Below are 60948 nucleotides of genomic sequence, written 5' to 3'. Positions count from 1 at the left end.
CGCTTTAGTTTTATGAGAATCAATAGCTGAGTCAACCCGAACGAAACTTGTAGCTTATTTTTTTAAACTGTTTTCTTATAACAGCTCACGCGGTGCTAGGCTAAAAAATCAAACAACTTTTCAACTACCACAAAACCACTTACTGCAATTACCTCGAAATTTTTCATCTTAACATAATTCTACTTTTTTTTGTAGTTATCAGCTTTTATTTTCCAAGCTAGGGCGTTTTTTAAAAATCTGGATTGGAATAATTAAACTTAAAATCAGCTCGAATCCCCCCCCCCCTGAATATATTTACTTACTCTTTCAGCTAATTCTAGTATTAAATTTTTAATCTAGGTTTTCGCTTAATTTTATCAAAATATAAATTACAGGGTACCTACCAAAAGTCTTTGGAAGCCCGAGAGGACCTTATGCAAAAACGCTGTTTTTGCAGTCCTCCCAGTACTACAGTTTTTAACCAAATGCTTTCAAATTTGGTATGTACATAGATAGAGGTAGTGAGAACACCTCTGATTTTTTTCAGATTTTTGTTTGCATTTCCTGAAGTACTTTTAGCCGGTTCTAAAAGTCTTTGGAATGTCGAGAGGACCTTATGCAAATTAGGCCACTTTGGCCTTTTTTTGCAGCTGAACGGCTAGGGCTAGGGAAACGCGACTTTTTTCAAAAAATGGACCTGCGTTAGCTTTATATCAGGTCTGATTTTTAATTTTTTTGATTGATATTTCAAAGTTTCATTTGAAGTTAAAAAACGAAAAAGTAAAATTCCCATTTTTTTCCGCACCCACCCCTTTGTTTTTTCGTTGGCGCGAGAGAAAACAAAGGGATGGGAGCGGAAAAAATGGGAATTTTTCTATGTATAACCTATGTATAATTATTTGTCTATGTATAACCTAAAAACCTACGCATAGGTATACATAGGCCTTACATAGTTACTGAATAACAGGCCTCCAAAGTAAGCCCATTCCCTACTAGACCACTCAGCCGTATGGATACTTACGCAACGCGAAAAAAACCACATATCGCGTTGTTGAAAAATTCCCCAAAAAATCACATGATACCCCACCATAATATCAACCTTTGAAAAAAATTTATTGAATTCCACCAAGAATTTAATTAATGGGAGCGTTTCGAAAAACGCGTTTTCCCTACTGATCCTCTCAGCCGTACGGATACTTTCGGTACCCACTGTAACTGCTGGGTTTGACTCGGCACAACTGTTGTTTGTGACCGCAAGCCGAAACTGAAATTAGTGTCGAAACAGAAACATCATATTCAAACCCAAGGATATATGTAATGAGAACCGTCTATATTACGGTCACAGCAGATAGCTGCAACAACGCTGTTCATTTCACGTAACGTATAACATGCAGTAAAAGACTTTTTTCCAGATGTTGTTCTCGACCCAAGCACAGTACTGCAAGGAGAAACCATTAATAGTTGCCTCGCTTAATAGGCTAGTTTAGACTTTAGAAGTATTACACTGTTAACAAAACCTTACCTTCACCAAAAACAATATCTTCAAACTTGGTATTTCAATGTAATAATTATCAATGAAAAACACATAGAAATTCTATGTATTGCTGACAGTATACGTGTATTTAAGTATTAGGGACAAGGAATCCAACGGAGAAAATTCTATTTATCCATAAACGTGAAACCAAACAAATAAAGATAAAATCATACGTTTGACAATGCTGATAACTCTGGAAAGAATATATAATGTTTGTCAGAAACAACTGTCTTGTTGTCAAAGGTAGCAGCATTATATTATTTAAAGAGCTACATTATGCAATTGAATCCATATTATATCCATAGAAAAAAATAATTGAGTCCAATCATGCGGTCTTCCGGTTAAGAAATGCCGTATTTATTCAGGATACTCGATCCCGGTAAACAGGAACCCAGATAGGAATTTTTGTCCCAAGGCGGGACCAAAGCCGTGCGGATGGTGCGGGGGGCACAGGGGAATCTCTAAGATGTCCCATTGCGAGCCCTTATTTGAACACGTTACTCATTTTAATCTTGTCGGATACGTCATTTTTTACTCCCTCTCGTAGAAGTCTCTGATGCGTCCCGTTTTTATTTTTTGGCTCCTTCTCGACACTTAGAAAATTTCGGAGAAACTGTCTTTGTCTTTTCGCGGCAAAGTTTGATTCTAAAATTCTATTATTAGCTTTATCTTCTAAGCTCAGATATGATTTCGTGGCCCATCTGTATAGTACTGGCCTCTCACCATGACGATCCGGGTTCGATCCCCGGGTCAGGTTCCATATTACTTCAACTATGCAGTCGAATTATGATGTGTGCCTGGTAACCCTTTGTATACTCTGACAAATAAACTTTGTCCGGATATCCGGATCACCATTCGTGAAAAAATGTCGGCACAGCAAACACTCATAAGAAAAAGAAGTGTAAAGAAAAAAGGAACGAAATTCAGAGTCCAGAAAAAGATTTATTATTAATGACTTCTTGAGATCCTTTTTCCGTCCCAAGTACGTCTAAAGTCCATCCAATGGGACGGGATAAGGACCGCTATGAGATCTCGGCGAAGCGGACATTGGCCATACGTAAAAGACGTCCTAGGAATGTAAACTTGGGAATCTGCTATGTGCCAAGTACATCCCAGACGTCTCAAAGTGACGTGTTTTGGGCGTCTATGGGACTGCAGTGTGCTATCTGGGAAACGGTGTCGTAATACCATTTGGCCATGTCTTGGTATACTTCTGATGAATTATTTGACTGTTGCTCTTCCAATTTCACTGCGTTGAGTTTCTGACAAAGGCGACACCAACCCTCCGATTGTTTCTGTTTGTTTATTTCCCAGTCCTTGTTCCAGCCCAGGTATTCCGAGTAGAGCCGAGGATTACGCTCGATCAGGAGGAGGTAATCGGCCAGAGCTTGAGGAGACTCGAAATCGGCCGCGTTGATGTAGGAATGGGGCCGTAGGCCAAGTAATCGGCACCTCCGTAAACGACGGGAAAGACGCCCATCTCGAGAGCCCGGTAGAATTTCTCGGTGATGTAATCGGGGCAGATGGAATTTTCCGCAGAAATGTAAAACTTGTAATCATCTAATAATTGGTCGCATTTCTTACTGCCCCCACGGAGGCATTTCAGAGGTCCGCATCCACCAAAAATGTCGATGGGGATGTACTTGGCCACTTGGCGGAAGAAGATTTCACGTTTACTTGGAGTGTTGCAGTTGGTAACGAACCAAGCTACCGATTTCGTCCGGTTGGCAACTGCCGGATGCTGTCTCGATTGATTGATTCCGCTGAATTGCCAAAAGGTAGAAGGATCCGGTGGAGATTCATCCGGCGACAATAGCGGAGGTAATGTATTTAACTGCGCCGATTGATTCCTCCGCGTGATACTGCCGTAACTTGAACTGTAAATATCCGAATCCCGACGGTACGTCATCGTCCAATTAAAAAATTCAAAATTTGTGGCCGGATTTTTAAAGACGGGGAAATTTCTGTGGCTGACTTAGGCTTCGTAACAGAATAGAATATAGCGCTGGTGAGCCTTTCTGTGCATCGGCAAATCTTTAACATTGACGTCGAATGGGTGGAAGATTATTGCGTCACTTTGGTTGACCAAATTTCGATCAGTGGTCGTCATACAATTATTGACAGGACATTTTGCATGGATGAAGGCGTCTCGTCCGATACCAAAGCCATAATCTTTCACTCCAAAAAAAGGTGTCCAAAATAAGATGCGCTTCATATAGTATCCAGGAATTTCATTAGGGTTGGCTAAGTTGTTACTGCTGTTATCGTTTTTGAAAATAAGAGTGGTGGGTAAGTAATTGTCAAATTTCTTAGTCAAGTTGAATGCAAGAATGCTTTGAATTAGAGGATTATAATGATGAATGATGGATGATGATGGGTTATGCGAAATTGAGTAAAAGAAAATTATGAAGACAGTTATGAACATTGCAGGGAATAGAAAAGACTCTTGCGCAATTTCTTAAACACGATGGTAGGAAAGGAAAACTCGCGAATAAACTGTAGCACTTTTGTCACCATATTTATAGTCAAACACTTGACTCACCAGTAATCACAATCAGCCCAACACTTAAAGAATATTGGTAGGCCTAGTCCTTTATAGATGATGGTTTAACCGATGGTTTAACAAAAAGTGGGTATACTTTTAGAATCAAAACCGCCGAAGTAAACAAATTTCAACGGAGTGAAAGAATATTCTTCTGAAAACAGACTTCTGCTGTATGCTGTAAGTGTGGTTTCGTGATCGTTCTGAGAAGCAGAATAACCTACAGCATACAAATCTAAAATAAAACTTCCTTTCTGCAAAACAATTGTTGGCGTAGGAATTTTGTTCAAGCTCCGCCCATTAACATCTGCTTGACGTAAGAAAATTCTAATCTCTGAGATTAAATGCACACTACTCTGAGAAAAATGGGGTTTGCTAAGTTCCAAACATTTTGTGGTTTGGAGATATTCCCAAACACATGTTTAGGTATAGAAAAACAAATGTTTGGGTATAGGTAAACATTTTTTAGGTTTAGCTATACGCAACATTTTCGTTTAGAGACTGGGCAAAGAATCTGGCGGGATAGAAAAAAAGGTAAATTTTCTTTCCCTTTCGTTTACTTCCGTCGGTGAAAACAATGAAAATGAAAGCTACCCCTCTTTTAGTCACCTCAACCTCCCATCATATTTATATATAGGTTAAGACAAATCAATTATAAAATAATTCTAACACCTGTGTTACGGCGATCGGGTTTGTTTGAAATAAATAAAAAGCTATACATCATGATAGAGAAGTATCGTTAGTGCAGTGTGTGGACGATCTCGCTTTGGTAGCGAAAAATTTACAAGTCCCTATTTGGTCATTCCCGAGAATAATATCTAGCCATAGTTTCTACATTACTGCGAAAATATTATAGCTAAGTCGGTAGCGTAGTGATCCGTGAAATTTTTACAAATTGGAAGTGGGTTCGATTCCAGGTTACATGTTAGTTAATGGTAGCATATATGGTAATCGAGAATTTTCCTTTTTGAAAAAAGGAAAAAATTTCGTACAAAGAAATGAAATGATGGTTTAGGGGTGGGTTTGGGAGGAATTTTCACCTTGGATTAGTCATAAGTGCTAAGACCTTTCTTTTCTTCCCATTACCCTCTATACGACGGGCGACTGGCTCACTTTTTTTTCTCTTAGCTCCCATTCCCTTATTTTCCAACGTATTTAGATCCACCAAATCTTGAAAGAAAGAGAATCCTTCCTGCTTTAAATGGTGATTTTTTCAATCCGATCTAAAAAATTAAGACTAGGTTATTACCGATCTTAAAAAAAAAAAAAAAAAAGAGCAAACCCGCCCCTGATACGGGGTCACTTGCTCACACCGCCGGGGTGTCTCGGCCCCTGTATTTCTTACGGAAAAACCGTTGACTGACAGTAGAAACTCAAAATTAAAAAAAATTACCCAATAATGCAACCCACCAACGGAATATCAATAAAAAAGCTTAAATAAGTATGGTAGTTGACTAAAAACACGAAAAAAGTTGACCAAAAATAATTTTAATGCTATCATATGCAATTTTATGTAAGCCAAAAAGCCCCGACGCTGTGTGGCCGATGCGCCCCCAACAAAGGGGTCTTGGTATATTATTGAATATATCTTGTTTAAACTATTGTAAATATAAAACAAACTAAACAGGATTAAAGAGGAGATAACGTAGAATATTTTCCATATTTTTTTATAATTTTCAAGAAATCGGGAAAGCCGATATTTGATTCAAAAGTCAAGGTAGGACGACCCAATTTTAAGACGAAAAATTTATTTCATTTTTCATTCCTCAACCGTTCGTCGTACTGCCATGAAATTTGGTTTTAAGATGCGCATTACTAACATCTACATCTCCTGATTTTTTCAATATATTATTGCAATTCTAACCCATCAAGAAATCAATTGAGCCATCCGACCCGAACGCCAGATCGCCCCACTCTCCCTTAACCACCTCGGGTGGTTTATGACAAAATATTTCTGTTTTGTCATATTCTCCAAACATTTATTTTTCGGTCCCTGCGGGTTAATATAACTGTTTTGCTATTGGTAAACATTTGTTTGCTATTAGCAAACCCCTCTTATGAGAGAATATCCATCAAAAGGGATTGGCATAGTTAGCGCGTTTCTTGTTTAATTGGTAGCCACGGCCAATTTTATTCTCATGAGTAAACTAAAAACAATTGAAGATGGCGCGTCATGAACTATAAATTTTCCGAATTTTTCTTTGCCCCCTTCCTATCTATAACCTAGCACGGCAAATTGCCTCAAGAAAAGGTTTCTTTGTAAAGATTACGTTTTCAAGTAAAAAGACAGTTAATAAAAATTAATAAAATTTTTTTAAAAAGGAGAACAAAATTTCTTTAAGAAAAATAAGTTTTCAAAATTTTTTGTTATCTAAGGAAGTAAACCGAAGAAAAAAATCTGAAGTCAAGAAATAAGACGACAAGATTTTAAGGCCCTAAAACAGTTTTATTTTTAATCCCCAAGCGACGAGGACTATCTAAATAAATTTTTAAAGATGCGCAATATTAGAATTTTTAATGGTGTTCGTCATACTATGAGAAAAATGAGGTTTGCTAAGTTGCAAACATTTTTTGGTTTTGAGATTTTCCCAAACATATATTTAGGTAAGGTTAGGTTAGGTAGGTTTTGTCATATTCTCCAAACATTTATTTTTCGGTCCCTGTGGGTTAACATAACTGTTTTGCAATAGGTAAACATTTGTTTGCTATTAGCAAACCCCTCTTATGAGAGAGTATCCATCAAAAGGGATTGGCATAGTTAGCGCATTTCTTGTTTAATTGGTAGCCACGGCCAATTTTATTCTCATGAGTAAGCTAAAAACAACTGAAGATGGCGCGCCATGAACTATAAATTTTCCGAAATTTTCTTTGCCCCCTTCCTATCTATAACCTAGCACGGCAAATTGCCTCAAGAAAAGGTTTCTTTGTAAAGATTACGTTTTCAAGTAAAAAGACAGTTAATAAAAATTACTTAAATTTTTTTAAAAAAGAGAACAAAATTTCTTTAAGAAAAATGTGTTTTCAAAATTTTTCTTTATCTAAGGAAGTCAACCGAAGAAAAAAAATTTTAAGTCAAGAAATAAGACGACAAGATTTTAAGGCCCTAAAACAGTTTTATTTTTAATCCCCAAGCGACGAGGACTATCTAAATAAATTTTTTAAAGATGCGCAATATTAGAATTTTTAATGGTGTTCGTCATACTATGAGAAAAATGGGGTTAGCTAAGTTGCAAACATTTTTTGGTTTTGAGATTTTCCCAAACATATGTTTAGGTAGGGGAAACCGGGGCTATGTGGGACACGGGGCTATAATGTACAAGGGAATTAAAATATGTACAATTCATTGAAAAATTGTGAAAAAATACAAAGTATGTTAAATTACGTTTTATTTATCATATAAACTTTATTTCTTGAAATTGTGATTTATTTTTCTTATTCTATGGGAAATTTAAAAAATGGAAATCTGAAAAAAATATTTAAGACGTTTAGTTTTTTATTTTATTGATACTAAAATAAATATTGTTGTAAAACCGAGATAGCTATTTGATAGCATTTTTATTCTAGTTTAAGGTGGTGTATTTTTTTGTAATGGGTTCCTATGTGTTTGATAATTTACTTTATGTAATGTTGATTGGGTTCGGGTTAAACGGGACATGGAAAACGGGGTAAAACAGGTATTGCCAGATCAATGTTATTTCCAGAAAAACGCCCCCTGGCAACAAAAAAAAAGGAAAAATTATCGAATCTACTTTTTTAATAGTATCTCCTTTTCTACTCTATAAAACAAATAAAAATAGGGGAGAGGGGGCTAGTTGGCAGGGTCACTTTTTGTGAATTTATTTGAATTTTTTGACCACACGTTTTGGCAAAACGTGTTTAATTATTTATTCATTCAATTCATTCATTTTAAAATTTATTCATTCAATTTGCAAAACGGTTTTGCAAATTGAATGAATAAATCAAATTCAGATTTCAATTCTCTTGGAATTGATCGTATTTGTTGACAATGTTTATTTACACGAAATTGTGAAATTGAGAAAAACTGCAAAAAAAAGTCTGCCAACTTGCCCCACCTACGGGGTAAGATGACGATTTTCCATTGCTCCAAAATTTCTAGGTCGAATTTTGAAAACTTGCAACTCAGCATCTCGTGAAAAATTCGTATGCCAACATGCACCACAAAATTTCTGACAACTAACCCCACAGGGTGCTTTTCGAACAAATAAATTGACAACTAAATAACTTTTTAATGTAGAAATGTCGGATTTCTTTTAAAAATAAGACAAACATGATTTTTTTTTTGGGGGTTTTCTGACACTCTTAGAGTTTTTTACTATGAGAAAAATGAAAAGTGCTGAGAGGCTAAAAAACGTTTTGCCGTTTTTTTTTTCTTTTTGCTATAACTCCTGTCGGGGAAGTCGTATTCTTTTGAAATTTTGTATGAGCAATCTGGGTGTTGTCTTTCATATTTAGTGTAAAAGGCTTGATTTGTTTTGGTCTGTAAGGGGTCTAACTAGCAAAATGCCAACTTTCCCCACCTGCCAACTAGCCCTCCTCTCCCCTACAGCACTTCTGAAAGGGAAATGAATTTATTTTTCACCAGTGTATTATTTTATAAATATAATTAAGCCGTTGCAGAGAAAAACGATGTTCCATTTTCCCCCTGGCTCTGTTGGGGAAGAATGGAGGGAGAATGGGACGAATGGGGGAGAAGAGGAAACGTGCGTCCCCTTTTTTTCGTACGCCCTCCTCCCTCCCATTCTCCCTCTTCTCCCCGTTCTCGCGCTAAAAAAGTCTAGAGCCATGCTGCGTTGCCAGATAAAACGGCTAAAGAAAACAGATACGAATGAGCCCTTTAGGAAACAAATGTTTAGGTATAGGCCTACCCTTACGGAAAAATATCATCAAACTTTATGAGAAATTATATGTTTTTTAATGACATTTCAATAATTCATGATTTTTCAATAATTTTTGATGATCTCATATATTTCTCATTAAATTGATGAGAATTTTCACCCTCATATTTATCATTAAAAATGTTTAAAATATTTTTGTCTCATTTTATGTGAGGTATAACCCAATCCATAGTAGGAAATCAGAAATAAATCGTTTAAATTAAATGATTTTGCCACAGACTTTTCGCATGAGAAATATGCAAGAAATTGTTGGTTAATAAGCATAAATATCATATTTTTTATCATAAATCAGTAATTTATCATGTATTCTGATTTTTTAATCATTAATTTCTATTGGTATTTTGTAATGAGATAGGCTACTGGTATTTTTTTGCATGAAAAATCTGCAAAAAATCAAAACGGGTCCTCAGCCATTTTTTATGGGCGGAGCTTAATTTCTGATCAATTTGACGACGCGCTCACCAAAATGTGAAAAATACGTGGAAAGAACTCCGCAAATATATCGGCGTCGACATTTACGGAAAGTGCGGCGATAGAAATTTTTCATGCCCACGTCACGGAACATATTTTTCTGAGCCGCAATGCAATAAAATGATTGAATCCACCTATAAGTTCTACCTGACATTTGAGAACTCCATCTGCAAAGACTACGTCACTGAAAATTTCTTTATAGATCTTTACATGGTCCCGATTGTTTACGGAGGGGTCGATTACACCCAACAAAGCGCCGCCCAATTCTTACATCGACACTCGAAATTTAAAGACGAAAAAGTTGGCCGCTTATCTGAAAATACTCGACGCCGAAAACCCCCTATACAATGAATTCTTCTGGTGGAAGGATCACTATCGTGTTGAGTTCATACCGGAGAATGCACCTCGTCACTGTTTCTGCGGTCTCTATCCAACAGTTGCACGACATTCAAACTCCATTCTAATTATTTTCTGATCTCTGAGTTGGTCGATGACAACAAATGCCAACCCTTTGATCTCAATATGGTTTTATAATTGTTACAATAAAGACATCAAGTTTCAGAAATACACTGACAATACAAGCACATACATTTTCTCGGTCCTGTACTTTACCAACAACTTAATTATTTGGACCAACTACGTATGTGTTGGTCTAAATAACTTGTAATTTAAACGTTTTTGTGTTGCTTGTTGTAGAGTAGTTTCTTTTGAAAAAGATTTCCAAGATCACTTTCGATTTTACTTTTATTATACTAAAAAAATTAAGTTATGGCATTAAAAAATTTGTTGTATTCAATAACTTGTTTTGGGGCAATTTTGTTAACAACTCAACATTTTTGTGCGAAAATTGAACGAATTGTTGGGTTAGCATCTGGCTAATGGATTGCGAGGTTGTTTATGTTGAGATTAGTCTACACTTAATACAGTTGTTCTGGGATCGGACCTTCATTTTTTCGACAAAAATGAAGCCCATGCTGTCATCTGCAGCAATCACAAGAAAACACAAGCAGATTCTTATTTCAAAGGCTCAACATCGTAGTGTCCCGAGGACGCTCAGTAATTTTGTAAAAAAATGTTGTTTCTTTTTTGTTTTCAGCATCTTCCTGAGAACGTAATGCAACAGCGAACACCACACAAACAAAGAGCAGCGGTAAATCTCAAACATAGATTTTGATGTACTTCCTGGTTTGTGATTCTTTTACGTTCGCGTTAAATTTGACGGGTATACTAGGTCAAAGCCTCTTTTTCTTTCAGAAATACCCATCTGGTGTCATCAAGTGCGACTACTCCCTTTGGCTGGGGTGGAGCCTATTTCACCTCAAACATGTGCTATTGGCCAAAGCAAACGGAAATTGTGAAAAAAACAGGTGGTATCACTGGTATGTAACAAACTCAAAAGCATATAAGACTCAGAGTTTGTCTATCAAAATTCCTTTTATATTGTGTTACTCTGGCTGTAGCAAAGTGGTGTTGGCACAATTTTTAACAATAAAACGCGGTTTACAAATTATTACTAATAAATTGTTGAACTATAATTTCCAACGAACGCAGCATATAATGCAAAAGGATGAAACCTTAAGTATGACGATGAAAATATTGCTGAATAATTTTGGCCGTCGCAAAGTCGTTTACTACTCGGTGATCCTGACGAGTTTCGTCCTGATAGTCCAATGGCCATTCTACTCAAGTTCCCAAACCAAACTCACTGCTGATGCAACAGAAAATAATATTCAATCGTTGGGGACATCTAACCGACTTATACTAGGCGGTGATGAAAACAGGATTAGTTTTCTAAACTCGAACGAAACCTGCATCTTGGCTACGACTAACATACCCAGTACACCATTACCTACGGTAATTGACGTGTCAACATCAGTACCGATACTAATCGAACCACAGCCCAAACTCTACCAAATGATTGAAAAGTTTTCAGGAGAGGACAAACTGTTGAGAATGAACACAACTTTCAAGCGGATTCTCTTCTGGAATAAGGTAATAATAGGCCCGAATAGGCCTCAATAATATCCATGACGTAACATTCTATAAATAATTCATTTATATATAAAAAGGGAAATGACAAGAACAAGAATTACGGCGTTGGGCACGGGAGAGAAGTTCTGAAAAAGTTGGGGTGTCCCGTTTGGCAGTGCCAAACTTCAGCCAACCGAACGGACGTCCGCACCTACGACGCCGTTCTCTTTCATCTCCGAACGTGGAATAAAAATGACTTGCCTCATCTGCGCTTGGCTAATCAGCGCTACGTGTTCTGGAGCATGGAATCGGCGGCTTGGCGCACTTACAGCGTCACTCCCATGGCCGAATTCTTCAATTGGACCATGACCTATCGCTGGGACTCTGACGTGGTCGCTCCCTACGGCTATGTCAGACCCATTGGAAACGTGCCGCTTCATCCTAGTGAGACCCAAATGAAAATCTACTTGTCTAATCATCGCAACAGCAGCCGAAACTACGCCAAAGGAAAGACGAAAATGGCCGTTTGGTTTGCATCCAATTGCCGGATTGTTATGAGCAGCCGAAACGAATTGGTAAAGGAACTGCAAAAGTACATTGCCATCGACGTGTACGGCACTTGCGGAAATTTGACGTGTCCCAAGAAGCTGGACGATTCGTACGAGTCGAGCGAAGAGTGTCGGGACTTGGCTGCCTCCGAACACAAATTCTACCTTTCACTAGAGAATTCGCTGTGTCGCGATTACGTCACCGAAAAGTATGCGATTCAAATTCGTTTTTGACAAAAACATTTTTAATTATTTCTCATTTTGGTATTTTCTAAGATTATTCGCTATGATGCACCGCCCAATCATCCCGGTCGTTTACGGCCTTCACGACGACCAAGAAAAACTAGCGCCACCGCATTCGTTCATTAACGCGGCAAAATTTGAAAACACAAAAGCGCTGGCCGACTACTTGATTCTCCTCAACAACAACGACACGCTCTACAACGAATATTTCTGGTGGAAACCTTACTTCCAAGTACACGACAGCGAAGATGAGAAGAAAAAAAGCATGTGTCGCTTGTGTGCTACCCTCCACGATGAAACGTTGCCACCGAAGATTTATCACAACCTCACTGATTGGTGGGATACGCAATCGGCCTGCATTTTCTCGCCTAAAATCTTATGATGCTTGCTCTACTTATCCTATAAAAGATCATAATACACTGTCTGTATGTTAAGAAAAATGCCTAAGCTTACTTAAATGCTAGTATATAGCTCGGTAAGTCAATCGGAAGTCTGAATGAAATTCCATTCATGTGGATTTATAGCATTAGTGACAGACTCAAACGACAAGTTACTACAGTAGGGGAGAGGAGGGCTAGTTGGCAGGGTCACTTTTTGTGAATTTATTTGAATTTTTTGACCACACGTTTTGCAAATTGAATGATTGAATCAGATTCAGATTTCAATTCTTTATGAATTGATCGTATTTGTTTACAATTTTCATTTACAAGAAATTGTTAAATTGAGAAAAACTGCAAAAAAAAAGTCTGCCAACTTGCCCCGCCTACGGGTAAGTTGGCAAGTGACGATTCTCCATTGCTCACAAATTTCTAGATCGAATTTTGAAAACTTGCAACTCAGCATCTCGTGAGAAATCTGTATGCCAACATGCCCCTCAAAATTTCTGCCAACTAACCCCACAGTGTGCTTTTCGAACTCATAAATTGATATTTAAATAACTTTTTAATGTAGAAATGTCGGGTTTATTTTAAAAATAAGAGAAACATTAATTCTTGTTTGCTTGGGTTTACTGACACTCTTGGAGTGTTATACTATGAGAAAACTGAAAAGTGCTGAGAGGCCCCAAAAAAAACTTTTTACCGTTTTTTTTTTTCTTTTTGCTATAACTCCTTTTGGGGAAGTAGTATACTTTTGAAATTTTGTATAAGTAATCTGGGTGTTGTCATTCATATTTAATGTAAAAGGCTTGATTTGTTTTGGTCTGTAAGGGGTCTAATGAGCAAAATGCCAACTTACCCCACCTGCCAACTAGCCCCCCTCTCCCCTACTTGACTGTTAATTATAGGTTTTCCCAAATTCAGTCACCTAAAACGTTCGTACAAATTTCTAAAATAATTGACAGACAACCCCATGACAACAGGTTGGAGTAGTAATTGTTCTTGGATTTCACTACAACTTCATCAAATAATTCATATCCTCTGGGCTATTTTTACTTTCCACTAATAATACCTTTATTATGCTAAATCTCTTAGATCTTATACGAATAAAAGAAAATTTGTAACAACATTTTTAATGGGTGCTCAAAGTTTTATTGATCTAAAACCCTGCTAAAACCCTTTCGACTTTCCCTATACATTTTCTCCTAAGAGACCACACTATTATAATACAGTATTTGACTGCCAAGTTTTATTTCTCTCTATAAACATTGAAAGAATTTTGAATGTAGACAACTTCGCGGGTATAACAATTCGAAATCAGACCAGTTTTGATAAATTTGTTGCTCTCCATCAAACGAGTCAAGCTCGGTTCACCTTCGGTGACGTGATTCCACTCCGCAGTCACCGTCTAAACGCATCCGCAATTTAAAAAAAAAAACGTAAATGTAATTGACACAAAAAACAAACTGCTGACGTATCAGGTGACCACCTATACCTTCATGTTGACTTTGTGCCAAGGAATGTTTTTCAAGATATTATACTCAGCTCCTTCAACGTCAAGTCCAAAATAGTCGACGTCGGTTCTACCGATTGCAAGTAGAATGGAGTAAAGCGGGAAAAACTACATTTTGTAAATGCTTTCTGTGTCTTTCTGCTGGCTTTGCGGTTGTTTAACATCTTTCTCCTCGATAATGGCGCCAAACGTTTCGGCGGTACCACTGTAGACCACCTATATGTTCCCATGACATTAGCGAATAATTGGCTGCTGAACAAAACACGTTGAAGGACTTACTTCCATGGGAAACGGTTTTGTACTGAGACAAGCGGGCGAGGTGAACGCTTTGCGATTGCGAGATATAAGCTGAGTGAACGCTTTCTTGTCCGCTTCAATCAGCAATCCACTCCATTCGAGTGAGCGCTCCATGTACAAGGTGTTGGAAATAAATTCACCGTCGAATCCACCGCATTCGATGAAAAAACCATTAGTCTAATCGACAATTCAAAGACAAAAAAAAATAAGCTATAGACAACAACGTCTTATGTAGAATATTTGTTTACTTGATTGTGCAGGAGTCGCAAAATCTCTTTAGATTGCCCGTCGGAGGGATCGATCGTTTCAGAATGATTCATATTTTAGGGCACGTTTTTCGGTGCAGGTTGGCGCAGGTAACTCTCGCAAATCAAACGGATCACACAGGGATGATCCTGCTGTAGTTGTTTTGTGTTGGCGTACTCTAGAATCGTATAACGGCTGAATATAGTTTCAAAAAATCAATTCCCTGCTCTTGATTTATTAGTTACCTATGGTGCAATAAAACGGCGCTAACTATTTATCTGCTGGTTCTTTGGCCCAGTTTTCACCAAAAGTTTCTTCCATCAAATTGTACTTTGTCGCAGGAGTTGGAATCAGAATCGGTAATAGCAAAAGGAGGGTTCTGCATTTCGCCAAACATCAAAAATTCTTTTTCAAAGAGAGTTGCCATAAGAATGATAATAGTTCTTTCTTACTGTGCCTCTGCTGTAACAAAGCGCAAACATAAACACGGCGGAGAAGGCCAGAAAAAAAGAAGGGACAGCGGACATTCGATTATGCGAAACGCATCACGAAAGTTATAAGCTATTGTTTGTCTGGTGCTGACCAATTTTAGAATCAACTGAAATCTGAATCTCTTAATAGAAACAATTTGTTAGTTTCAACGGGCTACTAAAATCGCAACTAAAGTAATACAGAAATGTGTTGAGGTTTTCCAGCAACCGGGAGGGAAGTAGTGAAACATGCACTTTGCGACGAATAAGGAATAACTAAACTCACAATACTTTTCAGAGCTCGCCTAATCCTATACCTGGAAGAAAGTCGGATGCGAGACGGTTAAAGAACCAGTGGACTGCAACATGTCTGTGAACAACGCCCTCTGTAGGCCGCATGTGTAAATGATACAGCAAAGAATTATAACATGCAAGATGTAGACGTTATTACATAAATATGAACTCAGGTTGTTATAAGCACTCTTATTTCTGCAGATATTTATTTTACAACCTTCGACAACCTCATTTAATCAAGTCAAACTAAATCAAACCATTCAGTTGGTTTGACGAAATGAATGACTAATGATTATGAGATCGCAAGGAAAGTCAGCTGTTGCTTGTGGTGGGGAACGTTACCGAAGCTGAGAAAAAGCTTTGTTTGACATTGAAAACTTGAATGCATAATGTGAGAACCATTGCGCAACCATTTCTACTGGACCGACCAAATAAAAAAACACTTCAAAAATAGTTTACCGCCGAAAATAAAATAAAATGGTGGAGGGGTGGCTTTGTCTCAGCACCTGCTGTGGTTCCCACTGTTTTTACAAAAATAAAAAAACTAAAACTAAAATAAGCCGTTCGGTGGACAGGGGGCCATATTATATGATGCAAACATGATAATTTCACCAAACTGAAAAATAGCATATTTGTCGAATAACAGAACAGATTTTCACATTTACTATGTGGAATGCAGTTATCATCAGGCTTCCGCTTCCTCCATGTGCCAGATGTCGTCGAAAAGTGTGATATTTAAGGAATACTGCAGTCTGACTGATATGCATTCGAATTGGCCTTCTTTATTTAAGTACAACTTAATTTTCTCTGGGTGTCTCATAAGAATAAGACAAACAAAATTTCTTTAATTGTTTGATTAAGGATCTCGTTCTTGTTTTCGAAAATAGTCAAGCGGAGAAGGATTTGAATTAAACGACGAAATTCGATCTCATTTTGAGGAATTTCGCTTGACAAAAGGCCAATAAAATGAGCTGCATTCCGAACAAAAACAACAAAAGATTTCAACAAAGAATTGGAAATGCAATAGCCGAACTATTTTTGAAAGGCATTGAGCGTGAACAGTCAACAAGCGGAAAACAGATAGAGAATGACTATAGACAAAGAGAAAGATTTCATTACGCGATTTAATTTGCAGTTCAAGCTGAATGAATATCAATTCTCGAACTGACATGAAACTGCGGAAAACATTAGCAAAATCTTTTTGACTTAGATATACAAAATTTGATGTGCAAGCTTTCTCATTTCAGGAAGCGTCGCCGTTTACGAAATAATCAAATGATGAGCATTCAAAAGTCCCGAATCACTTCCGTAACAATAAAAAAAAGGAACATGATTTCGCTTGGAAAAACTTGCTTGCTTTCTAATGTTCAAACTGAAACCTTTCGACCAATGATCTGGAACCTGACTATACCTAAAATCGCTTTGAAACCACCACCGGCGCTACAAGGATCAACTGACAAGCACGACAGTTGGTATCACCTTTCGATTCCTCAATTTAAACACGCCGCCAAATGATCTTCTAACGAATGACTTCTAAGCTTACACACTATCGACAATTAAAATGACTGACCTTAAGGACTTAAGATGCGACGGTAGACGCTGCTCTCTTTCCACGGAAGCTTGGAGGGTTGTTTCAAATACTAAGGCACCTAAGGGAAAAAATAATTTGGAATATCAGAACAAAATGTAACATGGAAACTTCAAAAATTCAAATTAAAAAAAGTAAATTGATCTTCTACACGTTGAAATTAGGAATCTCAAAAATCTGTAAACTAAAACAAATAATCTACTCTAGATTGGTTTTAGTTCAAACTTCTCTTCATTATATACTATTTACCTATATCCTAATTAACAGTAACCGATTTACAGCTCATGTAATTTGGGTACATGATGTACCCAAAATAAATTTTTCGAATTCTTCATTTTAATTTTTAAAATTGCCTATGCAGTAATTACTACTGAATCAGTCAACTGCCTACACGTAGACATCTAGCGGCTGATGGCTCCAGTTTTTTTGGAAAACAAAACCAACCAAAACAAGAAACAATAAATGTAGCGACCACATTTCACATCGTACATTAGGCACCTAAAAATTCACAGCACCTCCAACGGGACCTTCCCTTATTTAAAACTTATAGAATCGAAGAGCTATTCTGCGACCATCAATAAATTGTTTTGCTGATGGATAATTAGCACAGTATTTGTTTTAACTTGAATTGGGGCGAGGATTTCCAATATTATAATCACGATGAGCAAGCATAGTTTAGCATAGTTAGAAGGAAAACAACCAACATTTACAACTTACAACACTCGTTACACCGCACAGTATAAACAAAAAAGTCAACCCACATACTACACGATTTTAATAACAAATGAAGTTCAGATTTACCTGAGCTGTGAAGTGATGGAACAAACCGCCAAACAGTTTGCGAAAAAAAAACAATGAATAGGAAGTCCTCGTGAATACCTTCACACTCGCATGAATGTACACGAGGACAAGGACGGGGAAGGATGAGAAAAGAAGATTCATCTGTGCGGTGTAGAATTAAGTGGTGAAATCCAGTCGTAATAGCTGCAGGTGAGTCAATTTATACAAACCGAATCTAGTTCCTAAAGCAAATAATAATCACTACATTAATTATAGGCAAAGTATGTTACATCAAATGTTAACTTAGAATGAAAACAAAAAAGTAGCGGTGTCGAGGCTGAACAAACAGAAACAAACTAAAGGAGATTCTACACAATTCTAAGATTGCATAACCAATGTCAAGAAATCATTAACCACTGGAAAAAGTAAGGACCCACAAACACAACTGCTGATTGGAGTGGAAACGTGGCATGGTTAATGTCTGCTGTAAATGGCCAGAAGTAGGATAACTGCAAAGATTTCTGTTTTCAGCAAATAAGCAGTTTTATAAACAAAGCATTAGTACTCTTCGACAAAAGCTTTAGGCCTACTTTCCAATGTTCTGTCACTAAATCTGTAATTTAAAAAAGCTTGTAACTTAAACCTTCACCAGATTCAAAATTTTTGCTCTTGAATTGTATGCTCTTGTTGAGAACACGCAACAAAATCATCAGCATCAGCAGCTGAATAAAAAATGTATCTAAACACAAGCTACGAAGAATGACCAACAAATCTACAACATTAACATCAAGATTTCATCAGAAGAGAATCAAGTGCTTTACTTGGGTTACAAATATTTAAAATATACACCTTAGAGGAACAAAATAGAATTGAATCAAGTCACTTTAAATGAAACATAGTTACGTTTTGGATTGCAAACATGATGATTATGAAGCGAATAGGTACGGTACGAACTACGTAGTGAAATGGTCCATTTCTGTAAAAAAAACAATATCAAGCTCACTAAATTTAAATCAAGCTCACTAAATTTAACTTTCTATTCGCATATAACTTTTATCGACATTGGTATTGGTATTGGTATTTTTTTAGGTGCCGTCTGCTTTATTCACAGACTGGTCTTCTAATCTAGATGACCTTACGCACCGGCGATAGTAGATTGCTATGGTTTTTTTTGTTCGATGGCGTGAGCAGTGTAAGTGTTGTATTGTGTGGAAGGAGCCCCAAGGAGGGGGATGGAAGTACCATCATTGTGTACGATTTTTACTAGCTAGTTCCCTGTGTAGGAAGAGATCTGTATTGTATGTGTAGTGGTAGTGCCCGGGTATGGGAGCAACTATGCTCACCAGGAGAGTCGAACTCAGGTCTCCGGTGCCCCCCGATCACCAAGCGACGCCTTATCCGACTCACCTACCCGCCCCCCCCCTTTAATCGACATAAAGGTTACCAGGAAATTCACAATGTCATCATCCGAGTTTCCATTCCAGCTAATTTCAACAAATAACGATCGACCATCGACGGAATGAGAAGCAGACGACTTTTCCATCATTTCATTCCCGTGAAAAAGAGCCACCTAGCGGAAAAAGGTTAAACTCTTCTGAGCGGGGGAAGTTATGTTCATTTGTGTGTCCAAAATCCATCAAAATCATAAAAAAATGTCTGTAATAAAAAAATTAAAGAGCTTAAAAACATAAACAAGAGCACTTCAAATGGAAGATAAGAATTCAAAGTATGACCTAGGGAACACCGGTAGCGTCGGGGAACTTATTTGTTTTTTGCCATATCTTGCGAAGCCTATGAACCTTGCATGTTTTTTTTTTAAACAAGTTTAAATAAATAATCCATATATAATAAAAGAACAAGCTTTTGTGGGAGGAGCTTATTCATGTGTCAACAATGTGTCAACACAGGCTCCTCCCCCAAAATGGAACATGCCCAAACATGCCCAACACCAGATGTCGTCGCCGTGATGACGCAATCTTCAACAACCAGCATCACCACCAGATGTCTCGCCGTGATGACGAAATCATCAAGTAAGGAACTTGGCAGATCTCCCACGATAAAATTTATTACGGGCAGATCGTGCTACAGAAAAGCGAATAATAAAACAGTCCGAATTTACGCTAGACAAAAGTTCCCCGGATTTGAACGGGGCTCAGGTTACTCGTTTCAACAAATAACGATCGACCATCGACGGAATGAGAAGCAGACGACTATTCCATCATTTCATTCCCGTGAAAAAGAGCCACCTAGCGGAAAAAGGTTAAACTCTTCTGAGCGGGGGAAGTTATGTTCATTTGTGTGTCCAAAATCCATCAAAATCATGAAAAAATGTCTGTAATAAAAAAATTAAAGAGCTTAAAAACATAAACAAGAGCTCTTCAAATGGAAGATAAGAATTCAAAGTATGACCTAGGGAACACCGGTAGCGTCGGGGAACTTATTTGTTTTTTGCCATATCTTGCGAAGCCTATGAACCTTGCATGTTTTTTTTTAAAACAAGTTTTATGCTAATTATCCTATTTTTGGTTAAAAACAATTAACTTAATTTAGACATATTTTGATACACCATCTCAGCACATAAAGTAAATGATTTATCAGCTTCTCACCAACGTTACCCAAGACGTTACCATTAGCACTATGACCTATGAGTTCCCTACAGAGTTATGGTTGTATTTTAACTGAAGTATTCATATTTGAAAACGTGAAAAAATTCAACTGCATCAACAAATGTTTCGTATCGCGTCAATCTTGTTTGTTTTTTATAGACTACATTTTCAAACGGAAAATATTTGAAAAATTCCTCAGCACAATCTCCAATCGGCTAATTTTAATGCCCCAGTCAAGTTGTGTGGTCGACAATTTTCAGGGCACGAAATATTAATAGTTTGCAATTTGTACTGCGACGAGCCGACAAACCAACCGTTTTGTCTCGGGGTCGGGATCGGCTGACTTCCCCGGAATTTTCCACAACGGTAACTGTCGTGTGCAACCTAACACGTATGAAGTATAGCCTAGTATTAACAAGCTCTTAAAGGTGAACGGTGAGCATTAAAAATCTACCATACTTTTGACAGCCATTGGTTGAAAGAAATTAATCAGCAATTCTTGGTCATATCCTTTTTTGTGCAAGTGATTTCTGTGGAACATTTTTTCTGCCGTAGACAAAATTGCAGTGCGTTCTTGGCTGATTTTTGTTCCCCAGAGACCTAACGATGTGAAGCCAAGAAAGTGTGAAGCTGTTTGTTAACACATATCCATATTAAAATTAACAGCTAAAGAGATAAAGTTTTAATTCAACAAATTATAATAGTTCAAATGTCTGATAATTGTATGAAACTCAAATCGAAATGTGTAGCGCACCCACCTCCGAGGAAAAACAAGTTATGATACGGATGGTCTCTCATAATGTGAAAGGTTTTGTTGCTGGCCAGCCACGAGTAATTATCACACTGTCCGAGTCCCTCGACATCAAAGTGTCCACCATGTCATCCAATAAAGGTAATTGCGGCCGGAATCGAATACATTAAATTAAACCTCAAATCAGGCGTTTCAAGACATTACAGAATGTGTAATTTAACATCATACCCAACGCCAAGTCATCTCAAAAATGTTTCCCAGCACTCGATTCCTGATGACTTGGGTCGCATTGCAGAGATCAATGTGGTCACGACTGTTCTTGGTTCCCGAATCGAGGACGTTGCTGAGCACTCGCCAACTTTCGACATTGTCGCTCTTCAGCTCGTGATAAATCCTCACCACCCATCCTAATATTGAATACGAATGATTATTTATGTATCGAGATGACTTATATTTCTTCATTGAAATGCATTATATCACGCACCTGGATATTTAATCGGGATTAGACCTATTACCTGTATTTCCTTTTTGGCACCGGCATCTTGCTGATTCTATTAACTTTTGATGTCCCCCACAATAATATAGAAACAAAAGAGTAGTCCCAGACTCCCAAACATGATCAGGTATTGGGTCAAGTTGTGGTTGTGGTTGAATCGAAAAAGCCTCCAAAACATGAGGCAACGTCGATTCAAATAAAACGACATGGAATCTTGACCAAAATTCATAACGATAAAACTTAATTTGATAGCCTAATATACGATTCAATAGTCTGTGCTGCTGTGTGCTCGCCATCACGTTTGCAGACCAACTGATTCCAAATTCTGTAGCAAACCAACATTGTCTTTTTCATGCTACATAGTACATAATGATAGATAATGTGATTTCTTTGAAATGTTTCACGACCTAGCACGTTTTGAAAAAATCTGATTTGGCGCGCTTTTAAAATTCAAATGCGCTTATGAGCAGCAGGTACGCCGTTCAATCGAGGAATGCTAATGAACATTGGTTTCAACGAAGCTCAGTTGCAGGAAACATTTCAATGTTTCATCTTTCACGATGTCGATTTCCTATACCGGAAGACGACAGCAATCCCTACACCTGTCCGGAAGACGGAAGGCCTCGTCAAATGTCATTTTCCATCGATTACTGGGACAATTACAAGTGCGGAATTAAATTCTCCAATTGAAATTAAATTATACGATTGACGATTTGTTAAAAAAAATTTTCAGGCCGACACCTAGAAACCATTTCGGAGGTGTGTCCGCATTATCTACAGCTGATTTCCAAAGAATCAACGGCTATTCAAATTATTTCTGGGGTTGGGGCGGAGAAGATGATCAGCTGAATCAGCGTGTCAAATTCAATAATCTGACGGTTGTGAGGGCCTTCGACGAGCAGCCGTTGCTGGTCCATAAAGCCCGCTACAAGACGCAGTCCCACCAAAAGGCCCAGCTCAATCCAGACCGGAAACAGGTTCTCGCTGAAGGCAACATCCGGTTCAAAACCGACGGGCTCTTCGATCTGAAATATCAGCGACTCAATTTTCAATTCAAACCTCTTTACTCTCACATTCTCGTGGATATCCAGCCACGCCCAATCAACTCTTAAATTTTCGTATAACGTTGGGAGATCCTTGGGTCCTCAGTGTCAAGTTTGTCATCCAAGATTTGAACGACCGAGAGTAAGAAACTGTCGTCCTCTTTGTCTTGCTAGCTTGCAAGGTCAAGTTCAAATTCCTGTTCTCGAATTTTATAAATAGATAATTCAAACCCGCAGTTTTTTACCCTCTTTTTCTATAAATACACTCATCAACGGCCACTATCACACACATAAATGGCGGTAGACGGTACTAAATCTCTGGTACGTATATAAATAGCATTGAAGTCGATTCGTTTTAAAAAACAAGGAGAGAAAATGTGTCCAATTCTTATTGCACAAAAGTCGGACATTACATTCAGGTTTTCAGGGAATGATGAAATTTTTCTCCGACTATGGAACAAAGTAAATTATTTGCGCAATTCCCATTATATCCCCCCAACCCCATATACCTGGTTGGAAGAATGACACCGAAGGAAATTAAAAATACCCATAGTATCAGCATCACGAGGCACCAAGGTTAACGAGGGATGTTGGGGCATTGCTCCTCCAAAAGAAATCTCTCAGAGAATCTCTTTACACTCACATTTTGGTGGATATCCAGCCGGGCTCAATCAAAGTCTTGAATTTTTTTTATAACGTTGGCAATTTATAAACGAATCATTAAGTGTATATTATATGTCTCATTTTCTGATATTTGTTCTTTGCCGTTGGGGGTGACCAATATGACTTCCGGTTTGAACACAACAGCGCAGCGCAGTCATAGCTATTCCTTTATGGCACTGCGGCGTCGTTTTCAGTCACGGAGAGCTAGAGTTCTATTGTCTTCTAAGAGTATAATAATTATTCGAAAAAAAATATTTACGGTGGTCGTAAACTTAAAACTTCGGCGGCTGTCTGAGTGATTGCGCAATCTGCTGGCGCCAGGTTATACTACCACTACAATAATAATAATACGCAATCCGACGAAAGAATGCGAAAGAATGTTCCGTAAAGACATTTGAATGTATATACCTTTTATGATTCTACATCCAAGGCCAAAAAGGTAAAAACAAGGAAGACAAGTGAATTTAAAAAAATGAAGAAGAACACCTTAGAAGGGAATGCAAATGGGGACGAGATATAACATAGTCTAAAACATTGATCGATCGAAAATGTCACCACCAAAGGGAAAACCGAAAAACGCGCAGCAGATTCGATTTGGTTAATACACTACTGTATAGCTAGTCTAATACATTTTGCGCTAGCAAGATGTGATAGATTTGCATTTATGGTAAAGCGTTGTTGTTGGGCGGTGGTTCGAATGTCAAGTGATATCAATCTAGATAGGAGCGGGAATCCTCGGTATTCTCTTTCTACTTTTCGGCAACAACATAAAAGAATTAAATGAATTTTCAAATTTTTTTTCTAGGCTCTGAGATGAGAGCTCACCTCGTTAGCCTAGGGCAATAAAGGGGTTGAGAGTGGCGAAAGGAAAGAGATGAAGCTCCACCCCCAAGATCGAAATGGACGAAAAAGACGCTAGTTTTCGCCAAAAACCTTAAAATTAGAATAATTAAATCAGACAAACGGGAGATAACACCTCTTTCATTGTTATGCATAGCATAAATCAATACCTCCTCTAAACAATAATGAAAACGGCTTGATGATTCTACATCCAAAAAGGAGTCGCCACGCCTTTTGTGACTTGCGTTAAAAACTAGACGAAAAGAGTGACCGGAAATCTTACTTGGATCTGGCAGGGGAATGCGATGGTAATAACTAACAAATGTAACCCATTTGATCCAACTTGGATAGAATAATTAAACGGTCGTTATTCAAAGGAAAACTATTCGCAGGAGCAGCTCAGTTAATAGAGGAATATCAAATAAAATCTCTTTACTGGGTCTCAACAAAGAAAGAGACACAAACAAGAACTATAAGTCTACACAGAAGACTTTATAAAATTACAGTCCTTACTAAAACACCGCATACTAATCAAGCCCCTCTGTGGCACCTTCGAGATTTTAATAAGTCTCTTTTCGTTTTTATTCTGTTTATTCTAGTTCGTAATAGTGTGTGATAGCAGATATGTTCATAATCATAGGCCTCAAGTAGTACTGAAAATTTCAATTAATAAAACAATACAATTTGCAACTAATTATTTGGGAAAAAGTTTTATTACCCAGAATACGTACGTTCACGAATGGCTTAGCCAAAAAAAGGATTGGGAAGACTACGGGCTTGTGTCTACAAAAACAAAAAATATATGAAACAGGTTTTTCTCCATAGCTAAATTAAAGTTACTCGATAGACAATGAACCCCTGGTGGTGTGGATTTACAAGGTGTCTTCCACATATCCCCCCTCTCTTCTAAGGAAAACTACTTCAAAAGAAGTATTTGTCAATAACTGACTCAAGTACCTGAAATATGATTAAAAAATGAAAATATGGTCTGCTTCACAGGATGTTGATTGAAACTGACGTTATCCTCCACAAGTGAACAGTGGATATGAAGAGATGAACCAGAGATTGAAAGGATGTTGATGTGCTTTTCGTTAATCCTGTTGTTCTTGATATTGACTTTTTGCCCATAGCACTGCAAAGAAAGCAAAGTTGGGATTAATGGTTCGCATGAGCAAACGACAAATTGCTTGGTCTCCAAAATCAAGAAGCGGAGGATCAAACATGAAACAACAGACTTCCATGACTATCTGTTATTAAATTGCTCTGTAAACAAATAAAAGCAGGCCAATAAAAACATTTTCTTGAATTCTGGGAATTATTTGATAAATCACCTGTTACTCTTAGGAGACAAAATCTTTTCTTAGATAGGGAGATGAAATCTTTTCTTAAATTGGGAGACGTTACATGTTATAGCTACACAACACAACATTATATTCTGCCTGACGTTACACAAGCAGACGGGCTATAAAATTCTGTCGTCTGCTAGTAGATCTAGCTAAACTCAATCAGGGTGTCTTTTTTTTTACAAATATCTCGCGAATAAGGAAAATAGTGTCTCCAATTTTGACATATGTTGAAAAGGGAAAGCTGATCTTTAATTTAACACAATATTCATCCCCTAAAAGTGTGGAATGATATCTGCCATTTGTTTTAGAAGTTTTCCCTTTTTTCCCTGTTTTTGCTCCCAATCTCCCCATTAATTTCTTTAACACTTAAAAAATTAGTCGGTTAAGATGTAAAAAGTCATTCTACGTTGAATGAGATAGGTCGCTTCATGATCGGTGGATCACGAGAGCGTGAAAGTATAAAAAAACCGTTTTCGTCTCCCCCGCCCAATTCCCCAGGGACCTCTCAGGGTTAACACTATTTGGAGCGCTGTCGGAACTTTTGTTTCTTCAAATCTCTCACCCTTAAAAGGCGGTAAGCCTTCGGCTTTTTAAAATAAGAATTTTAAAAATCTCTCAGGGATAACGTTATATGATGGTCAAAAACGAATGTGTACAACCACATTGATTTTTCGAACGTTTGTTTATCTAATTTTTGTTCGAAGAAATTCATCTTAAATTTTAGATTCGCTTAACGTTTATAGCATGTACGTATACAACAATCAATATCAGCACCTAAAATGAACATAAATTTTAGGAACGGATTTGAAGGTGAAATCTAGAAAGTAGATATTTCACATTTGTAATAAACATCTTACGTTAATAGAACATTAAACGCCGAACATATATATAATCCGTAAAATCGTATATTCATGTAACGTGCGGGATCGCATGTAATATAGGAAAATTATGCTTCTATTTTGAATGTTGGGCGAATGTTCATATAACCTTCCCATTTGTACAAAGGTGTATGTGATTCTACCCTCTTGGCGCCATAAATGTTTATTAGGAACAAATAGCTCAATGGTAGAGCAGCGGCCTTGTAAGCCAAAGGTCTGTGGTTCGATTCCGTTGATATAACGCTTCGGAAGCATGGTATCAGCCGTGAGGAGATTGGATATAATATATCAATGAATGTGTATGTTTTTTGTATGTTCTATGAACATACCAAAGGTATTCAGAAGAGAACTATAATAGTATATGACTTAATTGACATTGAATGCGCGGCAATAGGGAATCAAAAATGAACATTATATTCATATACCATTTGAACATCCACATACTTTTTTGAATCTCACATTTACATACAATGAACGTCGACGTTTTAGTACTCTCTAAGAAATATGTCGGTAAAAAAGTTCGAGTTTATTTCTCGGTACATTTTTACCTAAATATTTGTCGGTTTTTCAGCATTTTCACCGCCTAAATCCCTACACTCACGCTTTTGAAAGACCAACACTTAAATACCGACAATTCAAATCGGGATTCATTTTGAGGGGGAAAAAATCCTGAAAAGCTTTATCAGAAGTGTGACGCGCGAAGCGAAGAAAAACCAAAATTGTGAAAGAAAATGGGCCCATGCGTCACCTTTCTTGTTTGAAATACGAATTACGGAATGGGTTTTTTAAGCGATTAAGCCACGTTGTTTGTAACTTCAAAAATATAAGCAAGACCTTAACAACAAGAAATCAATATACCGCCCTTGCTCACTCTATAATTGGTGATAACATACGAGACGAGTTTCACTTTTTTTGTCAGCCAAAACAAACTTTGTTAAAATCTGTTGAATCTTTTGAAACCGTAGCACAAAAACTAAATTTACCTTTGACGACGACTGTTGGAATTTGTAAACACATTAATCGTTTTGGCGTAACTTATTCAACCGGAAACATTGTCGTTGTCAGTAAAGAGAATTTTGAACTACAGTTTGGTGAAATAAAAGCTGTCATCTGCTGTAATAATTTAAGGTGCGTTCTGTTGGTGGCAAAATTAGATACTGTGGGTTTTAATTCACACTTACATGTATTTCAAGTGAATAGACCAATTACTACTAAATATATATGCATGGATTTCACGGAACTTTTTGATTACCACCCTTGTGACCTTCATTACAGCATTTCTGATGGAAATTTCTATGTAAGATTAAAATATCAACTCATTTCAAATCCGTCTTTTAAAGACTAAATGTCGCTGTAAGTAAATTGTCACAATAGTCTGAACACCCGCGAAACCATTTTGCGTTTTCTACAAAAAAAAAAATATTTCCCTTTTTGTAAGTCTTATCTTCTAGCGAAGGATTTTTGTTACGGGTTACGGGGGAGTGATTTTTTACTTTCCCTTTCAGCGGAGAAAAATTATTCCTTTGTTCTCCTCAAATTCTCAAATTCTCCTCCTCTTCTCCATTTTTCCCACAAATCATTTTGCTTCCGTGTGCGACTGTTGTGTTTTAACAGTTAAAGTGAATTATATTTTTGTGAAGACTGAACCAAAGTGAAAACAATTAAAAGAATGCGTCTATGTCAACAAGAATAAAGGGGCCGTAGTTCGAAGTTATACGAAAAGGTGAATTTGTTTTTTAACACATATAGCTAAAATATTTTCAATCGTAAATATTTTTGTTTGTTAACAGAAACAGAATAGAATCGGATGAAGAAATTGACATCAGCTTGACGGAAAAAGAAATATTTATGCGGGAAAATCAAGTGACGGCGGATAATAAGGAAAGAATGGTTCAATTTCATCGCGACACCATAGAAACCCGCCGAAAGTGGATTGCCGATAAAAAGCCTACAGTAACTGATATTATGAAGCGATTCCCGAGGTTTACATCTACAAAGGATGCGGTATGAATCGCTGTTTTTATTACTATAATGACAAGTTTGATCATATTAATTTTTCTGTTTCACTTAGATTGACTGTGACCTTAAATCTGCCGACGGATGGGAAACTGCTCTGTTTACGGAGAGGTGGAAAAAAATAGAAAAGTCCTTGGCCATCGAAATTTTGAAAAAACATGGAGTATTTCTGGAGCCTAGTGAATTTACGACGGATATAGTTAAATCTTATGAAGACCCCTTGTGTGATTTCAGTATGCATATAACTATTCTATTTTGTTTTAACGTTAAAATTTATTTTTATATTTTAATGTTAGATACAGCCAACGAGAGAACTCTCTTGATTTTTCTATCGCTCCCAGTGCTTTTTCCACCGCGCCTGTCTAGGGCCTTCAAAGGCAATACGATCCCTAATGTCACCATGCTTTCTAAAAAACTTGTTCGGCGGTTTCCAGTAAGTCTACTATTGAAAATTTGTAATAATAACTTAATCATTGTGTTTTTTTTGTGTGTTCATTAGAATGGCACTAACTTAGCTGAAGCACTACAACAAGCTGAATCCGACGGCATGATTCAGCCTGGATTAATTGTAATTGGCGATCGTCGTTACATCAAGGCTGATCTCATCCCAATCAAAATTTCTACCTCATCTGCAGCTGAATCAATTTCAATTTTATTCGCTGTTTATCACATATTCAACCTTAGTTTCCCTGAACACCTGAATTTAGTGTACAATTTTTTGCAAAATATGGTGAATTTTGTTGAAAAAGAGACTTCACAGCCCCCAAACAAGAAAAAGAAATCGTCATCAAAGTCCCTAGTAGTCAACGAATTTTCGATGAAAATTCTTAATCAGTTGTCTAATCGATAACAAATTGTTTTGTGTGACTCGATATGACTTCCGAAATTCTGAATAAAAAAAGGTTTTTCTATAAAATCATTTGAACTGTTTCATTACGTTATTAACATAATATTTTGGTATTTCATATTAAAATTATATGACTGAAATGAAAAGAAAATATAGGCAATAGGGAGGGGAAATTTTTTCTGTTATATTTGCATATTTTGCAATTTAATTGTATTAAACTAATGTTATGCTATAGCAATAAAATTGATGGCTTAATTATGATATCATAACATTTATACATCCAGACAGTCCTTGAAAACAGCAGACTAGAGGAAGAGAAAAATCAGACGGATGGACCTTGGGAATAATGGGGGTGGATTTCTTTTAAATGCAGACGGGAAAAACCGACAATCAAAATGGGGATTGACAAATGAAACCGATAATAGCAATAGGCTCATTTCCCTATATTATTATCGGTAAAAAATTCCCGATATTAAAGTCTGGACGTTGATTACCGAGTTATATCTCGGTAAAAATACCGACAAATTTCTTAGAGAGTAGGGGTCATTGACTCAATCATTAAAAGGACAGTGTATAGTTGAAAGCTCGTATTACTTCGATTTCAACAACATAAACAAAAGCTGTTTGCTGGACATTCCAAAGTTGATGTGAATGCATAAATATTGTTTGCTATTGTATAATTACGTATCTGTTGTTGTCGTGTGTGCAATATTCATGGGATAATTTCGATGCACATGTACGTCGTCCTCAAAAATTCGACTCTCAGTTATCGGTTTTCCCTGTCTGTCATGAGAATTGACAACAACAGGTGACTAATAATAACCAAAACCAATAATTAGAATTCTGTCTATACGGCGGTAAATTCTATATATCTTTTCTCCTTCCGGTGATTTTACTGGACGTCAACTCATTGACGATGTATATTTTCAATGGCAAGCATTGCTTTCCCATTTCGTCGCAGTTCTCACGAAATTGACAACACACAACATCCGTCCCCCAAGTTCACGAAATAGCCACCCATTCCATCAAGCTTATAGACAACTGCAGTTTTAACATTTTTCTTTCAACATTTTCTCTGCCGCAATAGCAAGAAAGATTTCAATAAAAAGAAAATCTTGAGTCGTAAAATCTGATCATCAATCAAATCAATTTTAAAGACACGCATATTAAAGCCAAGACTCATTACCGGCTAACACTTTTCTCTCGGAGAAAGTATATATATAGTCAAAGAAAGCTTTACCGCGCTCAATTCCAGAAAAAAAATATACTTCTAAGGGGATACTATTTTTCTTAAAGCAAGGTCACCAACATTTATCAATTGGGCAAGTTAATTTTTCTCAATTCCAAATTGTTTCAAGTGCATCTTTTCTAAAATGTCAATGCGTTCTAACTGAACCCAGCACTTGAAAACACTTGGAATGTCCAGCAGGAAGAACAGAGATATTGTCACTCTTCTATATCGCTCACGGCACATTATCTACCCGCCTGTACTTGCTCGGGGGTTTGCCTGGAAATAACCTGCGACGTTTCGCTGCAGTATCCGTACGCGATCGTCGCAACACTGACGCACGATCTGCTAACTAGTTAATCATTCTTTGTTTTCTTACTCTTAATTCTACTAGACCTACATGGAATATAACAAAAGACCTGGACTATTTCAAATCTAGACGTTGTTTTTCGTTGGCTCTCTTTTCTAAACATTGTGTCCATTCAGAATAATCAACCGTGGAGAATGTCGAAGAAAATCTTCACTACCATTGCTTTGGCACTGCTCCCCTTGGTTTTGTTGATGTGGCTGTCATCTTATCAATCGTCATCTAGTCCCCAGCTGATAACTGCGCCTACTTCTGCCTACAGTCAATTAGTTACAACAACCAGCACTTCTTCGACTAGCGCCATCGACGGACACCCGGAAGCTGAATCCATGTCAGCCGAGGAGATCTTCCGCTATTTGCACTGGACCAACAGCACGTCGTAACAATTCGCTGTCGATTTCGGTTTCACGGTATACGGTGCTGCAGGCCTATTTGCACCGGACGGCCACAAAGCTGTCTGTCTCGACAAATCCATCGCTCCCGTCTACAATAATTGTCTCGTCTACTCGTTTGGCATCAACAATGTGTGTGAGTCAAAACCTACGCACTTTTTTCTATTTCTTGAAATATTTGGCTGACAATAACTTGAAAAATGTGGACAGGGTCGTTCGATGAATCCATGGAAAAGTTCGGATGCCAAGTCTATTCTTTCGATCCATCTATGGGAGTGAAAGATTACAATCGGACTGAGAAAATCCATTTCTACAACATCGGCCTGTCCGGAGTGGATGGATTGCATCCCACCAAAGGATGGAACATGAAAACGGCCTGGTCCATCTATGACATGTTGGCGAATAGTCATGGGTCCTCAACGGTAATCGATTTTCTGAAAATGGATATCGAGTTATCCGAATGGGAAGCTATTCCTCAAATGTTACGAAGCGGTTTCCTTAGCGACAAGGTCAAACAACTGGCTGTCGAGATTCACTTTGATGCTGGCGAATAAAACGTTTACGGGCAACAGTCTCACGTCAACTGGTTTACGTTATTTCCACGGGAGTTAATAGTCATGGCCGAGCCAAGCAAGATAGGGGAGAGTGGGGCGATCTGGCGTTCGGGTCGGATGGCTCAATTGATTTCTTGATGGGTTAGAATTGCAATAAGATATTTAAAAAATCAGGAGATGTAGATGTTAGTAATTCGCATCTTAAAACCAAATTTCATGGCAGTACGACAAACGGTTGAGGAATGAAAAATGAAATAAATTTTTCGTCTTAAAATTGGGTCGTCCTACCTTGACTTTTGAATCAAATATCGGCTTTCCCGATTTCTTGAAAATTATAAAAAAATATGGAAAATATTCTACGTTATCTCCTCTTTAATCCTGTTTAGTTTGTTTTATATTTACAATAGTTTAAATAAGATATATTCAATAATATACCAAGACACCTTTGTTGGGGGCGCATCGGCCACACAGCATCGGGGCTTTTTGGCTTACATAAAATTGCTTATGATAGCATTAAAATTATTTTTGGTCAACTTTTTTCGTGTTTTTAGTCAACTACCATACATATTCAAGCTTTTTTATTGATATTTCATTGGTGGGTTGCATTATTGGGTTATTTTATTTAAATTTTGAGTTTCTAATGTCAGTCAACAGTTTTTCCGTAAGAAATACAGGGGCCGAGACACCCCGGCGGTGTGAGCAAGTGACCCCGTATCAGGGGCGGGTTTGCTCTTTTTTTTTTTAGATCGGTAATAAGCTAGTCTTAATTTTTTTAGATCGGATTGAAAAATCATCATTTAAAGCAGGAAGGATTCTCTTTCTTTTAAGATTTGGTGGATCTAAATACGTTGGAAAATAAGGGAATGGGAGCTAAGAGAAAAAAAAGTTAGCCAGTCGCCCCACTCTCCCCTACTAATATAAGCAATGCAAACGGAGGGCGGAGTTTTGCGTATGGCATATCCACTTCAACACTATATGACTTACAGGTTATTCCAAGAGCATTTTGAAACACGTTTTGACATTGGTCGAAACTCGAAAACTGCAACTTTGAATCTGCACTAATGAAATCTGTTGGCAGTCCATGTCAACAAACATTTCTACGCATTCCTACTGTCAAAAAATGATGAACGCTGTTTTAGTCTGAGAAAACTCATTTTCGTCAAAATGACACTAATACATTTTTCTATATAGCTTTAAAATATTGACAAAGCAGTTTAACTTATGTTGCCGACTCACATTGGATTACTATAGATTATTTAATATTTGAATAAAAAAACGACAACAATTCAGATATTTCTCAAATAAAATGTCTCTTAGGTAAATGTAAATGTGAGACTCATCTACGCCACAAGGAACGAAGAACATGCTTTCATGTTCACGTGAAACACACACCGAAGGCTATACAATACGTTATTTCTACAATTAGGCCTACGGTAATCATTTGTGAACACGCATTCAAAGGAATGTTCATTTTCGTTTTTATGGATAGAAAAGAAATGGAATACAAGTCAATAGTTTCAATATATAGCCATGTAGGTATAGTTTGGAAGTTTCCTCAATAGGGTAAAATGGGGGAAGAGTCGACTTTTTTTGTTGTTGTCGTGGGAACGTTGACGAAACTGAAAAGCAAGACATTGAAAATAAAGGAATGATTCGTGAGAGCGTTATTTTGCAAGAGTTTAAGGTCCACGCAAAGTAATGAATAAATAACTTCTAGTACAGTAAAAAAAAGAACAAGAACCACCGAGAATAAGAAAAATGGTTATGACTCGGCATCTGTTGTTGGTTCTCATTATTTTACGCAACAGACAAAAAAAATAAAGCAAAAACACTAAATAAGCCGTATGAGCTGGCGACATTCAGAAAATTGCACAGAATCGTTTTCGAACAAGAAGAGATTTCCCCCTGAACATTTGCTGAAATGAAATATAGCTGATTGCTGGCTTTGGCTTCGTCCACTTGCCAGATGTCGACAAGCGATGCAAAATATCCAGCAATTGAAATGAATTCAACTTGAGTCGGCATAAAAACAACGAGCATAAAAAAGACCGAAGGGAGGACGAGGAGGGACCGTGATGAGTAGGTGATGTGTGCTGAAAAGACATTCTATTGGCTAGTGGAGTCACGTGAGTATTTAAAAAAGGAAAAAAGAATCTTGCCACTGTTATTTCAATCGCAAATGTACTATCTGCTCTTAGTTTGCCTATACCTCTGCTTTAAACACTACGTGCCTACAATACTAAAAAGTCGTAGCATTAATCTACATGGTCGCCAAAAGCTTACATCTTGCATGTATATAGTACTATGATGAAGTGTCAACATGTTGCCCAGATGCAAATGCTTTTACTTCATTAGCTCGACCGTCATCCGTGTTTTAGTTTCAGGCCTTTTAATAATATCAGTTTTGCGTTATTTGTACTTCTTTTACTCTGCGTCAAAAAATTGTATTCATCCTTGTTTTTTTTTACTCTGATAGACAAAACAATACAAGTTCTAACCCTCGGATTAATGAAAGTTGTGAATAAATATCACCGCCATGTCCTAAAAAGATCCCAACCGAATTTGGTAAGAGTTAAATTTTCTCCGAATTGTCTCTGAATTATTTCCATATCAAATGCATACCATTACTAACGGTTAACAAAAGCTTATAATTGAAGAAGAGACTCAACAGATTTTTTAAAATAGTTTTTGATTAAAATTGTATGCGCAGTCGAATGGAGGAACTTCTCGTTGGAGACATCGACCGCCATCCTTAAAGAAGACGAAGACGCTGTTCAATTCAAGATGAGAAAATCGGGAATCAAAGTCGGTGGGAGGTACAAACCAGTCGAGTGTCTATCGCAGCATAAAGTGGCTGTCGTCGTTCGAGTGCGGAATCGAACGGATCATTTGACCGTTTTCTTGCGGTTCATGCACCCGTTTTTACAACGTCAGCAACTCAACTACATAATCATCGTCGTCGAACAATCTGGTTTGCTTTTTCTAAAAAAATATTTAACCAATCCGATTGCTCAATTGAAAATATATTTTTATTTTGCACAAAGAAAAATCGCCATTCAACCGGGGGATGCTAATGAATATCGGCTTCAAAGAGGCCCAGTTGCTACAAGAGAATTTCCAATGTTTCATCTTTCACGACGTTGACCTTCTGCCAGAATACGACGGCAATCCTTACACCTGCCCAGAAGACGGAAAGCCTCGACAGATGGCCTTTTCCGTTGATTCATGGAACTACAAGTCGGTTACTGCAGTGTGGTGAAATATAATTCAATTCAAGATTTAAATCATTTCTTCCTCATATTTTCAGACCCACATCCGCAAACCATTTCGGAGGTGTGACCGCATTATCGACCAATGATTTTCAAAGTGTCAACGGATTTTCAAATTCATTTTGGGGTTGGGGTGGCGAGGACGATCAATTGTATCAACGCGTCAAGCGGCGTCAAGTCACAAAACCTGAACGTGACGAGAGCTTTTGATGAACAGCCATCCCTTATTCATCTAGCCCGTTACAAGACGCTGTCCCACAAAAAAGCCTCACCCAATCCTGACAGGATGCAAGTAATCAAAGAAGGTCCCAGCCGATTTAAAACTGATGGACTGGTCGAACTGAGATATAAGAGACTTTATTTACAATTTAAACCTCTTTACACTCATGTTCTTGTCGATATTCAACCGCATAACATTACAAACATTACTAATTAGCACTTACAATTTTTTATCAGGATCAACAATTTCATGCATTGTGATGTAAATGAAAATTCAATAAATTATGTAATTTGGAACGTATAGACCCAACACAGATTATTGTTTTATTTATATCAAATGTTTTTTTTTTGTTTTGTTTTCACTCGACCAAATTCTTAGCCCGCTAAATTCCGAATTCGTTTTTTATGCTTTTCTATAACAAGTAGGCCTAACGCCTTTAAATGCTTTTGTAGTATTATACTACAGAATTATTCATCATTTGGTTTCATTTAAAATTTATAATATGGTATTAACCCTATATTAAGTTATTCAATAGTTAGACACGATAGTACTTGATGTGAATAATAAGGAAAAAAGTGAACGAAAAATTCAACCAGCCGCAATTTTATATCAGATCCAATCGTCACCATCATTCCAACATTCCAGAATTTTTTAAAAAATGGACACAAACAATTTTTAGCACAAACTCCAATCGGCAAGTGCTAATGGACCGGTCAGGTTGTGCGGTCGGCAATTCTCAGGACATGGAACACTTAGAACTGGCTGAATCGGTGGGGAGTGCTGCGCCGCACCGATGAACCAACCGTTTTGTCTCGGGGTCGGATACGGTTGGGAGCCCTTGAACTTTTCACAGCAGTAACTGTCATGGGCGACCTAATACGATATTGATGTGTTATACTTATTATGAATATTACATATACAGTATTAAAGACGACGCTAGTTAGAGGATCAGTTTACCATGCTATTGACAGCCATCGATTGATAGAATCTATTCAGCAATTTCTGGTCGTATCCTTTTTGGTGCGAATGATTTTCGTGGAACATCTTTTCGGCTATGGCAACGATTGCAGCGCGGTCCTTGCTGAGTTTTACTCCCCAACAACCTTTTCCCCAATTAATATTCAAAGAAATTTATAGCTACCAACGTATAGGCCTACTTAACTGCATAGCTTAATGGGTTATTAGGCCTATTATTATTTTTTAAAATTTAGTAAATGGTTAAGCATTGAACTAAATATCCAATGAAATAATACGGGTATATCTCACTCACATCCAACAAAAAACGAACAGTGATGTGGATTGTCTCTCATAAGATGAAAGGTTTTGTTGCTGGCCAGCCACTCAGCCACGGCGTCTTGTTCACGAGTAATTATGATACTGTCCGAGTCCCTCGACATCAAGGTGTCCACCATGTCATCCAGCATTGGCATCTGCGCGCCGGAATCGAGTAAAAAAAAGTAATCGCAAGTCGTGATGATCAGATTACATCAAGCCAATAATGTGTGAATACCCATCGCCAAGTCATCTCGAAAATATCACCCAACTTTCGATTAATGATGACTTGCGTCGCGTTGCAAATATCAATGTAGTCACGATTTTTGAAATCTAAGATCTCGTTGAAGACTTTCCAACTCTCCACGTCGTCGCTCGTCAGCTCGAGATATATCCTCACCACCCAGCCTTTTGCAAATGAAAAGGCCCCATCAAAATGACTTATTTCTTATATATTATTTAGTAGCTGATATGTTATCAATCACGCACCTGGATATTTGATCGGAATCGTCTTGAGAGTTTCACTAAACGATTTCAAGTACAAGTTGTAAAATTTTGGCTCAGAGAAATTTCTCCCGTACATGGAATAGCCGATGACATTTTGGTTTGGACCTCTGCGATCAGCTGCCGCACTGCAAGTTGATCTAAACGATGTTGCAGCAGATGCTGCTGAATCTCCTGTTGTTGTAGTAGGACTAGATTGCTTATCAATAGGCTCATGATTGATCCATTCATCAATGGCATCTGCCATTGATGATTTCATTAGTTGGTGGTGCCCATCAAAATAATAGAAACTAAAAAATAATACCAGGCTCCCAAAAATGATCAGGTATTGTGTCAAGGTGTGGTTTAATCGAAAACATCTTGCAAACATGACGCAACACCGACTCAAGTGATCGAGACGACACAGGATATGGAATTGACAATAAACAATTTGAGTTCAACAGTGGGATTTGTGTTAGACTGAAATGTTGTGTATTTGCGCTCGACACTAAGCTTGCGGACCAACTGATTCCCAATTCCTAATAAGCCTACTATATACGTATGATGCAGCGACCAAGGAAATAGGTTTCAAACACACTGGTGGGCGGGTGGAGACAAAAATACAAAAATGTTGCAATTTCCCACGTGCAAAAGGTACAGCAGTCCGTCTGGATGTGTTCAGTGCAAAGCTCAAAAATTATTATTTTAAAAATTTTCAAGGTATTATATACAATACAACAGATATACAATCTCTTCCGTTTGTTCTTCTGTTTTGAAATAAATCGCGTGATTGCTTGTAAAAGATAAAATAAAATAAAACCCACATTGTTTTATCCCGAAACGCTTATTATGAAAAGGAATTAACATTATTAAAGATTACAGCAGATTACTTTCTGATGTGAATGTATAAGAAGGCCTAAAAATACTACCCACATTAAATTAGGCTAGTCAGTCAAGAACTGAATCACGTACTATGTGACGCTCGTAAAAATCCAGTCAGTAACATGTACCTGCAGTTTACTACCAGATCCCAGCACATCACTTGCTTCGGCCTCAACCGGCCTCAACATCTGGCAAATGGTAGCGGAAGTCGTTTTTATTTCTTTACATTCCAAAGTAGGCTATATTTGCATGTATTCGGCCGTCGCAAAGTCATTTACTGTTCGGTGATCCTGATGAGTTTCCTGTTAGTTCAATGGCAATTTTACTCGGGAAACCAAATCAAATTCTCGTCAAATTAAATATAGTCAAATAGAGTCAATTCAAGCGACCGGAACATCATCAAATCAACGACCACCAAGAATACGTCAATAGGCCTTCTGGCAACAGCACCATAATCTTCACGTCGGCTGTGAGTCGGAGCACTGCGAATTAAACCAGACCATCAACTTGTTTCTGTTGCTGTTATCAACTTTGAGAGTTATTGGGTTTCGTCTTAGCGCATCTTGGCTCATGATTTCAGAGTCCCTTTTGAACCGTAAAGCGCCGTAGCCTACGGTCGAGCGTCGTAAATGTCTGAATCCCGCCGGTACGTCATTGTCCATAGTTGTAAAAGTGTCGCCGAGAAAAGCACGGCAGATGGCGCAGTCCGGGAAGAGTTCCGATGTTGAAGAAAATGAATCGCTTATGAGGTGAGCGGTAAGTCGGCAAATCGTTTTCGGAATAATCCCCGGCGTGAATGATGACTCCGTCGCTTCAGTAAACTGCGGTCGCTAGTTGCGATGCAGTTATTGACTTTTCAGCCAGCTTTGATGAAAGGTTCCTGTCCGACGCAGAATCCCATGTCAGAATGATACTTGTTCCAGTAGAGAATGATTTTGGGCCTGTTGCTTTTCGCTTGCTGAATTGTTTCCTGGGCGAATCTCTACATACATTTCAATGAAAGAAAACGAATATGTCTAAATAGAATTATTATTATCGATTATTATAACGACATTATTAGAGCGACATAGCGCTATCGAAACATGTTTGGTTATTTAATAATGGAAATTTGAAACGCGTTCATTTCACCCACTAGTAGGGGAAAGTTGTACTAGTTGTCGCTTTTTTTGTTTTTGAGCCCCCACTTCTGTATTTCTTTATATTTTTTATCCCCACTAGGCTTAAAAAAGGAGGAAAAAATGTGCGCATTAAAAGATGCGCATTATTAAAAACTATAACTGGTAATTTTTAAAATGCAATCCCTCGGTTGAAAGAGGACGAAAAACGCTGGGTGCCAAGTTACCCACTACTTTAATTGCCCCGTTCTCCCCTAAGAGAAATGTGGGTGGAAGATTAAAGAAAAAAAAGGATTAAATGCGCTTATGATATGATGGGAGGTTGAGGTGACCAAAAGAGTGGTAGATTTCATTTTCTTTGTTTTTACCGACGGAAGTAAAAGAAAGGGAAAGAAAAGCACCCTTTTTCGGTGCCGCCAGATACATTGTGCATACCTCTAAACGAAAATGTTGCATATAGCTAAACTGCTAAGCCTATCAAATATTTACCTATACCTAAACATTTTGTTTGCTATACCTAAACATATGTTTGGAAAAATCTCCAAACCACAAAATGTTTGCAACTTAGCAAACCCCATTTTTCTCACAGATGTTTTTCTTCTCAGCACTCTATTTATGCTGGTTGGCGAGTTAAACATTTTTAAATTTTTTTATTCAAACGTGCAATTTTCATAATTATTCCTGTGTAACACAATAATGTAACATGTATAATCATGTATTTAAAAAAAACAGGGATTAATATAATGCCATAAATGTGCGTGATATGTATTATAATTCATAAATGCGTTTGTTGCGCAATTCCGGTTTCAGCATTAAATTACTGATGTTTTTATAAATTTCTCTGTAGGCCTAATGTGCAATTTCATTTGGAGTTCGAGGCGCCGTCTCTTTTGGAAAGACCCGACCGTAGAGAAATGGAATGTCGGAGTCCATTCCGTACGTCATGGTCCAGTTGAAAAATTAGTTAATTGACTCGTGTTGTAATAACGTTTCAAACTCGTCGGAGGCTCCTAGGTCAGAAAGATGAGGCGTTGATTTGGGTTGCGTCCGTTTGGGAATTCTGGCATTTTCAGTTCATAGGGAGTAATTAATTCGTCGTGAAAGACGACGATGATGGCGTCGTAACTTTCGATCGGACGTTCGACACGTGTCGGTGACGATCTCGCAGTGATTGACGGGGCAACTTTGGTTGACAAAAACTTGGTCACCTTGTCCCAAAACTCGAACTTCCTTCTTTTTGACGCCGTTCCACACTAAAATGGTTTTCGTCACGTTTTTCTGAATAAATCCAGTGTTCTCGACACTTTCATGTTGGTCCGTTTCCCTCACCATTTCTCTCTTGTACAGAAAATAGCACAAAATCATCAAATACTACACAAGGAACAACAAACTTTTTGGGGTGAAATAGGTTTGCTTGGGAGGTGCATCGTCGTTATTGGCCTAACGGTGTCTCGCGCGAGATTTTTTTTTAATACTTAGATTGGTCGTACGAGGTTTATTTTTTTTTTGCAGAAAGATAAAGAAATATTCTTCATCTTTCTGATTTTTAATTTTAAAAAAGTGTGAAGGTTCTGTATTTAAATTCATCGTTCATAAATATTGGATCACCCTAAAAATATACCGCATGGCCTGTCCCTACTCGCAGCATGGCCTTAGGATATGGCGGGGAGGAATCCTTTGTCTGCTATATCCTAAGGCCATGCCTTATGAGGGGGCGACAACCCGGCGTGGGTGGGAATGGGGGGGGGAGATAGGGACAAAAACGGGCAATAAAATAAAAACTGTTTTCAATTTACAATTGACTACATTCCCACCCACGTCGGGTTGTCGCCCCCTCATAAGCGCGTGTTTTCTCTGTTTAACAGAGAAAAAGGAGCGCGGAATGGAAATGGGGGGGGGGAAGAAAGGGACTAGAACGGGCCAAAAAAATTCAAACTGTTTTCAATTTACAATTGACTACATTCAATATGACGCGAAAATTTTGAAAATGTAGACTTCTGTTAAGCTTGCAAAGCTCTTCATTTCAGAGTTTTTCGCATTTTCCTAACTTTACCCGTTATGTAGTTATCCCCCCTTAAAGTACCCTAATTTGCATATGGCTCTACGGAGCGTTCCCAAACTTAGGGCTCGAGTTAAAAGTGACCCTGCCCTTGATACGAAAAATCTTTAAAAAAATCAGCGTAATGCTACTCATAATGGCTACGACAAAAAAAATTCGTCGCAATCCGACGAAAATTGGATTTTTGGGAACGCCGAGAAAAAAGCCTTTTTCCATAAGGTTCTCTCGCGCGTTCCCAAACTTTAGGTAGGTACTGTAGGTAGCTAATATAATAGCAAAGTAACAAGTCGTTCTTATTGCTGAGAATCGTGTACCACCCACACATCCTTTTCACTTTCAGTCATGTTTTCTTCTCAGCATCACTCTATGTCTCTATTTATGTTGGCGAGTTAAACATTCTTTAACATTTTTATTCAAACGTGCAATTTTCATAATTATTCCTGTGTAACATAATAATTTAGCAAATGGTGTAATCATGCATAAAAAACAGGGATTAATATCATGCTATAAAAGTGTGTGGTATATCGTATTATAATTCATAAATTTATGCTACCAAATTAGGATCAATGGGTTGACATTTGCTGTCATCACCCAAATCAGAGATCACTCTTTGATCAGCAAAGGATTTAAATTGAGTTTGAATATCATGTAACTTTTGACAGAGACCACAGAAACCGTGACGTGATGTGTACTCCGAGATGAACTCAACTCGATAGTGATCCTTCCACCAGAAATATTCGTTGTATAGGGCGTTGTCGGCGTCGAGTATTTTCAGATAAGCGGCCAACTCTTTCGGTTTGTATTTTAGGGCGTCGATGTAGGAATGGGGTGGCGCGTGCTGGGTGTAGTCGGCCCCTCCATAAACAATCGGTATAATGTAAAGATTCAAGATTTAAAAAAAAATTTCAGTGACGTAATCTTTGCAGAAGGAGTTCTCAAATGAGAGATTGAACTTATAGGTGGATTCAATCACTTTATTGCATTGCGGCTCCGAAAAATACGTTCCGTGGCGTTGACAGAAAAATTTGGCGTTGCCACATGAACCGTAAATGTCGACGTCCATATATTTGCGGAGTTCCTCCACGTATTTTTCACGTTGACCGTGAGTCTTGCAATGGGAGACCATCCAAGCGATTGTTTTCGTTTTATTGCGCAATTGCGATTCTTGCAGAGGTTTACTGATTTTTTTAGCCATTTCTCTGTAATGTGTAATTTCTTCTGTAGTTCGAGCGCCGTCTCTTTTGGCAAGACTCGACCGTAGAGAAAAGGAATGTCATAGTCCATTCTGTACGTCATGGTCCAGTTGAAAAAATTAGTTATCTGACTCGTGTTGTAATAACGTTTCAAACTCGTTGGAGGCTCCTGGGTCAAAAAGACGAGGCGCTGATTGGGGTTGCGTCCGTTTGGAAATTCCGGCATTTGGAGTTCATAGGGAGTAATTAATTCGTCGTGAAAGATGACGATGATGGCGTCGTAACTTTCGATCGGACGTTCTGTGCGATTGTTGACGATCTCACAGCGATTGACTGGACAATTTTGTTTTGCGAAAATTTGGTTACCTGTTCCAAAAATTCGAACTTCCTTCCTCCTGACGCCGTTCCACAGTAAAATGGTTTTCGTTACGTTTTTTTGGAGAAATTCTCGGTTCTCGACTATTTCTAGTTGGTCAGTTTCCACCACTAATTCTCTCTTGTACAGGCAATAACACAATACAATCAAATACCAGATAAGTAATATCAAAGTAAAACATTTGGGTGGTGAAAACGTTGTGTTTAGGTGGGACATCATCGTTTGAAGTCAGTCACATATATGAGACTTTTTTGAAACATTGCACTTTTTTTCTATACTCGTTTTCAACTACTAAGTTACAAATTGTGTTGCCCGCAGCGGCATCCGCTTCCAGCCCCCTTTTTTAAATGCCTTGAACAGGCCTCGAAGATCGGAATTCTGCGCTAGTCAAAGAACTTTGAGCTTTAATATGAATTATGTTATACCTGTGTCCTACAGGTATGTGCTCTTTGTTTCGTATATGGGCCTACTCGTGATAATAAAAAGTGCGTTCTTTGATATTTCTATTTTATGTACATTGTATAGGGGGAGAGGGGGGCTAGTTGGCAGGGTCACTTTTTGTGAATTTATTTGTTTTTTTTTGACCACATGTTTTGCAAATTAAATAAATAAATCAAATTCAGATTTCAATTCTCTATGAATTTATCGTATTTGTTTACAATGTTCATTTACAAGAAATTGTCAAATTGAGAAAAACTGCAAAAAAAAGTCTGCCAACTTGCCCCAACTACGAGGTATATGAACGATTTGAATGTATGTACAGGCCTACATCCCACTCGTTTAGGTTTTCTTTTTAGTGAATTATATAGGCTATCAGCTATCGTTCTATTTTGATCAGCACGCGCACGCATTAGCGCAAATCCTCAAACTGATTTATTAAACTCAAACGCGGACCATTTGCATGAAACCTCAACTAGTCATGCACTTGTTTTAATCAGATTGAAATAAAAAAAAACGTGTATATAGATTCTTTATACAAATCAATGTTTTCTATTAAGTGTCCATTTACGATTTACAAAAAAAAACATGTATAGGTATAGGTCTTTATACAAAGCCAAGCCACCAACCATGTAATATATGCATCTGCATAGACTTGTTTCACATTTTTGGTAGGTAGACTGTCAGCTGTTGGCGTGGCAAAGACCAATATTTAAATGAAGCTGATGTAATAGGGTCGTTGCAGGAAATTTCGATTTGTTTTAAACCTACCTGGTTAGAATCAGTTTTTTACGCTGATTCTCGTGGTATTTTTTAAATATTTAAAAAATAAAACTTTTTGTATTTCTAATTCAAAGTTCAAATAAGTGCCTCCCATATCAAAACGGGATCTCAGCCATTTTTGATGGGCGGTGCTTAATTCGTGATGAATTTGTAGACGACGCTCACCAAAATCACCCTTTTCGTATTTTGCCCCTTAGGGCAAAAGAGGGTTGTATTCAGCCGTAGGCAGTACAGGGTAAACCCGGGTGATTTTGGTGAGCGTCGTTACGGGGGAAAATAGAATTGAATCAAGTCACTTTAAAGAAAACATAGTTACGTTTTGGATTCAATAGTAAGCGAATAGGTACGCAAGAACTACGTAGTGAAATCGTCCGTTTCTGTAAGAAAAATATATCAAGCTCGTTAAATTTGACTTTCTACTAGCATATAACTTTATCCCTGAGGGATTTAGTTCACTAAATAACCGAAGGTTTAGAGGTCTTTATAGCAGCATAGGGTACTCCTCCATCGGTCGACCTGAAAAGCTTTATTGGGATTTTTTTTTCAACCATTAGGAATCGTGGAAAATGAAAATGGTCAGTAATGACAAATTAATCATATTTCCAAGCTAAAACTGGGAGATTTAAATTATGGCAAATGTAACTAACGATGGTTCGCATCGTTTTTATGCTTTAAACATGAACCCATGTGACATTCTTATCTTTTATTTGCTTTTTAAAAAGTAAACGTCGGCCATTTTGAAATTTTTTTTCAGCATTTCAACATTTCAAACATAGATGGCACCATTTGCTAAGTAAACAATAGTAACTAGACTGAATTGTAAGTTTCAAACGGTGGAAACAAGCTTTGAAAAGTTAAACATTTTACTACTTTCGGCATTGGTTATGATGAGTCAGAGAAATTGGATGGTAAAGGCTGGATCCATTCGGCAACAGAGGGATATATAGCCAGTATGTAGGCCGTGATGGTAGTAGACCATGCTTTCATTACAGGACTTCCTGCACCCCTTTCTTCCCCCACGTCCAAAAACGGTCCAAACGTTCAGACCCCTCCCCAAAAGGACGTCCAACAGTGACGCCCCCCCCCCCCGAAATTAAATGTAAAAATTAGATTCCTTTTTCTGTATTTCACGTCTTGATTACATTTGGTTAGGAAGAGTAGCAGACGACGAATAGACAATGAAACAAAAACAGCTAAAATGAGTTTCGAGAAAGAAAAAAAGGCTTTCGTCTGCTTTGTTAAGCCGAACATTTCAAAAAATTGTATTCTATTCGCGAATAGAATACTAATTCGCGAATGGACGTCCATAAATTTTTAACAAATAAAAATGATAATAAAAACACAAACAAGAGCAGATCAAATGGAAGATAAGAATTCAAAGTTTGACCTAGGGAACACCGGTAGTGTCGAACTTATTTGTTTTGTCATATCTTGCGAAGCCTATGAACCTTGCTTCAAGCCTATTTTTTGTTAAAAGCAATTTACTTAATTAAGAAATATTTTGATTCACCATCTCAAATAAAGTAAATGATTTATTACAGCTAATCACCAACGTTACCATTACAAGATTCCTTCGGTAATATCCTTCGGTAATTTTTTTAAACGTTAAAGAGACAGAAAATAAAGGTTATGGTAGATTAATAAAAACTATAACGTTTGGAAAATTCTGTTTCCCTTTATTCTCTTTCATAATTGATTCTTTATAACTAATTGACTAATAATCTGTTAATATTATGAGTGGTGCGACTTAGGTGTGGCGGAGGCTTCGCCCCGCCACCCCACGTCGCATTTCATGTTTAGATTAAGTTTTAGCAACATTTATTACTATAGTAACATAGAATTGGAAAAATTATTAGTTACATATAAACTATAAAGAAATGGATGTGGTCTTATAGCAGTTAGATTAAACCACCGCTGAAAAAATCTTAATTCAGGCATTAACTTAAGTGATTTATGATCGGTTCCAAAATCAATACCGATGGTAGCGTCACTAGCGATATTACCATAGCTTTACTTCGTCTTTCGTTACATTGTTTGGTGTACACACCAACCGGACCACGCTTTCCCTTTAACCTTATGTCAATGTTGGTCTAATGGTTAGCAATCCGAGCTGCCTCTCGTATGGTTCGGGGTTCGAATCTCGATCAAGTCATTTAGGAAATTCAAATTTGTAACTTTTGAAAAATTACACTTATAAAACTTTCGGAGGTAAATGGAAGTGGAAGATCGGTGGTAACTCTTCACGGCCACCAAAAGATCTTGATGACCGTAGAGAGGACAAGGGAAGAAAAGAGAGATGACCCTGAGCTTCAAAATGAGTATGATCAAACATTTTTAAAATGTTCCTCAACTTCTTGGTTGATGACTAACTGTTAAAAAAAAGGGGAATAGAAATTTTACTTGATCAAAAAATTTATTAAAATCAAGATCATCATTTATTAACAAGCGATCCATGATTCAAGTAGACCGAAATCATGGAGGGGCTTTCCAGATCTAAATCCGGAAAAGGCCTAAAAAATATAAAAAATATACAGGCATGTTTGTCTTCGCACGCCGGATTTACCTGCGTTTGCAGAATTACAAAATTCCCACCCGTTTAGGAGTTATTTAGCTCTAAAGTTTAGGTTTTTTGAATTTTGTCAGAAAGTGGGGGGGCTTTGACATCCATTTCTGGAAAAGCGGGGGAGCTAGGGAAAAAACTAATTTTTTTAAAAGGTTTATTGCATACTCAACCACCGAAATCCAAAAGGAATTTCCTTTCCGGATTTTATTGGTTGAGATATGACTGATTTAGTGAAAGGATAATTTAGCTGGTTTCCCTCCCTGGCTTACAGCCATTTTTTCGTACGGTCCGCTGCGCTCCTGGCGGAAGCCAGCAGAAGGTCTTATATATTGGCCTTCACATTAGACCCATTGCATTTATACAGGCCTTCATATATAGTGAACCCAGATTTCTTATCGGCCGATGTATAATACCTTCTGCTGTCTTCCACCAGGAGCGCAGCCGACCGTACGAAAAAATGGCTGCAAGCCAGGGAGGGAAACCAGCTAAATTATCCTTTCACTAAATCAGTCATATCTCAACCAATAAAATCCGAAAAGGAAATTCCCTTTGGATTTCGGTGGTTGAGTATGCAATAAACCTTTTAAAAAAATTAGTTTTTTCCCTAGCTCCCCCGCTTTTCCGAAAATGGATGTCAAAGCCCCCCACTTTCTGACAAAATTAAAAAAACCCAAACTTTAGAGCTAAATAACTCCTAAACGGGTGGGAATTTTGTAATTCTGCAAACGCAGGTAAATTCGGCGTGGGAAGACAAACATGCCTATATTTTTTTTATATTTTTAGGCCTTTTCCGGATTTAGATCTGGAAAGCCCCTCCATGATTTCGGTCTACTTGAATCGTGGATCGCTTGTTAAAAACAGTAAACAAAATGAGGAAATAATAAGAACAATAAAGACGAAATCGAACAAGAACAATAAAAATCAAATCAAATATCATCAAAATATCAATATCATATCATGAAAACTTGTCTTGCTAAGGAAGATTCAAACTTTTTTTCTTTTTGTTTACACTGCTGAGCACTCACTGCACTGACAGTTAGAAGGTTAAGCAAACAAAGCGAATTCACTAACTAGGATTTGGCAACCAGCTAGGTAACAAATACGCAAATTAAATTTTTAAAACAGTAATTAAAACAAATGAAAAAATCGTTCAGCAATGTATCAAATTTTGACAGAATTATGTACAAAATTTGGTGACGATTGGTCATTCAGGGAAGAAACGTATAAAGGAATACTAAATGGACATTAAACCCTCTGAATTTCACTACTACCCTACCCCCTATACCCCACACCCTATATTGTTAAGGACCTTCGTATATAAATATACCTCAGGGATAAGTTCCCGATCAACAGTTGCCGTATAGTTTAGTAATAATCTATGTCATCTTTGTCATTTATAACTGAAGAAGGCATATGTGAAAACGTGAAAGAAATCAACTGTATCAACAAATGTTTCGTATCGCGTCAATCTTGTTTGTTTATTATAGACTACATTGTCAAACGGAAAATATTAAAAAAATTCCTCAGCACAATCTCCAATCGGCTAATTTAAATGCCCCGGTCAAGTTGTGCGGTTGACAATTTTCAGGGCACGAAATATTAATAGTTTGCAATTTGTACTGCGACGAGCCGACAAACCAACCGTTTTGTCTCGGATTCGGGAACGGCTGACTGCCCCGGAATTTTCCACAGTGGTAACTGTCGTGTGCAACCTAACACGTATGAAGTATAGCCTAGTATTAACAAGCTCATAAAGGTGAACGGTGAACATTAAAATCTACCATGCTTTTGACAGCCATCGGTTGAAAGTAATTAATCAGCAATTCTTGGTCGTATCCTTTTTTGTGCAAGTGATTTCTGTGGAACATCTTTTCTGCCGTAGACAAAATTGCAGCGCGTTCTTGGCTGATTTTGGTTCCCCAGAGACCTAATGATGTGAAGCCAAGAAAGTGTGAAGCTGTTTGTTAACACACATCAATATTAAAATTAACAGCTAAAGAGCTATAGTTTTAATTGAACAAATAATAGTTCAAATGTCTGATAATTGTATGAAATGTGTAGCCACCTCCAAGGAAAAATATGTTATGATACGGATGGTCTCTCATAATGTGAAAGGTTTTGTTGCTGGCCAGCCACTCAGCCACGGCATCTTGTTCACGAGTAATTATCAAACTGTCCGAGTCCCTCGACATAAACGTGTCCACCATGTCATCCAATAAAGGTAACTGCGGCCGGAATCGAATACATTAAATTAAACCTTAATTCAGGCGTTTCAAGACTTTGCAGAATGTATAATTTAACATAATACCCAACGCCAAGTCATCTCAAAAATGTTTCCCAGCAGTCGATTCCTGATGACTTGGGTCGCATTGCAGAGATCAATGTGGTCACGACTGTTCTTGGTTCCCGAATCGAGGACGTTGTTGAGCACTCGCCAACTTTCGACATTGTCGCTCTTCAGCTCATGATAAATCCTCACCACCCACCCTTTTGAATACGAGTGGCACTTCAAGATATGACTCATGTTATTATTTATTTCAATTATTGTCAATTATCACGCACCTGGATATTTGATTGGGATTGTCCGGAGAGTTTCGCCAAACCATTTCAGGTACGAGTTGTAAAATGTTGGATCTGAGAAATTGCCATACATGGAATAGCCGATGACTTTTTGGTTTGGGCCTCTGCGATCGGCGGCAGCACTGCAAGTTGATTTAAACGATAATGTCGATGAATCTTCTGTTGTTGTAGTAGGACTAGTTTTCCTTGTATCTAATTTTTGCTGGTTCTTAGCACCAGACTTATGCATGGTCCAATTATCACCGGCATTTACTTTTTGGCATCGACATTTTGCTGATTCTATTAACTTTTGATGTCCCCCACAATAATAGAAACAAAAGAGTAGTCCCAGACTCCCGAACATGATCAGGTTTTGGGTCAAGGTGTGGTTGAATCGAAAAAGCCTCCAAAACATGAGACAACGTCGATTCAAATAAGACGACATGGAATCTTGACCAAAATTCATAACGATAAAACTTAATTGGGTAGGCTATACGATTCAATAGTCTCTGCTGTGTGCTCGCCACCACGTTTGCAGACCAACTGATTCCAAATTCTGTTTAGCAAACCAACATTGTCTTTTTCATGCAACATACATAGCGTATATAACCAAAAAGTTTTAAAGCAAACTAGAGGACAAAAAAATTGCAAAAATGTCGGACAAAAATATTCAGCCATATAAAAAGGAGTATCGTTCTGTGTGTAGAGTATAAGTGATTTATGAAAGGTTCCCGCCCGTTCGAACGGCAGGAGCCTGCCAAGTGGAAGTACTATTTATTGGCAAGGACATCTGGCAAGTGGAAATAGAAACCGTTTGTTGTTCTTTACAAAATTTATTTCGACGTAAAAATCGTTTTAGATATTACTAAGAATTGTGGCTTGTCACGTACGTTTAACAGCTAGTCTGCAATTGTTCGTGGGATGAAATGTGTTGGCTTCTGAAAGAAGTTAAGGCTTGGGAAGTGGGATCTTTCCAACAGCAGATGCCTAGCTAAAACCAACAATTACCATGGTTTGTGTGTGAAAGGAGGGGGGTTCTCTCTTAAATTGTACAAATCTATTTTTCTTCCAATTTTTGGTTTTACTGAATGCGGACATGTTGTAGAGGAATTGACTCTCAAACATAGCCGCGCAATGGATGCCTCAAAATAGCTTTCATTATTTCCCCGGGTGGGTTTTGTCGTATAGTTCTCACGAAATTGACAACAGTCGTCCGTGTATTTCAAGCAATAGCCATCACCCATTTTAGACCAGTTAATTTATAGTTGTCCGAAAAAAGTCCTATCACATAACCTTTAGTACTATATATTTTAGAAATCGAAAAAGAAAAATTTTTATCCAAATATTTTTTTTCAAAAATATTGAGGAAGATTGATTAAATGTTATCAATAATTGGAGATCTCGTTTTTCTTTCTCGAAAATATCAAGACGGAAGAGGATTTTAGGAAAACGACGAAAGTCGTCATTGGGTGGAAATTGGCTTATTGACAACTGCAGTACCGCAGAAGGTGCTGATGAATCGAACAAAGAAATAATAAAAAGGAATTTAATCAAGAACTGGAAGTACAATAGGCAGCGGAACTATTTTTGAATGGAACCTAGAGTGTGAGCACAAGCACGTGCACGTGCATAAGCGGAAAACGGGTGGATGCCTACAGACAAAGAGAAAGATTTTATGGCGCAATTTGATCTTGCAACTTCATGCACTGTCTCTCATTGCAACTCAAATAACTTTTGCATGGCAGAGCTAGATATTTTTGAAAAAAACGATTTACAAAACATACACACCTGAAATTTTTGTAGGATATATCCCCGCGTCTCTACACCCTTGTTTTACCAATTAAGAACACCCTCTTTTTCCCCCATAAGCGCAGTTTTAAAACTGGCTTTTCCAAAATCGAAAAAATACTTAGAATGGCGCCAAAACACTCGTCTTTATCCCAAAAGAATTGGCGTCGTTTATTTAATGGAATCAAGAATTTATTCTCTCTTGACTTCCAAGAGGGTCCTGGGGGGTGTTAAATTATGACTGGGTTTTGGTTGGTTTTTCGAACAAATTGCGGGTTCCGTGCATTTTGTCCATTAGATTTTGTCCGTTGTGGGTAGGTGACGTTAATCTTGATGAGACGGACAAGTTGACACAAAAATAATCCCGATCCGTTCAGCGGATCGTGAGCGCTGTCGATTGAACCGCTTTTTTCGTTTTTGCGGTTTGGATTGAAGGAAGGGGTCAATTTTTAGGCGGGGTTGGGTGGAAAGGGGGTCGGTTTTTCTAGGGTTGTTAATGGGAAGGGTGTCTTTTTTGCGGATGGTTGGTTGGGAAGGGGGTCGGTTTTTTGTAGGGGGGATGAGTCTATTTTTCTACTGGGGGGGACCTACCCCGTATAGTTAAAGTCGTACTGTCGTCTGATTTTCTTTAGTTTTGCTTCAATTGTCAAGCAGACGATAGTCACAAAGAAAAGACAACACATAGAGGGACCTGCCGCCACACCGGCACCTCCTGGTTTATAATTTTTTTTTAAAGAACTTTTCCTATCCCTTGAAGTTTACTCCCTCAAAAAATGAGGGGCGAAAATCGTAACTTCTCCTTGCGCCACTAGGGGCACTGGCGCGCTCAGTATCAGATAACAAAAACGCGAATACAGGATTTCAATATAAAAAATGCAATCAATCAATGGAAAATCAAAATCTATTATTCATTAGTAAGAATCAACAAGAACGTCTTAAATTTTCTCAGTCCTGCAATTGAGTTCTATCTCTATCTCTTGCCGTTCAAAAGCTATTGTTGAGATGAGTTGCAATGAGATACGTAGTGCCAAGAGAAAGCGTGCAACACAAGAGGGTGTTCTTAATAGCTTGGTGGGTACGGTAGTTTAGGGATATTTCTCTCTAAGAAATACTGTCTGGATATATCTAGACATGAGTGGTCTAGAAAATTTTCTATGCAGTGTGTCTAGATATATCCGGGCATCATGTAAAGGTGGGTGAGAGGCTTGGTGGAAAAAATTGGGGGGAATAGGTGCAAAAGGATGAAATTTGGGTTAGGTGTGGATTAAATTCTATTGACACCACCCTCCCCAATATCCACATGCAATCACTCATCATGCTTAAGAACAGTCCGCTGATTCTGTCAGGGGCCGGCCTACTCTTATCGCTGCTTCTCTCATCTTTCCGCTCTTGCTTGTCGTACTCAATTTCTTATCTTGTTTTTTTTTGTATAACCTCCAACTGTAAGCAATTTGTTTACCTTTAGGCCCAGTTATTGGATCTATTTAGAAACAGTGTTTACCCTGTTGGCTGTAAGTCGCAAAGTATTTTTTAAGATTTTTTTTTAAAGCAGGAATTGTGTGGTATTAATTCCACCCCGTCCGGTCTGGTTGTAAGCATCAACTGAAATAGGCTTTGTCCCTTAGTTTTTATCAGCTCGGAAGAGCTCAGATCTACGGTGATCTCTTTCCCCTTCCTTGAGAGAGTGGCAAGGTCTTTGTTGTGGTCCGTTCTCGTGTCGTGGGCTTCTGCGGAAGTTAACCCGTAAACCTACTGGCGCAGACTGGTGGACCTTGAGAGGACTGAACTCTGGTCACTCTACTATTGCTCCAAGTTGGAAGTTGATTCGCTTTTGTCTGTCCTCCTCAGTATCGAAGGGGATCTTCAAATTTTATCTCTCTCTCTCTCTCTCTCTCTCTCTCTCCTTCTTTATCTGTGGTACCTTCACTTGATTCTCTGTTTTTTTCGGGGGTAGTGGGCGGCCCTTTTTCAATGGATGATGATGACCCATTAGGGGATGAATCTGCTTGGGGTTCTACCTCTATAGCGATCAGTCTCCTCACTCCATCTCAAGGCCAATCTATCTTTTGCTAGACCTGGCTTAGTCCGTTCGTGCCTATCGACTTCAGATACAAGCTCTGCTCTAATTATAAAGCCAAATCGGCTGTCAAACCGAAACAACCGGACAAAGCGCGTGAGCTACTGCATAAACCTGAGTCGGAAAAGGTTTTCCAAAATGTTCATGTGCCAGAGAATTACTACCCAGCCATTCTAAGGTTAAATGGGGACAGTGGGCTAGGGCTAGGCAGAGTAAGGGAGGATGGTGTCAGCACCAATAAGGATCCATTCAACGCCAGAACCAAACGAAACTGTGTTCTCATCAACAAACTTCAAATCGAAAATCCCCAATAACTTAAGGAAAAAATTGCCGGTGTCGGTATCCCTTTTAATCGAGACGACTTTACATAGGCAGGCTCAGTCTTCTCTGTCGAAGAATCCGTGAACGATAGGCTACTTGGAGCTGGGTCATATTCGGTTAGGAAACCAAGCTCACGCAGCCGTTGAAGCTGATTTAAACAAAAAAGTATGATTCTGCACTCGCTGTCAAGGCTTATCCAAGTTCTGTAGCAAACCGATATCGTAATGCAAATGCAGTCTGTCACACTCCGCACAGTCTTGCGCTGTTTTCCATCCTTATCACAAGTGCTTATTCTACTCTCTAAATCACGCAACTGGCTCGTATGGTTGCTCAGCCCATTTCAAAGCAATTGCAAATTTTGTTAAATATAACTCCGCATCCCAACCATGAACCACACCCATTCCTCCTCTGTCACACATTGATCACCCAGCTCCACCAAACTAAACTGTTTTCAGATCAACCTCAGACACTCTCGTTGCACCGCGCTTTAATCTCTCGCAATTGATATTGGATCTTGATATTGACGTGCTTTTATTTCAAGAGCCGTAGAGGAGGGCGGGGTTATCCTTGAAACAATTTGTATTTTATCGGTTATTAGAAATTTATTACCATTTTACAAAAAAAATTGATGAAAGTATAGTTTATTCTTTCCCTTATATTCCCTATTTTTCTCAGGGTTCTCTCTTGAGAACATTCTGAGTTATAGAGTTTAGAAAAATTGACACAAGTTACGAAAAATAGAAAAAAATGGGGGTAAAACAGGACAACAGCTTTTTTTGTAAATATGAAAGTAAAGCTTTCTCTGCTGTCTCTTCTCTTGTTTTGTAAATAAAAAATGTTGAATTCTGGTTAATAAACACAGAGTTTCATAAAATAAAACTGGAGGGTAAAAACTGGAAAAATCAGGAAGAAAATCTGAAAAAGGAGGCGTTTTCAGTATTCCCTAACTCTAGTCCAAGTTTGTCCCCGATCGTCTGTCCAAACAAATCCCCATTAATGGTCTTCCAGGAAAGTTGTTATAATGTTTTAATTGTGTAGCTACATTTATAATTTGAAAATTATCGCAACTAATAAAGGGATGGGCAGGCTATTATTTTATTATATTTTATCTTTAATTTGTGAGCTATTAGTTGATCGTAACCCAAAAACACAAGAACAAAATTGTGATTTTCTTACTTTTATTGATTTCTCGAGAAATGAAATAGATGGAAGCATCAAATTACATTCTCGTATAAGGAATAACATTTTTTCACATTAAAGTAACTTTTTCATTATTTTTTTCTAAATTGTTTACTCGCAGGATCATTTGTCCAATGCTGGACCCGTCCAACATAACCCCGTCCTCCCCTATGCAGCTATGTCCCCCCTATCTTCTTCTTTTGAGCCTAAATTCGTTCCTCCCGGCTACTCTTTTTTTCCACAGTCTCTCTTCTGAGCCTGCATTCGGCTCCTTGATTATTGTTAGAAGTTCTCTAAACGGTTCACTTTATACAATTTTGGTCTATTAAATAATTGCTGTAGCGTCAAGCTGTCAAACGATGTTTTATTTTTTCCTATTTATTGCAGACCGTCTTTGCTGCTATCGATCCCTTTACAAATCAAGTCAATTTTTTACTCTGTTCCGTCGGTCAAAACATGCCATCTTCGTTATTGACTGTAACACCGAAAGTCGGAATAATTGATGAAATAGTTTGCGATTCGACAAGAACGGCGACGATCTTGAGTTATGTTTCTTGAATAACGCTCTCTCCATTTCAAACGAAAACCTCAACCTACTTTCTCACAGGCCGTCTAACACGTCCTTTGTTTCTTCTTCCCGGCCAACCCTTCATATGATTTAATTCACAAGGCTGCGTTGGACTCCTCTATGTCATTGTGCGACGCACCTCTCTCCCCTGAAGCAAACCCTGAAACACTGTTCAAAATAAAACAGGCTTTCGACAGCGTACGTCACTCGAGTCCGTCGGCTCTGGCTGTATCTCATCCGTCTTGCTTAGAGACTGCTTCGAATCTATTAAATACCATCTGGTGGCCTTTTTTCCTCTTGCCTTAGGCTTAGTCATTTTCCAACCTGCTGGAAAACAGCAGCAATCGTCATCCTAAAAAAGAGCAAGAAACTGAACTACCTTCCTCCAAATTGCTTCCGCCCCATCAGTATTCTAAATAGTCTCTCCAAGCTATTGTCATCAGAAAGTCAGCTGAAAGTTATTCTCGCTAACTTAAAGTGATTTGCCGTTGCGCAAAACTGGTTCAGTCCCAGTCAACATGGCTTTAGGGCAGCGTCCTGTCTACAGAATCGGCCTCTCTGTCTTCTCAAACTAATTGAAGACAACAACAACAACAAAAATTGATCACTTGCTGTGCATTTTTAAAAATAAAGTCAGCCTTTGACGCGGCTTGTTACCTAGCCATTCCTAAAAAGTCTAATTAAAACAGGTAGCCCCATACCTTAATAAAGATTTTGGGCGACCTTCTCAGTTCTCGGTCTAGTACTCTGTCAAACGCTTCATCATCCTACACTGCCAATACTGAGCTTGGCTGTCCAAAAGGTTGTGTCCTCTCGCCTTTTCTCTGGAACATTCTTATAGAGTAACTGCTAAGTCTTAGTTTTCCCTATTCTTTCTTTATTTATATGCCTATGCCGACGATATTGTTCTCTGTGCTATGGATATAAAATTTCAAATTTTTTCTGCTAATATCCAATCAAAGTGTGATACTGCTGTAGTATGGGGTCGTTCAGTCAAAGTAACTTTCAACAGCTTAAAATCCGTCATAATGATTTTCTCCTCTACACCAAACTTGCCGTCATTGCCCTTGAAAGTTGACAGAGTCTCACTGTGATATATCTCGCTCACACTCGTGCCTGTACCTTTGTCTTACCATTGACGACAAACGCAGTTGGAACATTTATATAACAAATAAGTGCGCTGTGGTAAAAAATAACTCTTGTTCCTCATCCTAAAATGCTGTCGTTTGTCTTGGGGCCTCTCGCGCAATGCAATCTCTCTTCTTTATAAAACAACCGTGATTCCCACTATACTGTATAACTGTTCTGTTTGGGCTTCGGCCATTCACGGGAAGCGAGTGATCGTTGCTCTGAAATCTGCAAAACGCCCTTTTGCATTAGCCATCTGTTGACTGTTCAAGTCCACGTCTACTGACGCGCTTCTCATCTTCGCCAACATTTCCCTCTGCATCTAAAATTCTTAGAAACGGTTCTAAAGGGATCCATCTCTGGCCTAGCTGTTCTTCCCCCCCCCCTCGTCATCTCAAATTGCCGGCGAAACTCCTGTAAAAAAATTTTCGTCTGCATCACCAGTAGGCACATCTCAAGGCCTGCACAGAAAAAGAGTGTTGCGCTCTGAAATGGTCTCCCTATAGGATTCAGCCTGGAAAGAAGCAAACACGGGTACCCAGACCCGTGTGTTCTTTCCCTCAGGGGAATCCGCTTTGATTTTGTCCTCTTCTAAATTCCCGTTCTTTTTCTGCAGCTTTCTATTGGGCCACTGCTGCCGTCTAAATTATTTTCTGTTTAAAATCAAAAGGTCTCCGTCACCGCTCGGTTCCTGCCAGTCAGGTGAAGTGGAAGAAGTTGCTCACATTTTGTTTGTGTTTGTGTCAGTCATGCTGTACACAGAGCTTACCAAATCGCTTCTGCGGGTCAGCTAAAGCTTTCTTGGCCAGTCTCACTAAACGCTTTTTCTCCATCTAAAACTCTTTGGTCTGCGTTTATTAAATTCCTGTGTGCCATCAAAATACTCTCACCACTCGGCTTTCCCTATTATTTCAAAGTTTCTCTTCTCCTGGTTGCGTATGGTTTGCTCCATGATTTTTGCATGATTCCCTCGCTCCCTCATTTCTTTTTTATCTGACCTTGCTGTCAACCTCTGGCTTTAGAGGGCGCCTTAACCGGGCCGTGGCCGTAAGAGCCAAATCAGCACCTCATCGCTCCAGACCATCTGGGGGGGGGGGAATGGTTGAGATCAGCAGATTTTACTCAGTCTGAGAGCCAGAATGTTCTCCTCTGCCTATAATAACGCGTGCCGCTCCGCTTCTTCTTTTCTTGAACGCCAGTTCTCCTCATCTCGATCCTTCACTCCTCTTCTGCATTTCATTTTTGTTTTTCTCTCTCTTTTTCCTACCTCCTTTTTTTCCCTTATTCTATCTTTTTTTCCTCCGACTTTTGTATTTTGCCGTGCCTATGACAATAAATGGGTAACATTCGCACTTTGACGAATATACAACTAATTTAAAAAAGGCTTAAGAAATGTCGTAATAAGCCGTTTAATTTACTAATTGACGATACAATCGTTATCACCATCGTAAAATCTCTTCTACGTTGTGGCCTTCCACTAAGTCCACAACGCCCTTGATGAGCGTGTATGCATGGTCAATAGTTGAAACGATAGTTTGTGTGAGATTGAGAAATATTCCGTCAATATTCCGTATCAATAAAAAGTCCCTAGTTATTAATATTAAGTACCATATATTCCTTACCCCGCTTTAGTTTTATAAGAATTAATAGCAGAGTCAACCCGAACAAAACTTGTAGCTTATTTTTTTTAACTGTTTGCTAATAACAGCTCACGCGGTGCTAGGCTAAAAAATCAAAAAACTTTTCAACTACCACCAAACCACTTGCTGCAATTACCTCGAAATTTTTCATCTTTACATAATTCTACTTTTTTTTGTAGTTATCAGCTTTTATTTTCCAAGCTAGGGCGTTTTTTTAATCTGGCTTGGAATAATTAACCTTAGAATCAGCTCGAATCCCTCCCCCCCTGAATATATTTCCTTACTCTTTCAGCTAATTCTAGTATTCAATTTTTAATCTAGGTTTTCGCTAAATTTTATCAAAATATAAATTATATAAAAAAATGTTTTTAAAAACGCGGCATGTGGGGTTGTCTTTGACATAAAATAGTCCTACAGAGTTTTTCTATGTATAACCTAAAAACCTACGCATAGGTATACATAGGCCTTACATAGTTACCGAATAACAGGCCTCCAAAGTAAGCCCATTCCCTACTAGGCCACTCGGCCGTACGGATACTTACGCAACGCGATTAAAACCACATATCGCGTTGTTGAAAAATTCCCCAAAAAGTCACATGATACCCCACCATAATATTAACCTTTGAAAAAAATTTTATTGAATTCCATCGAGAATTCAATTAATGGGAGCGTTTCGAAAAACGCGTTTTCCCTACTGATCTTCTCAGCCGTACGGATACTTTCGGTACCCACTGTAACTGCTGGGTTTGACTCGGCACAACTGTTGTTCGTGACCGCAAGCCGAAACTGAAATTAGTGTCGAAACAGAAACATCATATTCAAACCCAAGGATATATGTAATGAAAGCCGTCTATATTACGGTCACAGCAGACAGCTGCAACAACGCTGTTCATTTCACGTAATGTATAACATGCAGTAAAAGACTTTTTCCAGATGTTGTTCTCGACCCAAGCGCAGTACTGCAAGTAGAAACCATTAATAGTTGCCTCGCTTAATAGGCTAGTTTAGACTTTAGAAGTATTACACTGTTAACAAAACCTTACCTTCACCAAAAACAATATCTTCAAACTTGGTCTTTCAATGTAATAATTATCAATGAAAAACACATAGAAATTCTATGTATTGTTGACAGTATACGTGTATTTAAGTATTAGGGACAAGGAATCCAACGGAGAAAATTCTATTTATCCATGACAATGCTGATAACTCTGGAAAGAACATATAATGTGTGTCAGAAACAACTGTCTTGTTGTCAAAGGTAGCAGCATTATATTATTTAAAGAGCTACATTATGCAATTGAATCCATATTATATCCATAGAAAATAATAATTGAGTCCAATCATGCGGTCTTCCGGTTAAGAAATGCCGTATTTATTCAGGATACTCGATCCCGGTAAACAGGAAACGGTGTCGTAATACCATTTGGCCATATCTTGGTATACTTCTGATGAATTATTTGACTGTTGCTCTTCCGATTTCACTGCGTTGAGTTTCTGACAAAGGCGACACCAACCCTCCGATTGTTTCTGTTTGTTTATTTCCCAGTCCTTGTTCCAGCCCAGGTATTCCGAGTAGAGCCGAGGATTACGCTCGATCAGGAGGAGGTAATCGGCCAGAGCTTTAGGAGACTCGAAATCGGCCGCGTTGATGTAGGAATGGGGCGGGGCGTAGGCCGAGTAATCGGCACCTCCGTAAACGACGGGAACGACGCCCATCTCGAGAGCCCGGTAGAATTTCTCGGTGATGTAATCGGGGCAGATGGAATTTTCCGCAGAAATGTAAAACTTGTAATCATATAATAATTGGTCGCATTTCTTGCTGCCCCCGCGGAGGCATTTCAGAGGTCCGCATCCACCAAAAATGTCGATGGGGATGTACTTGGCCACTTGGCGGAAGAAGATTTCACGTTTACTTGGAGTGTTGCAGTTGGTAACGAACCAAGCCACCGATTTCGTCCGGTTGGCAACTGCCGGATGCTGTCTCGATTGATTGATTCCGCTGAATTGCCAAAAGGTAGAAGGATCCGGTGGAGATTCATCCGGCGACAATAGCGGAGGTAATGTATTCAACTGCACCGATTGATTCCTCCGCGTGATACTGCCGTAACTGGAACTGTAAATATCCGAATCCCGACGGTACGTCATCGTCCAATTAAAAAATTCCAAATTTGTGGCCGGATTTTTAAAGACGGGGAAATTTCTGTGGCTGACGTAGGCTTCGTAACAGAATAGAATATAGCGCTGGTGAACATTTCTGTGCATCGGCAAATCTTTAACATTGACGTCGAATGGGTGGAAGATTATTGCGTCACTTTGGTTGACCAAATTTCGATCAGTGGTCGTCATACAATTATTGACAGGACATTTTGCATGGATGAAGGCGTCTCGTCCGATACCAAACCCATAATCTTTCACTCCAAAAAAAGGTGTCCAAAATAAGATGCGCTTCATATCGTATCCAGCAATTTCATTAGGGTTGGCTAAGTTGTTACTGCTGTTATCGTTTTTGAAAATAAGAGTGGTGGGTAAGTAATTGTCAAATTTCTTAGTCAAGTTGAATGCAAGAATGCTTTGAATTAGAGGATTATAATGATGAATGATGGATGATGATGGGTTATGCAAAATTGAGTAAAAGAAAATTATGAAGACAGTTATGAACATTGCTAGGGAATAGAAAAGGCTCTTGCGCAATTTCGTAAACACCGTGGTAGGAAAGGAAAACTCGCGAATAAACTGTAGCACTTTTGTCACCATATTTATAGTCAAACACTTGACTCACCAGTAATCACAATCAGCCCAACACTTTAAGAATATTGGTAGGCCTAGTCCTTTATAGATGATGGTTTAACCGATGGTTTGACAAAAAGTGGGTATACTTTTAGAATCAAAACCGCCGAAGTAAACAAATTTCAACGGAGTGAAAGAATATTCTTCTGGAAACAGACTACTGCTGTATGCTGTAAGTGTGGTTTCGTGATCGTTCTGAGAAGCAGAATAACCTTCAGCATACAAATCTAAAATAAAACTTCTTTTCTGCAAAACAATTGTTGGCGTAGGGATTTTGTTCAAGCTCCACCCATTAACATCTGCTTGACGTAAGAAAATTCTAATCTCTGAGATTAAATGCCCACTACTCTGAGAAAAATGGGGTTTGCTAAGTTCCAAACATTTTGTGGTTTGGAGATATTTCCAAACACATGTTTAGGTATAGGGAAAAAAATGTTTGGGTATAGGTAAAC

At 38.2% G+C, this 60948-nt stretch overlaps 10 protein-coding genes and 3 long non-coding RNA genes across 14 annotated transcripts; 5 read left to right on the top strand and 8 right to left on the bottom strand.

Moving 5' to 3' along the window:
• Positions 1-2876: 2876 nt before the first annotated feature.
• On the bottom strand, positions 2877-3422 carry LOC124321022 (alpha-(1,3)-fucosyltransferase C-like). Its single transcript, XM_046783941.1, has one exon. The coding sequence runs from the start codon at positions 3420-3422 to the stop codon at positions 2877-2879; it is 546 nt and encodes a 181-aa protein (XP_046639897.1).
• Positions 3423-10898: 7476 nt separating this feature from the next.
• Positions 10899-12609, top strand: LOC124320307 (alpha-(1,3)-fucosyltransferase C-like). Its single transcript, XM_046783130.1, has 3 exons — positions 10899-11434; positions 11512-12170; positions 12238-12609. Exons 1-3 carry the CDS (start codon positions 11000-11002, stop codon positions 12584-12586), a joined length of 1443 nt encoding a protein of 480 aa, XP_046639086.1. The 5' UTR covers positions 10899-10999; the 3' UTR covers positions 12587-12609.
• A 1217-nt stretch (positions 12610-13826) lies between these two features.
• LOC124320437 lies at positions 13827-14865 on the bottom strand. Its single transcript, XM_046783326.1, has 4 exons — positions 14640-14865; positions 14374-14568; positions 14077-14310; positions 13827-13989 (listed from the first exon to the last, which is right to left on the bottom strand). Exons 1-3 carry the CDS (start codon positions 14709-14711, stop codon positions 14203-14205), a joined length of 375 nt encoding a protein of 124 aa, XP_046639282.1. The 5' UTR covers positions 14712-14865; the 3' UTR covers positions 13827-13989; positions 14077-14202.
• A 2079-nt stretch (positions 14866-16944) lies between these two features.
• On the bottom strand, positions 16945-19537 carry LOC124320511. Of its 2 annotated transcripts, XR_006913957.1 has the most exons (4): positions 19214-19537; positions 18673-18745; positions 17791-18011; positions 16945-17050 (listed from the first exon to the last, which is right to left on the bottom strand). It is a non-coding gene; the product is annotated as an uncharacterized LOC124320511 (long non-coding RNA). The 2 variants fall into 2 exon arrangements; XR_006913963.1 differs by lacking the exon at positions 19214-19537 and having other exon boundaries at positions 18619-18689.
• Positions 19538-22012: 2475 nt separating this feature from the next.
• LOC124320417 (beta-1,4-N-acetylgalactosaminyltransferase bre-4-like) lies at positions 22013-22765 on the top strand. Its single transcript, XM_046783305.1, has 2 exons — positions 22013-22287; positions 22356-22765. The coding sequence occupies exons 1-2, from the start codon at positions 22085-22087 to the stop codon at positions 22732-22734; spliced, it is 582 nt and encodes a 193-aa protein (XP_046639261.1). The 5' UTR covers positions 22013-22084; the 3' UTR covers positions 22735-22765.
• A 2095-nt stretch (positions 22766-24860) lies between these two features.
• Positions 24861-25621, bottom strand: LOC124320501. The gene is made up of 4 exons (XR_006913946.1): positions 25500-25621; positions 25187-25431; positions 25009-25125; positions 24861-24951 (listed from the first exon to the last, which is right to left on the bottom strand). It is a non-coding gene; the product is annotated as an uncharacterized LOC124320501 (long non-coding RNA).
• Positions 25622-25835: 214 nt separating this feature from the next.
• Positions 25836-37598, top strand: LOC124320527. Its single transcript, XR_006913974.1, has 3 exons — positions 25836-26140; positions 34603-34605; positions 37588-37598. It is a non-coding gene; the product is annotated as an uncharacterized LOC124320527 (long non-coding RNA).
• On the top strand, positions 27869-29294 carry LOC124320375. Its single transcript, XM_046783244.1, has 5 exons — positions 27869-28115; positions 28183-28396; positions 28464-28641; positions 28705-28841; positions 28908-29294. The coding sequence occupies exons 2-5, from the start codon at positions 28241-28243 to the stop codon at positions 29256-29258; spliced, it is 822 nt and encodes a 273-aa protein (XP_046639200.1). The 5' UTR covers positions 27869-28115; positions 28183-28240; the 3' UTR covers positions 29259-29294.
• On the top strand, positions 34621-35597 carry LOC124320428 (beta-1,4-galactosyltransferase 4-like). The gene is made up of 3 exons (XM_046783315.1): positions 34621-34767; positions 34841-35033; positions 35104-35597. Exons 1-3 carry the CDS (start codon positions 34707-34709, stop codon positions 35273-35275), a joined length of 426 nt encoding a protein of 141 aa, XP_046639271.1. The 5' UTR covers positions 34621-34706; the 3' UTR covers positions 35276-35597.
• Positions 35866-37552, bottom strand: LOC124320344. Its single transcript, XM_046783193.1, has 5 exons — positions 37047-37552; positions 36796-36965; positions 36556-36715; positions 36243-36388; positions 35866-36158 (listed from the first exon to the last, which is right to left on the bottom strand). Exons 1-5 carry the CDS (start codon positions 37429-37431, stop codon positions 35961-35963), a joined length of 1059 nt encoding a protein of 352 aa, XP_046639149.1. The 5' UTR covers positions 37432-37552; the 3' UTR covers positions 35866-35960.
• A 4042-nt stretch (positions 37599-41640) lies between the features above and the next one.
• On the bottom strand, positions 41641-42291 carry LOC124321012 (alpha-(1,3)-fucosyltransferase C-like). The gene is made up of 2 exons (XM_046783930.1): positions 42141-42291; positions 41641-41951 (listed from the first exon to the last, which is right to left on the bottom strand). The coding sequence occupies exons 1-2, from the start codon at positions 42289-42291 to the stop codon at positions 41641-41643; spliced, it is 462 nt and encodes a 153-aa protein (XP_046639886.1).
• Positions 42292-47789: 5498 nt separating this feature from the next.
• On the bottom strand, positions 47790-49658 carry LOC124320326. Its single transcript, XM_046783169.1, has 5 exons — positions 49012-49658; positions 48758-48936; positions 48515-48674; positions 48231-48376; positions 47790-48161 (listed from the first exon to the last, which is right to left on the bottom strand). Exons 1-5 carry the CDS (start codon positions 49472-49474, stop codon positions 47973-47975), a joined length of 1137 nt encoding a protein of 378 aa, XP_046639125.1. The 5' UTR covers positions 49475-49658; the 3' UTR covers positions 47790-47972.
• A 9407-nt stretch (positions 49659-59065) lies between these two features.
• Positions 59066-60463, bottom strand: LOC124321003 (alpha-(1,3)-fucosyltransferase C-like). The gene has a single exon (XM_046783920.1). It carries the CDS (start codon positions 60461-60463, stop codon positions 59066-59068), a length of 1398 nt encoding a protein of 465 aa, XP_046639876.1.
• Between the last annotated feature and the right edge of the window lie 485 nt (positions 60464-60948).

The sequence above is a fragment of the Daphnia pulicaria genome, chromosome 1 (genome assembly GCF_021234035.1).
Source record: "Daphnia pulicaria isolate SC F1-1A chromosome 1, SC_F0-13Bv2, whole genome shotgun sequence".
NCBI classification, from domain to species: Eukaryota; Metazoa; Arthropoda; class Branchiopoda; order Diplostraca; family Daphniidae; genus Daphnia; species Daphnia pulicaria.
Note: the sequence above shows the minus strand (reverse complement) of the source record. Positions and strands in the feature narration are given on the sequence as shown.

Bases quoted from the DNA above. Each gene is read 5' to 3' on its own strand.
- LOC124321022 (XM_046783941.1), bottom strand. From the start codon at position 3,422: ATGACGTACCGTCGGGATTCGGATATTTACAGTTCAAGTTACGGCAGT.
- LOC124320307 (XM_046783130.1), top strand. From the start codon at position 11,000: ATGCAAAAGGATGAAACCTTAAGTATGACGATGAAAATATTGCTGAAT. The intron at 11,435-11,511 runs GTAATAATAGGC...ATATATAAAAAG, and splicing joins GGATTCTCTTCTGGAATAAG to GGAAATGACAAGAACAAGAA. The intron at 12,171-12,237 runs GTATGCGATTCA...GTATTTTCTAAG, and splicing joins CGCGATTACGTCACCGAAAA to ATTATTCGCTATGATGCACC.
- LOC124320437 (XM_046783326.1), bottom strand. From the start codon at position 14,711: ATGAATCATTCTGAAACGATCGATCCCTCCGACGGGCAATCTAAAGAG. The intron at 14,569-14,639 runs GTAAACAAATAT...ATTGTCGATTAG, and splicing joins TGCGACTCCTGCACAATCAA to ACTAATGGTTTTTTCATCGA. The intron at 14,311-14,373 runs GTAAGTCCTTCA...GGGAACATATAG, and splicing joins CAAAACCGTTTCCCATGGAA to GTGGTCTACAGTGGTACCGC.
- LOC124320417 (XM_046783305.1), top strand. From the start codon at position 22,085: ATGAGCAGCAGGTACGCCGTTCAATCGAGGAATGCTAATGAACATTGG. The intron at 22,288-22,355 runs GTGCGGAATTAA...AAAAATTTTCAG, and splicing joins GATTACTGGGACAATTACAA to GCCGACACCTAGAAACCATT.
- LOC124320375 (XM_046783244.1), top strand. From the start codon at position 28,241: ATGCGGGAAAATCAAGTGACGGCGGATAATAAGGAAAGAATGGTTCAA. The intron at 28,397-28,463 runs GTATGAATCGCT...TGTTTCACTTAG, and splicing joins TTACATCTACAAAGGATGCG to ATTGACTGTGACCTTAAATC. The intron at 28,842-28,907 runs GTAAGTCTACTA...TGTGTTCATTAG, and splicing joins AACTTGTTCGGCGGTTTCCA to AATGGCACTAACTTAGCTGA.
- LOC124320428 (XM_046783315.1), top strand. From the start codon at position 34,707: ATGCACCCGTTTTTACAACGTCAGCAACTCAACTACATAATCATCGTC. The intron at 34,768-34,840 runs GTTTGCTTTTTC...TTTTGCACAAAG, and splicing joins CATCGTCGTCGAACAATCTG to AAAAATCGCCATTCAACCGG. The intron at 35,034-35,103 runs GTCGGTTACTGC...TCATATTTTCAG, and splicing joins GTTGATTCATGGAACTACAA to ACCCACATCCGCAAACCATT.
- LOC124320344 (XM_046783193.1), bottom strand. From the start codon at position 37,431: ATGTTTGCAAGATGTTTTCGATTAAACCACACCTTGACACAATACCTG. The intron at 36,716-36,795 runs GTATTCACACAT...TCCGGCGCGCAG, and splicing joins TCGAGATGACTTGGCGATGG to ATGCCAATGCTGGATGACAT. The intron at 36,389-36,555 runs GTGAGTGAGATA...ATTGGGGAAAAG, and splicing joins CTGTTCGTTTTTTGTTGGAT to GTTGTTGGGGAGTAAAACTC.
- LOC124321012 (XM_046783930.1), bottom strand. From the start codon at position 42,291: ATGGCTAAAAAAATCAGTAAACCTCTGCAAGAATCGCAATTGCGCAAT. The intron at 41,952-42,140 runs GTTCATGTGGCA...TTGTTTATGGAG, and splicing joins TATGGACGTCGACATTTACG to GGGCCGACTACACCCAGCAC.
- LOC124320326 (XM_046783169.1), bottom strand. From the start codon at position 49,474: ATGAATTTTGGTCAAGATTCCATGTCGTCTTATTTGAATCGACGTTGT. The intron at 48,937-49,011 runs GTGCGTGATAAT...CGTATTCAAAAG, and splicing joins AATCCCAATCAAATATCCAG to GGTGGGTGGTGAGGATTTAT. The intron at 48,675-48,757 runs GTATTATGTTAA...TTCCGGCCGCAG, and splicing joins TTGAGATGACTTGGCGTTGG to TTACCTTTATTGGATGACAT.
- LOC124321003 (XM_046783920.1), bottom strand. From the start codon at position 60,463: ATGGTGACAAAAGTGCTACAGTTTATTCGCGAGTTTTCCTTTCCTACC.